Source organism: Ursus maritimus, unplaced genomic scaffold, assembly GCF_017311325.1.
Source record: "Ursus maritimus isolate PB19 unplaced genomic scaffold, ASM1731132v1 scaffold_5, whole genome shotgun sequence".
In the NCBI taxonomy this organism is placed as follows: domain Eukaryota; kingdom Metazoa; phylum Chordata; class Mammalia; order Carnivora; family Ursidae; genus Ursus; species Ursus maritimus.
The window spans coordinates 79475012-79530324 of record NW_024426663.1 but is presented as its reverse complement, the minus strand read 5'-3'; the positions used below and the strand labels follow the sequence as shown (position 1 = coordinate 79530324).

The 55313-nt window shown below is 37.3% G+C and overlaps 1 protein-coding gene and 1 pseudogene across 1 annotated transcript; both read right to left on the bottom strand.

Annotated features, from left to right (window-relative positions):
* Window positions 1-15932: 15932 nt before the first annotated feature.
* LOC103680632 (vomeronasal type-1 receptor 4-like) lies at window positions 15933-16971 on the bottom strand. Its single transcript, XM_008710131.1, has one exon. It carries the CDS (start codon window positions 16913-16915, stop codon window positions 15959-15961), a length of 957 nt encoding a protein of 318 aa, XP_008708353.1. The 5' UTR covers window positions 16916-16971; the 3' UTR covers window positions 15933-15958.
* A 15315-nt stretch (window positions 16972-32286) lies between these two features.
* Window positions 32287-33215, bottom strand: LOC103680652 (annotated as a pseudogene).
* Between the last annotated feature and the right edge of the window lie 22098 nt (window positions 33216-55313).

Genomic DNA, 55313 nt, shown 5'->3' with positions numbered 1-55313 from the left:
GGAGGCTTCTCCTTCTTGTCATTCTGATGAGGAGAGGTTGCGGGGTTGTCCAGAGCCCAAATTATTGACTGGGTCCCAGGCCGTGCCCCTTGTTTTATAGGGATCTTAGGGATGTGGGCTTCTTCTTTAAAGATTTTATTTATTTATTTATGTGGCAGCCAACCAGCGAGAGAGGGAACAGAAGCAGGGGAGTGGGAGAGGAAGAAGCAGGCTCCCAGTGGAGGAGCCGGGTGAGGGACTCCTTTCCAGTACGCCAGGATCACGCCCTAAGCCGAAAACAGGCGCTCAATGACTGCGCCACCCAGGCGCCCGGGTTGTGGGCTTCTTGATTTTTCAGCCTGCCTTCTGTGTTCTGGGGCAGGGGCCTGACGCACCGATACTCAGGCAACCCTGTTTGGGTAGAGTCTCCGTGTCCCCTGCGAGGGGGGATGGGGATGGGCACTCTCTGAGCCGGTATTTCCAGGCTTTTGTTCTCTGGCGGCTTTCCCTGGCGGTTTGCTGTGCCTCTTCTGAGAGTCAGAGCAGCAGCGGCCAAATCCCAGCCTGTCACAGAACAGAGGGATTGCGGCCTGTTCTCCACTGATGTTCTGGCCACTTTAACTCTGTTACTGTTGGTGCTGCTCAACCCTGCAGCGTCCCGGGATGTGCGCCCCACACCTGGCGTCCCTGCCCTCACTTCCAGGGCCGGCGCATCTCTGTCCTTTGTGTTTCTAATGCCGCCAGCCACCAGCCGCCCCGCGCGTGCTCTGGAAGCTCCTGGTCTCAGTCTGGATCCAGTGAGCACACCGGGATTCCGGAGTTCCGCGAGATGCCTGGTGGCACGCGCACCCTGCTCACGGTCTCAGTCTGCTGTTTTGCGGGTGCCGACCACGAGCCTGCCCGCTCCCCCGTGCAAGTGGCTGCCGCTTCCCGGCGCCCGAACGCGGCGGCTCCCTCCCGTTTCCGTTTATCTTCTGATATCTGTGCCCGGTTTCATGGCTCCCCGCTTCGTACCTCAATACTCAGCGCTGGAGATGTTCATTTGTAGAGATCCAGATGCATCTTCCTGCGTCTCAGGCTGGTTCCGTGGTTGTTTAGGCTGGTCTGGTACCTATCCAGCTCGACTTGGGGGACCGGCTGAAAAAGGTGTATCCTACTCCTCCGCCATCTTAACTCCAGTCCAATCAAAGTAATTATTGATGGATATGTATTTATTGCCATTTTGTTATTTATTTTATGGTTGTTTTGTTGCTTTTCTCTGATCCTTTCTTCTCTTTCTCTTTCTCATAATTTGCTGGTTTTATTTAGTGAATACTTGGGTTCTTTAGTTTTTATTTTTTGCATATTCATTACTATTTTTTGATTTGTGGTTACCATTTGGTTTACGTATAATATCTTCTGCATATAGAAGTCTATATTAAACTGACAGTCATTTATTTTTGAACTCGTTCTTCTCCCCCCATGTTTCAGATATTTGTTATCATCTTTTACATCCTTTTATTTTGTGCCTCCTTTTTTTCTTACTCTTACTTGTGGTTTTGTTTTCCATTCACAGTCACCCTTAACGTTTCCTGCAGGGCTGATTTAGTACTCATGAATTCTTTAACTTTTGTTCATCTGGGCAACTCTACCCCTTCTTCTTTTCTCAGTGATAACCTTGCTGGATTGCATGTTCTTGGCTGCAGATTTTCCCCATTCTGCACATTGAATACATTATGTCACTCTCTTCTAAAGAAAGGGAAGAAAGAAAAAGAAAGAAAGGAAAGAAAGAAAGAAAGAAAGAAAGAAAGAAAGAAAGAAAGAAAGAAGAAAGAAAGAGAAAAGAAAAAAAGGAAAAAGAAAGAAAGAAGAAAAAGAAAAAAAGGAAAAAGAAAGAAGGAAGGAAGGATGGAAGGAAGAAAGAAAGGAAGAAAGAAAGAGAGAAATCAGCTCATAGTCTTCTGGGGTTTCCTTTGTATGTAACTGTCTTTTTCTCTCTTGCAACCTTAAAATTCTTTCTGTATCACTATTATTTGCCATTTTAATTACTATGTGTCTTGATGTAGACCTTGTTGGGTTGATTTTATTGGGGGCTCTCGTGCCTCCTTAATTTGAATGTTAATTTCTCTCCCCAGATTTGGTATGTTTTCAGCTATTATTTCTTCAAATACATTTTCTGCCCCCCTTTCTCTGTCTTCTTCTTCTTGGATTTCTATAACGTGAGTGTTATTATGCTTGATGGTGTCACTGAGTTCCCTAATTCTAATCTCATTATATAGTATTTGTTTGTCTCTCACCTGTTGAGTTTGATTGCTTTCCCTTACTCTACCCTCCAGGTCATTGATACATTCCTCTGCTTCCTGTAACCTACTATTTATTCCATCTATTGCATTTTTAATTTCATTTATTGAGTTCTTGATCTCTGCTTTTTTATTTTTTCATCTTTTTGTCAAGGGTCTCACTAATGTCCTCTATCCTTTTCTGAAGTCCAGTGAGTATCTTTATGATCATTACTTTATTTTTATTTTATTTTTTTAATTTAAATTTTGTTAGTTAACATACAGTGCAATATTGGTTTCTGGAGTAGAATTCAGTGATTCATCACTTGCATATAACATCCAGTGCTCATCACAAGTGCTTTCTTTAATACCCATCACCCACCTAACCCATCCCTCACCCACCTCCCTCCAACAACCTCACTTTGTTCTCTATCATTAAGAGTCACTAATGGCTTGTTTCCCTCTCTCTCTTTTTTTTTCTTTTCCCCCTTCCCATATGTTCATCTGTTTTCTTTCTTAAATTCCATATATAAGTGGGGTCATATGGTATTTGTCTTTCTCTAACTGAATCATTTCGCCTAGCATAATACACTGTAGCTCCATCCACATCATGGCAAATGACAAGATTTCATTCCTTTTGAAGTCTGACTAATATTCCATTGTATATATATATACCACTTCTTTTTTTTTAATTAAAGATTTTATTTTATTTTATTATTTTTCCTAATATTTTTTTATTATGTTATGTTTGTCACCATACAGTACATCCTTAGTTTTTGATGTAGTATTCCATGATTCATTATTTGCATATAACACCCAGTGCTCCATGCAATATGTGCCCTCCTTAGTACCCATCACTAGGCTATCCCAATCCCCCACCTCCCTCCCCTCTGAAGCCCTCAGTTTTTTTCCCAGAGTCCATAGTCTCTCGTGGTCCATTCCTCCTTCTGTTTATGCCCCCTTCATTCTTCCCTTCCTTCTCCTACCAATCTTCCTGCTATTTCTTATGTTCTATAAATGAGTGAAACCATATGATAATTGTCGTTGTCTGCTTGACTTATTTCACTTAGTATAATCTCCAGTCCCGTCCCTGTTGCTGCAAATGTTGTGTAATCGTTCTTTCTGATGGCTGAGTAATATTCCATTGTATATATGGACCACATCTTCTTAATCCAGTCATCTGTTGAAGGGCATCTCAGCTCCTTCCACAATTTAGCTATTGTGGACAATGCTGCTATGTACATTGGGGTGCATATGGTCCTTCCCTTCACTACGTCTGTATCTTTGGGGTAAATACCCAGTAGTGCAATTGATGGATCATAAGGTAGCTCTATTTTTAACTTTCTAGGGGACCAACACACTGTGTTCCAAAGTGGCTGTACCAACTTGCATTTCCACCAACAATGTAAGAGGGATCCCCTTTCTCCACATCCTCTCCAACATTTGCTGTTTCTTGCCTTGTCCATTTTTTGCCATTCTAACTGGCATAAGGTGGTATCTCAATGTGGTTTTGATTTGCATTTCCCTGATGAATAGTGATGTTGAGCAATTTTCACATGCTATTGGTCATTTGTGTTGGGTTATTTGGTTTTTGGTTGTTGTTGTTGTTGAATTATAGAAGTTCCTTATATATTCTGGATATTAATCTCTCGTCACACATATGATTTCTAATTTTTCTCTCCAATACTATAGCTTGCCTTTTTACTCTGATTTCTTTGATATACAGAAGTTTATAAGTTTGACATATTTTCAATTATGTGTTTTGCTCTTATTGCCTGTGCTTTTGAATCCATATCAAAGAAATCATTCCCAAATCCAAGTTATAAAGGTTTTCTCCTATACTTTATTGTAGTATTTTATAGCTTTAGGTCTTACCTTTAGGTCTTTGTCCATTTGTTGTTAATTTTTATATATGTTGTGAGGGTAAGGTAGAGGTCCAACTCATACTCTGGCATATAGATACCCAATTTTCCCAGCAACATTTTTTGAAGACTCCATTACTTACTGTGTGGTCTTGGCACCCTTACCATGATCAGTTGACCAAATACATGAGGGTTTATTCCAAGGCTCATTATTCTTTTCCATTGGTGTACATGTGTCATTATTCTAGTACCCCATTGTTTTGATTCCTGTAGTATGCTTTGAAATCAGGAAGTATTATGTCTACAATTTTGTTCTTCTTTTTCAGTATTATTTGACCTCCTCAGGGTGCCTCATATTCCATATTAATTTTTAGGATGCATCTCTGTTTAAAACAAATGCCAATGGGATTGGGATAGGGATTCCATTGATTGTGTAAATGACTTTGGGTAATATGGACGTTTTAACAATATTAAGTCTTCTAATCTCTAAACATGAGATGTGTTTCTATTGATTGTGTCTCCTTTGATTTTTGTCAGCAATGTTAAGCTGTTTTCAGTGCGTAATTCTTGCACATTCTTGGTTTATTCCCATGTATTTTATTCTTTCTGTTGTTCCAGAAAATGAGTTAGTTTTCTTTGTTTCTCTTTCAAATTTTAAATTGTTCATGTGTAGAAATGCTAACTGAAATTTAAGTGTTGTTTTTGTGCAGTGTAATTTCCTGGATTCACTTATTAGTTCTTAGAGATTTTTTTCATGGAATATTTGGATTCTCTATACATAAAAATAAGTCATCTACAAACACAGATAATGTTACATCTTCTCTTCCAATTTGGAGGCCTTTGATTTCTTTTTCTTGGGTAATTGCTCTGGCTTGAACTTCCAATTCTATATGTAATGGAATGAACAAGAGTAAGTATTCTTCTTTTTCAAAAAAGATTTTATTTATTCAAGAAACGGTGGAACAAGAGTTGGGAGAAGGGCAGAGGTAGAGCGAGAAGCAGACTCCCCACTGAATGAGGCTCCCAAAGCAGGGCTCAATCCCAGGACCATGGGATCATGACCTGAGGTTATGTGAGAAGCTTAACCAACTGAGCCACACAGATGATCAAGTATTCTTTTTTGTTATTGTTGTTTATTTATTTAAGTAATTTCTACACCCAAAATAGGGCTAAAACCCATGACCCTGATATCAAGAGTCACATGTTCTTCCAACTGAACCAGCCAGGCAACACAGGAGCAGGTGTTCTTGTCTTCTTGCTGATCTCACAGAAAAAGTTTTCTGTTTTTTCCCTTTTTCTATGATGACAGATGTCGAATTTTCTTTATTTTTCTTATTTATTTATAATGTATCTTGATTAAGTTATCATTGAAATGTAATATTACATAAGTTGAAGATATGCCACATGTTGACTCGATATATTTATACATTGCAATACTGCCATAGCATTAGCTAACAACTTTATTATCTATGGCCTTTATTATGTTCAGAGAGTTTCCTACTAAAGGTACTTTCTTGAGTTTTATTTATCATGAAAGGGGAATGCATTTTGTCAAATGTCTTTCCTAAATCGGTTGCAATGACAACGTGGTTTTTGACCTTCATTCTATTGGGTTGTTGTTATTACATCAACTAATTTTAGTATGTTGAACCAAACTAGTTGGGACACACAACATCATGTTCTCCTCCACATAGAAATTATACCCTTCCTCAGAGCGTCTGAGTGGCATCGGCTTTTGGCTCAGGTCATAATCCCAAGGACCTGGGTTGAGTCACTCATTGGACTCCCAGCATAGTGAAGGGCCTGCTTCTCCCTCTCCCTCTGTTGCTTCCCCTGCTTGTGTATGCACTCGTTCTCTCTCTCTCTGTCAAATAAATAAAATCTTTTTAAAAATATCTATTAAAAAAAAACAGAAAGAAAGAAAGCATACCGCTCCTCTCCCCAACTGGGATCTAGAGAGAAAGTAAGCCCTGCATTCTTGGCTGTGCAGTCTGGATGAAGTCTCGACCTCACAAAGGTGGGAGGGGCAGAAGTATATGATCTGGGTTAAATACCACAGACTCTCAATATTTTCCCGAATGTTCATGCATTTTCTTGAAAACTATTTCTCCAGACGGTCTGCCTTAGGGCCATTTCCAGAGACTTTAAATCCCCGTGGCGTTTTTTTAAAGAAATAATTTTCATCACTTTCACTGGGAATTGGGGAAACAGAGCTCCTTATTCAGTGATGCTAGAAGTCAATCCTCCTTGTCAATATTTTATTATCTGCAGTAAACACATTAAATGAGTATTTAAATTTCTTGGACATATTTTTAGCAATAAAACTGTAATTTGAATCTTCCTTATCATTTCTATTTTATTTTTTTATTGTTTGTTTCAGAGGTAGAGCTTAGTGATTCATCAATTACATATAACACCCAGTGATTACATTACGTATCCCCATTAATAACGATCACCCAGCCTCCCCATTCCCCACCCACTTCTCCAACAACTCTGTTTCTTGCAGTTAAGGTTCTGTTATGGTTTATCATCCTTTCTGTTTTCGACTTATTTAATTTACCCCTCCCTTCCCTTATGATGATCTAATTTGTTTCTTAAATTCTACATATGACTGAAATCATAAGATCATTGCCTTTCTCTGATTGACTTTTTTCACTTGGCCTAATACCCTCTAGTTCATGCAAATCATTATAAATGGTAAGATTTTGGTGTTTTGATGGCTGAGTAATATTTCATTGTATGTACATACCACATCTTTATTTATTCATCTGTGACTAGACATCTGGGCTCTTTCCATAGTTTGGCTACTGTGGACATTGCTGCTATAAACACTGTGGTGCAGGTGGCCCTTTGGATCACTGTGTTTGTATCCTTTGGGTAAATACCTAGTACAGCAATTGAGGGGATGTAGGGTAGCTTTATTTTTAACTTTTGGAGGAACCTCCATACTGTTTTCCAGAGAGGCTGGACAGGCTTGCATTCCCAAAAACAGCGTAAGAGGGTTCTGCCTTCTCCCAAACTTCACAAACATCTGTTGTTTCCTAATTCTTCATTTCAGCCATTCTGACTAGTACTTCATAGATTTTGGATACTAGCCCTTTATATGATGATACATTTGCAAATATCTCTAGCCATTCTGTAGGTTGTCTTTTGGTTTTGTTGGCTATTTCCCTTGCTGTGCAAAAGTGTTTTATCTTAATGAAATTCCAATAGTTCGTTTTGCTTTTTTTTAACTTACCTTTGAAGACGTGTCTGTCAGGAAGTTGCTGCTCTCAGTTAAATGACGTTGCTACCTGGGTTCTCCTCTAGGATTTTAATGGATTCCTGTCTCACATTCAGTTATTTCATCTATTTTGAGTTTATTTTTGTGCATGGTGTAAGAAAATTGTCCAATTTCATTCTTCTGAATGTGCCTGTCCAATTTTCCCAACACCATTTGTTGAAAAGACTGTCTTTTTTCCATTGGATATTCTTTCCTGCATTGCCAAAGATTCGATGACCATAGAGATGAGGGTTTATTTTTGAGTTCTCTGTTATGTTCCATTTTTCTATGTGTCTGTTTTTGTGCCAAAACCATACTATCTTGATAATTACAGCTTTGTAATGTGCTCAAAGTCAGGCATTGTGATGCCATCAGCTTTTGTTTTCTTTTTCAATATTCCTCTGGCTATTCAGGGTCTTTTCTGGTTCCATACATATTTTAGGAATATTTGTTACAGTTTTGTGAATAATGTTGATGGTATATTGATAGGGATTGTATTGAATGTGTAGATTGCTTTAGGTAGCATACACATTTTCACAATTCTTATTCTTCCAATCCATGGCATGAATGTTTTTACATTTCTCTGTGTCTTCCTCAATGTCTTTCATAAATGTTCTGTAGTTTTCAAACTACAGCTCCTTTACTTCTTTGGTTAGGTTTATTCTGTGGTATGTATAGATTTTGGTACATTAGTAAATGGGATCAATACCCTGATTTCTTCTTCTTCTGTCTCATTTCGAGTGCATAGAAATACAACTGATTTCAGTGCATGGATTTTATATCCTGCCACTTTGTTGAATTCCTATCACTTGTAGAAATTTTGTGGTGGAGACTTTTCGGTTTCCACATAAAATATCATGTCATCTGGGAAGAGCAAAAGTTTGTTTTCTTCTTTGCTGATTTGGATGCCTTTTATTTCTCTTGTTGTCTGATTGTTGAGGCTAGGACTGCTAGTACTATGTTGAGAAACAGTGCTGAGGTGAACATCCCAGGCACATTTCTCACATTAGAGAGAAAGATCTCAGTTTTTCCCCCAAGAGAATGATGTTGTTGTAAGATATGGCTTTATGATATTGAGGAATATTCCCTCGATCCTTATTCTGTGAAGGGTTTTAATGAGGAAAGGATGCTGTACGTTGTCAAATGCTTTTACTGTGTCTATTGAGAGGATCACATGGTTCTTTCATTTCTTTTATTAATGTGGTGTATACAATGATTGATTTTTGAATGTTGAACCACCTTCCAGCCCAGGAAGAAATCCCACGTTGTTGTGGTGAATAACCCTTTTAAGGTACTGTTGGATCCTATTGACTGGTGTTTTTCCATCCTATTGTCTGGTGTCCTGGTGAGTATACTTGCACCCATGTTCTCAGAGATATTGGTCTATAATTTTCCTTTTTGGTGGGGTCTTCTTCTGGTATTGGGTTTAAGATAATTCTGGCCTCATAGAATGAGTTTGGAGTTGTTTCTTCCATGTCTCTTTTTTGATACAGCTTCAGAAGAATAGATATTAATTGTTTAAATGTTTGGTAGAATCCTGCTGAAAGTCCACCTATTCCTGGACTCTTGCTTATTGGGAGATTTTTTACTATGACTCCAATTTGTGGCTTGATGTGGGTCAGTTCAGGTTTTCTACTTCTTCCTATTTCAATTTTGGTAGTTTTTATGTTTCTAAGAATGCATCCATTTCTTCCAGATTGCCTAAGTTGCTGGGATATAGATGCTCATAATATGTGCTTCTAATTCTTTGTATTTCTTCGGTGTTGGTTGTGATCTCTACTCTTTCATTTATGATTTTATTTTTATCCATCCTTTCTCTTTTCTTTCTGATAAGTCTCGCTAGGGGTTTATTGATCTTATTAATTCTTTCAAGGAACGAATTCCTAGTTTCATTGATTGGCCTACTGTTCTTTTGGTTTCTATTTCATTGATTTCTGCTCCGATCTTTATTTATCTTCTCCTGCTGGATTTAGCCTTTATTTGCTGTTCATTTTCCAGCTCCTTTAGGTGTAATTTTAGGTGTGGATTTGAGACTTTTCTTGTGTCTTCAGAGAGGCCTATTTGGCTATATACTTCTCTCTTGTGACTGCCTTTGCTGCATCCCAAAGGTTTTTGAACAGTTGTTTTTCCGTTTTCATTTGCTTCCATGATTTTTTTCTTCTGTAATTTGCTGATTGACCCATTTGTTCTTTAGTAGGATTTCTTTAATCTGCATGTATTTGTGTTCTTTCCAAATTTTCTCTTGTGACTGAATTCAAGATTTAAAGCATTGTGATCCGAAAATATGCTGACATAATCTCAATCTTTTGGCAGCAGGTGATACCTGATATGTGACCCAGTTTGTGATGTTTTCTGAGAAGGTTCCATGTGCACTTGAGAAGAATGTGTATTCTGTTGCTTTAGGATGAAATGCTCTGAATATATCTGTGAAGTCCAGCTGGCCCAGTATGTCATTCAACGCCCTTCTTTTCTTTTTGCTTTCTGCTTAAATAATCTGTCCTTTGCTGTGAGTTGGGCATTCAAGTCCCTGACTATTTTTGTATTTTTATCAATGTGTTTCTTCACTTTTGTTATTAGTTGGTTTATGTAATTGCCTGCAGCCAAGTTAAGGGCATATTGTTTAACTTTTGTTTTATAGACCCTTTAATTATGATGTAATGTCCTTCTTCATCTCTTATTGCAGTCTCTGCTTTAAAATCTAGTTTGTCTGATAAAAGGAGTTCTAGCCCAGGTTTCCATTCATGTCCAGTCACATGATAAATAGTTTTCCACACCCTGACTTTCAATCTGGAGGCATCTTTAGGTCTAAAATGTGTCTCAGGTAGACAGCATATGAATAGGTCTTGTTTTTTTATCCAATCTGATATCCTGTGTCTCTTGATTGGAGCATTTAGCCCATTTACACTCAGAATAATTATTGAAAGATATGAATATCATGCCCTTATATTATCTGTAAGGTCACTGTTTCTGTAGATTGTCTCTGTTTCCTTCTGGTCTTTGTTATTACCTCTGCGCTCTCTCTGCTCAAAAGATCCCCTTTAATATTTTTGCAGGGCTCATTTAATGATCACAGATTACTTTAGTTTCTTGCTCTCCTGGAAGTTCTTTATCTCTCCTTCCATTCTGAGTAACAGCCTTGCTGGATACAGTATTCTTGGCTGCATGTTTTTTCTCATTTATCACTTTGAATATATTATGCCAGTCCTTTGATCTGCCAGGTCTCTTTGGACAGGTCTGATGCTAGCCTTATGTTTCTACAGTTTTGTTTAAGGACCTCTTCTTTTTTCTTTTTAAGATTTTATTTATTTATTTGACAGAGAGAGAGACAGCCAGTGAGAGAGGGAACACAAGCAGGGGGAGTGGGAGAGGAAGAAGCAGGCTCCTAGTGGAGGAACCTGATGTGGAGCTCTATCCCAGGACTCTGGGATCACACCCTGAGCTGAAGGCAGATGCGTAATGACTGAGCCACTCAAGCACCCCAAGGACTTCTTCTTCTGAGCCACTTTCAGGATTTTCTCTTTATCTCTGAAATTTGCAAGCTTCAGTGTTCTATGTCAGGGTGTTGACCTATTTTTATGGACTTTGAGGGGGTTTATCTGTGCCTAAGGGACTTGAAAGTCTGTTTCCTTCCCCAGATTAGGTAACTTTTCTGCTATAACTTATTCAAATAAACAGTCTGCCCCTCTCTGTCTTTCCTCTTCCTCTGACCCCAATGATTCGGATATTGTTTTGCTTCATGGTATCACTGATCTCTTGAATCCTCCCTTCATGATTCAGCAGTTGTTTATCTCTCTTGTTCTCAGCTTCCTTATTCTCCATTATTTTGGTTTCTATATCACTAACTCTCTCTTTGCCTTCTTTATTTATCCTAGTAGTTAGAGCCTCCATCTTTGATTGCATCTCAGTAGTAGCCTTTTTGATTTCTACCTGATAAGATTTTAATTCTTTTATTACTCCTGAAAGGAACTCTCTATTGTATTCTATGCTTTTCTCAAGCCAGCTAATATCTTTATAATAGTTGTTTTGAATTCTAGTTCTTACATCTTACTTATATCCACATTGATTAAGTCCCTGACAGTGAGTATTGCCTCTTGTTCTCTCTTTTGGGGTGAGTTCTTCACTTTTGTCGTTATGTCCAGAAATAAATAGGAAAATGAGGGAGGAAATACAAAAATAGCACAATGACACCAGAGAAAGTTCCACTAAACCAATTGGAAGAGAACTGAAACAAAATCAGAGAGAGGGAATAAAACTAACAGAAAGTTGCATAGAACTTAACAATAAACTAGATCCTGTGTGTATTTTGGTCTGTTGGTTAGAAGAAATTAGATCTCAAAATAGGAAAGAAAGAAAAACTTATACATTCAAAAATAAAATTGAATACAAGGAAAGGAAACCAAAAATGAAATGCATATGTAATGTAAATGTAAAAATGAAAATTAAAAAAGACTTAAAAAAAAAAGAGTTCATAAAATAAGAAAATAATTGAAAAGGAAAAAATGCATGACTAAAAGTCTAAAGAATGATAAGAAAAAACCTTGAACAGTAGGTACTGATTTCCCCAAGAGCTAAGGTTTTGCAGTTCTCTATGATCAGTAAATTTGGTATTAGCCAGAAATTCCTGCTTCTCTTATGGGGGAAGGGCCTGTTGCACTGATTCTCAGCTGTCTTTGCCTGGGAAGAATTGTCCTCTGTCAGGCGTCCAGGCTCAATGTAAAGGGTTCCAGTTCGCTTTACGTGGTTGTTTTGTTCCCTGAAGGCTGTCAGCACTAATTGGGGGTGGAGATGCAAATAGCAGCGCCCTGATCTCTAGCCCCAGAGCTGATAGTTCGCACCCCTCACTCTTCAGTGAGCCCTAACAGAAAAGCAGTCAATCACTTTTGTCTCCCTGGTTTCCACTGAAACTCTGTTCCCCCAGCATGTGACTGAGCATTTTTTATCTCAGTTACATGATCCCATTTCAAATCCCCAAAATTTATGGACTCCTGCAGCCCGCCCCTTCGCCACCCATCCTGGGGAAAGGAGTGGGGTCTCCCCTTGGTTCTGCCGCTTGATGGGTCCCTCCTTGGAGAGCCATCAATGGACCATGTAGCTGTTTGTAGTTTATGGCAACTTTGAGCAGAAAGCCAGCACCGGGATTCAGTGTTTGCAGCTGGCTTCACTTCTGTGATGCTTGGGAACTGCCATGCTCAGGCATCCCCATTCTTTTTGTGACCTTGGGGATCCTGAGACCCTGCTTTCCTGCCTGGGATTCTGCCTGGCTTTGCCCCCTGAGCACCTTTCAGGCAAATTCTAAAAGTACTGTTTTGAGCTTCACTGCTTATAACACTTTCTGGTACCAAACTTATGGTACCATTCCTCCCACCCCTGTGATTTATTTCTATTATGTCACCTCAGATTCACATCTCCACACATCCCACCTTGCAAAACGTGGTCACTTTTCTATTTGTAGAATTGCAGGAATTCTTTTCTCAGGTATCCAGTTGCTTTGACAGTTGTTCAGAATGATTTGATAACTATCTACCTGAATTCCAGGGACAAGACGAAATTAGGGTCCCCTACTCTTCTGCCATCTTAACTCCTCCTCCGATTTCCATTTTTTCCTGCCATGTTCATACTTTGGACTTTTAAATTCTCTTCCCCAGAGGCAATACAGTTATTTTGAACTCTATGAATGACTTGTGTATCACTTGGTACCCAATGACTCTCTTTGTTTGTTTGTTTGTTTGTTTTTTGTTTGTTTTATTCCATCAATGATCTTACCTTTTCTTTCAGGTTATGTTCCCTGAAAGGCCGAGCATGGTAAATAAAACACCATAGAAGTACCTGAAGCTTTGGGTAATATCTGCTCAGAGAGGCTTTACATTTACTCTTTGCAGATGGCAAAATGTTGTAGTAACCATGCTGTGATGGTTAAATTTTATGTCTCACTTGACCCAATTGTTTGGTTGAACACTAGTCTGGATGTTAGTGTAATGTTATTTTATACATCTACTTAACAGTTACAATAAATTGGTTTTAAATAAGGGGTTTTTTTTTTTCAGTTTTGAGGGTGAAAGTCTTCCAATCAGTTCAAGGCCTTACATACAAAAATTGGTACCTTGCAATGGAAAAAATTCTACCTCAAGTCTTTAACATGGAAATCCTACCTAGTTTCCAGGCACCATATCGAATTTGGATGTTATGGCCTCCTCACTCAGGTCAACTTTCTCAATGGTCCAAGTTTCTAAATGGTCTAAATGTACGTGTGAACAAATGTATATTCTCTAACTCAGGGTTAAAAATAATTTCTAATATGTACTTTAAAATTGTAGGCATATTGTCCAATGATATGTATCCCTTTTTTAAATAATGGCTTTATTGAACTATCATTTACATACCACATAATTCACCGATTTAAAGTGTACAATTCAATGGTTTCTAGTATATTCATAGATCTGTGCAACCATCCCCACAATCTATGTTAGAATGTTTTCTTCACCCCTACAGGAAACTCTGCATCCAGTCGAAGCATTCCCTGTTTCACCCCTCCCTCCCCCACCCACTCCTTCCCATAGCCCAAGGCAGCTGCAAATCTATTTTCTGTCTCTATGGATTTGCCTATTCTGGACACTTGATATAAGTGGGATGATACATTATATGGTCTTTTAAGATTAGGTTCTTCCAGGGATGCCTGTGTGGCTCAGTCAGTTAAGCATCTGACTCTTGATTTTGGCTCCGTTCGTGATTTCAGCGTCATGTTGGGTCTGCACTCAGCACAGAGTCTGCTTGAGATTCTCTCTCTTCCTCTGTCCCTGCCCCATTTATTGTCTCTCTCTCTCTCTGTCAAAAAAAAAAAGAAAAGAAAAAGAAAAAAAGGATTCGCTTCTACCATTTAGCATCTTTCCGTGGTTCATCCTTGTATCAGTCCTTCTTTTCTTTTTATTCCTGAATATGATTCCATGCTATGAATACACCACAGCTTTTCCTTCACTCATTGGTAGCTGGACATTTCAGTTGTTTCCAGGTTTTTATATTATGAATAACACTGCTGTGAATATTCACATAGACCTGCTTTTGTTTGGAGAACTCTTTTCAATTCTTTGGGAGTGCAATTGCTGGGCCATATGGTAATTCTATGTTTAACTTTTTGAGAAACTTCCGAGCTGTTTTCCAAAGTGGCTGCACCATTTTATGTGCCCACCAACAGTGTACGAGGGTTCCAATTTCCCCACTTCCACTCCACACTTTTAATCAGCAGTCTTTTTTATTTTAGGCAATCTAGTGGGTGTAAAGTATCTCATTATGGTTTCGATTTGCATTGATCCATGGTATGTGTTTTAAGTGCACAATTTTTCTGTATAGGAGTATCAATTACTGAGATAATTGTGTGTGAATCCCCAACTAAAATCACAGACATGCTGTCTTCTGTTTCTAATTTGACTTCTTAAATTGAAGTTAATTTTTTGAAGGTACCGAATTTTAGGGCAACTTTTTCTTCCCAGTTGTCTTAACCTTTATCAGTTTTGTAGTACCCTCTCCATTACAAGTCCCAGTTTTTGTCTGTTTACACATACTCACATTAACTTTAATTAGTATTTGCTTAATGTAATTATTTTCAGTTTGAGTGACTTCATGCCTTCCTTGTTTTTATCTAGCTAATTTTTTTGTTTTTTACCTCATAAGTCAGTCTCTGTTCTCTGGCTCCAATTCCCACTCTTCTCTTTCCTGAGAAGCTATGAAGCACAGAGGTCTGTGCTGTTAAGAGTCACTCATGTACTGAGGACAACTTCACTTTCACTGTCATTTTCACTCCCTTATACTTGTTTGAGCATAGTTCTTAGGGAAAAATATTTTATTGAAAATTATAGCTCTTTTCTAGCAGAATTTTTGAGGTTTTCTGGTATAGCCCAATGAGACAGAAAGGAATGGATCCATATTTCTTTTAAAAGTAGAAATCTACAAAGAAAACATATTTTGCTCTTGACACAAAAAGCAGGCCTTCAAAAAACAGAACTATTCAAGAAATACCTCCAGTGATGCAAATAGATTGAAGGGTGTGAATATAGGGATTGTAAAGTGGGGCTTCATAGAGTATATGAGAATAGTTTTGGGGAAATTAGGGTGTTACTCATAAGATGAGGGAAACATGGTTATATTTACACATATCACTGTTTATAGTCAAACCAGATATAACTGACAACATATGATGAACTCATGTATTGACTCGAAGGTGTAAAGTATGGAATAGTGTAGATATCAAGTCTTTTGTTCTAAGGGAAGATCTGTGTAGCATAATACAGCAAGTGTAGTTACTGTAACTGAACCAATAGATCTGTCATTTGGAAAGATCTCTTAAAAATAGGGTAATGCAAAAAAAATCAAAATGCATTTCTGAGAACCGTTATAAGATAAAGGTTGCCCCATCCAGGTGTAACTGTCTCAAAAATGTGTATCGAACAAGTCTAGACATTTATGTTCTTTGCTCACAAAGCAGGATGGTTTGAGAGATGTCCACAGGTTCAATTCTTAGCACTGTTTCACAATTTGACCTTCCGTAAATTAAGGATGGGAAATGGTAATTGAGGCCTTTTGAATCAGAAAAGTGTGTGAGGGCATTATGTGTTGAGGGAAATTGTGTGTTGAGAGTATTTTCTCATCTTTGCAAAGACATAGTTCAGAAAGAATCGTTTGTTATGATTATTGATCAGTACAAAAGGACAGATTGCTGGATAACAATGGGAGAGAATTATACTGAAGTTCCCCAGCCCTTTTACATTACGTTTATAACTTACATAAATGGTAAGGAAGCTATTACTCCAGTAAAAGAAAACAAAGCAGCCCACCAGTGCCAGGATTGTGTGGGTGGCCTTGGTTTCGGGAGAAGGTCTTGGGCTGAGGATCGTCCTGTGGAGATGCTGGACTCTCTTGTAATGTGTGAAAAGGAGCTTTACCATGTATGCACTGGTCCAGACCATGAAGAACACACACAGGAAATCTCGTAAGACCATGCACCCTTGAAAGACAACTGACTGAATGTAATTATGATTTTTCCCAATACAGTATATCTGAGAATAGAATTTGTCACCTTCAGTGGTGTTGTAGGGGGCCATTGCACTTATGATGACAGGAATGTAGATCACCATGTTGATGTTCCACAAAGAACACAAGGCAGGAAACATGTATGTGGAGATTTTGGGTTTGAGCCATGCCCACCTAGAGTTGCTGGGAGTGATGATGATGGCCTGAACAATACTCAGAAGAGATGTGGTGCAGAGGGAAAGACCCCGGAAGACTCTGTACAGGTATATCACTACCTTACAACCAATGTCATCTAGAAAATTTCTTACTCCAAAGGCATTCATTACTTCTGGAATCCCACTGAAAAGAATTGTCATGACATTTGCTAAAATTAAATGGATAAATATCAAATCTATAGGCTTCTTTGTATGTAGCTGGACTAAGAAGGTGTTGATGAGTAACACCAGTAGCAATGTGTTTCCAATAAAACCAATCCCGATTTGAGAGACAATGAACACTCCCAAAATAGTATCACCTGAAACCATCACATTCATTTGTCTCTTATACTTGGATACACTCTTGCACAGATTCAAAAGGAACCGAAAATGTTTTGTAAGCCTGATGGAAATAATGGGATCATATGGAGACTCCATGAGGTAAGATCACCCTCAACAGGAGGTTGTGCAGATGCTCTGTAACAACATTCAGGAAAGTAAGAATTAGTTCTAGAGGTAAATATCAAGGAATATTGATGTCCCTCCACAGGAATATATGGGATGAGATAAAGCATGCTTTTTATGAAGACATAAGTATAATTCTAAAAAATAAATTGAATAATCTAAAGAAGTTGTTTTTGTTTATTAAAAACAATATTTCAGATTTATACAGATTCCATTTATGTCCTATGTTTATAGTCTGAACTTCACCTCAAATATTTGAATGAATTTCCATCTTCTGCCATGAATAACAGAAAATTATTACATATTTTAATGCATATTATTCTGTTTCTACTGTACATGACACACACATTATTGTTATAGTCATTCACCAGCAGAAGACTCCATCCCCAGAGTCGCACATGATCATCTGGCTCTTTAAAATGCTTTTCCTGACCCTGGTACACACCTTCCCAACTCCAAGACCCTTCTGACGTACACGATATCACATCAGCTCCTGGGTCAGTACACTGCATCCTCCAGTTCTGATTTCAAAATTCACTTCATCTTTTTATTCTACCCTAAAGTCACTGATCTCTTGAATATCTCTCAGGTAGTGGGATCTATCTCTCCCCTGTCCCCTATATCACCAGGCCTGGAGGTGGGAATGTCTTCTTTGATCCCCAGCACTTCAGATAATTCATCATACCATCTTTGAAGCAAATTGTCATCAATTTATATCCACCACTGTCCGTTTGGAAGTAATCTACTCACCCCAAATCACTCCCCTTCTTAAAACTTGACTCACTATAACACTCCTCAATTCACCTCCTGTCATATTTTTGGTGATCGTAGTATCCACTCAAATGACCTATCCAGTATCCTCAGCCTCTCTCACATTTGTGATTTCCTGTCTTCCAACACTCCTGCCTCTGCCTTCCCCCACCTCATCCACACTCTCCTACCCACATACTAGACTTTGTCATTGCCAATATTGTAAATTCATTATGTGTCACTTCCAAGCATCTAATCCTCCTGGTACCAGCTATTTCCAGCTTAGTTTATGTAATCTCTGAGTCCAAAATTACTTTGACATCAATTGGGTCTGAAAAACATTGATCTCTTTACTCTCCACAATGTCTCCTAATCTTTCGTCTTCACCTAAACTTCCTTGATCCAGGATTATAATCATTTCATGCAAAAGCATGTGATGCCATCACTTTTTTTCTTACTTCTATAGGCCACACACACGTAGTCTGCCTAGTTCACATCATTCTACTCAAATAAACAAGGCTAGAGAAAAACACTGAACCGTATAAAGTGAACTTATATTAAATTCTTCACCACTTTGCTCCAGTGAGCTTTCGTTTCAGCCGGCAATCACACTAAATTTTCTAGACTGTTCCTTGAGCATTCACTTTCTCACTCCTTTTGAGGACAATTTCATAACTTGTGCATTCTGGAAATACCAACATATCCTCTCCAAATCTCATATTCAATTGATGTTGCATTGCATATTTTTTATTGAGATATAACTGTAATGAAGCTTTATGTTAGTTTCTGATATACAGCATAGTAATTTGATATTTGTATATATTACAAAGAGATCAACACCATAAGTCAATTTAACATCCATCACCACACATAGTCACGCTGTTTTTTTCTTGTAATGACAACTTTTAAATTCTAAACTCCAAGCAACTTTCAAATATACAATACAGCACCATTAAATACGGTGTCCATGGTGCCCATAACATCCCCATGACTTATTTTTTTATAACTGGAAGTTTACACCTTTTGACTCCCTTCACCATTTCACAGATCCTTCAATCTCCATTTCTGTCAACTAACAGTCTGATTTCTGTATCTGTGAATTCAGTGGACGTTAGGGGAATTTATTTTTAATTCCGCATGTAAGTGCAGTCATACAAAATATGTTTTTCTCTGTCTGACTTATTCAATTTAGCATAATGCCAACAACTTCCATCCATGTTCTTGCAAATGGCAAGATTCCCTTGTTTTTTATGACTCAGTAAATTCCATTGTATGAATATATAATATATATATACACATACATATTCCATTATATATATGAAAACTATGCCATTATATATATACCTTGTACATATATATTTATTATATATGATATTCCATTGTATATATTTGTGTATATACTTTCCATTGTGTGTGTGTGTGTATATATATATATACCATATTTTCTTCATTCGTTCATCCAATGATCTTCATGTTTCATTTAGAAAAATAAAGCAATCAAAAGGTATTCCCCCAAATTCCACCTGTACATCAATCTCACTTTCTGTATCCTTGTTCAGAACCTCAGCTTTGTCCCCTGGCTTTGAGAATGGGTTGTCTAAGCTTTTTGACAGAGTCTATCCATGCATTTGTGCAATAAATCTGGAAATATCTTTGCTGCTCAAGACCCTGTTTTCTGTTATTCTTTTCTCTCTCAGGCATTATCAAATTTCTTCCATCAATATGCAAATGTACTGTGTATCTTGCACATTTCTTGAATAACTTCTCTTCTTATTTTGAGCAAGTCTCCTCTGAGGAATTGCCTCTACTCCCTGTCTCCAATTCCTTTTATCTCATTTCTTCTTGATACCAGGAAGTGGTAGACTGCAAAAATGCCTATAAATTCTCCCCTGACATTGAGGTTCCACCCATGAAGTGGCTTTTCTCTGTCCCTTTAATGTGGGTTGTCACTTGGTTTGTTTTGGCCAGTCAGTATAGAGTAAACATGGCACAAGCAAAATCTTGATAAGTGCCCTTAGGTGGAGCTTGCTGTTCTACCTCACTGCAAACCCGCTACACTACAAGTGAAGCATCCTAGACTTTTATGGGATGAGCATGCACAGAGAAGAAATCTTCAGCCAAATTCCAAAAGTATATGTCAAGCCATTCCATTCCATGCAATAGCAAAACCCATAAGAGACACCGGTCATCCCCTAGTTAACTACTGACATGACCACACTTGCATGACAAAGCCTAGCCTAGAAGTAAAACCACTCACAATCAAAAAGTCACTTAGAGTATGATTGTATTTATAAAAAATCTCCAAAATGCATAAATCCATAGACAGAACGCAGACATGTGGTTGGTAGAGATTGGAAGGATGAGGGATGGAAGAGTGACTGGGTGGGGAAGGGGGCGTCTGTGCTTTCTTTGAGGTGATGAAATGTTTTGAAACTTAACAAAGTGGTGGTTGTACAACATTGCAAATATTATACATGCCACTGAAAGGCACACTTTAAGATGGTTAATTTTATGTCATATTCATTTCACCTCAATAAAATATATAAATATACATCTAAATAACTGTAACCTGTATGCACCAAGATATAAACAAGAATAATGTATTGTGAGGAGTTTAGATTTACTAAGAAATGCTAAGATAGCTTAACTTCAGGGAATCTGTTAACATAATTGTTCATATTAACATCTTAAAGAAGAAAGGTGCATGACTATCACAGTACATGGGAAAAGTACATCCATATACATTTAATACCCATTTATGATAAAAATAAAATTCTGTAATATATTATAAATAAGAAGGAAATTATTAACTTTGTGCAAGGTAGCTACCTAATATAAACAGAACAAACTAATACATTATGAAATCCAATATAATTATTTATTAGTCAGAAATGTCAGAAGTGTACAAACTATCCAGTTCCTTTTTTTTTTTACATTTTATCTCGTAACATATGTGGTAAACAATTTAAAAAGGATAAGCACTCCCAAAGACCAAAAAAAAGTGATTATTATTATTTATTGATGATAATATGGTCTACACTGAAAATAAGGTTAAAACTCTAGAGAAAAATATTATCATAGGTACTGCAACTCATGATATAAAAGATATTTCCTTGACTAGACAATGTAATTTTAGAAAATAAAGGATTTACAATAAGTAATACTATGACATAATCTCAAATTTCTGCAAAAATTTCTTGGATAAACTTATGTAAATCAATTGACAGAAGTTAAGAAAGACAGAAATAAGTAGAACTACATTGACATTTTTAAATCAGAATATCCACTGTCATAAAAGGTCAATTCTTATGAATATTTAAAGTTAATGAAATGAAATGCAAAATTTATGAAATGAAATGAAAATGCAATTTTCAAAAGAATCTAAACCCTTTTGTTGCACTGATCTTGACAAATCGTTTCTATATTTTGTTTCTCTGAACAAAGGATGATGAAGAGCCAAGAAATATGAAGAAAAACAAGGCAATATGTGGAGAGAATGGTTAAAAGAAATGAGGAAATAGGGGGAAGAGGTGAAAGGAAATATAGGAGAAAGAGAATTAAGATCAGGAGAGGACAGTTAACCAAATTGAAAAAGTAAAGAGAGGGACAATATATATGAAGGACCAAGTAAAACTAGAAAGCACAGGGTGGTGTAGGCGGTGTCATCCCAAGAGGGAAATCAGCTAAACAGAATGAGGGGAAAGGGAGAGAAAAAAGAAAAAGAACACAAGTGGAGGCAGGCAAACAGCTAAAGAAAACTGTGCAAATAAAAAAGGCACAGAAGCAAAGAGAGGATTACTGGGAAGGTAAAGTTGAACAAGAAATAGAAAAATGCTAGGATATATGTCTGTCAGAATAAATTAGAAAACATGAGATGGGGAACTTTAGGAAAACAAGAAAAAAGAATAATTTTCCAGAAACATTAGTTATCTGAGTAAGAATCCAAACTGAGGGCTTCAGAGGGGAGGGGGTGGGGGAATGGGATGGACTGGTGATGGGTAGTAAGGAGGGCACTTGTTGCATGGTGCACTGGGTGTTATATGCAACTAATGAAGCATCGAGCTTTACATCGGAAACCAGGGATGTACTGTATGGTGACTAACATAATATAATAAAAAAAATTAAAATAAAAAAAAAGAATCTCCTTTGAAAACATTTAGACAGGATTGTGGAGACCCACTTAAATTCTCAAAGTTATGATGAAGATTATTTAAAGCAAAGACATTTGACATTCAATGGTTGCAGGAGAGAAGTCTTCTAGGAGCTTCTTTTACCTCACTGAAAGCAGGAATTTCTGGGAATGAAACTTAAAAAAAAAAAATCCCTTCTCTGGGGGGGTTTTATTGCCATGAAAAGGATGCAAAATACCACTTACACCTGCATAGACAATGATCATCACAAACTTTTTGTATCTCCCTTTTGCTCCCCTGGAAACCTACTTGTTCGTCTCATAATCCTCTTCACCCTCACTCCATTTCCCTTTTGAGATTAAGTATAAAATATCTCATTTTTAATAATTTACAAGGTTCTCTTTTGTGAGTTCCCATAGCCCCATGAACAAATTTGGGTTTTTTTCCTCCTGTTCATCTGTTTTTCAGATTTTTAGAACCATAAAGCTCAAAAAAAGATATCAATTGGTATACATTAAATATCAGAAGGCACTTACAAGTGTGAGGAACAGGGTGTCAAAGCAATCAAAAATAAAGAACTAATAACAAAATTAACAAACAACAAAAAATAAATTTATTACCATATGGCAACAAATGGAAAAGTGAATTAAAAAATTAAAACTACAAATTAATAAAAAGAGATGTGAGAATAGAATAAAAAGTAGAGGAGAAAAGAGAATTGGGTATGAAAGAAAGAGAAAAAAAACACTAATAGCAGAAACAGGATGGGAGGGAATGGACTCATAGTAAGAAAAGAAGAAGAGAGAGTAAAAACAATATAAATTTATACAAACTTGGATAAGTAAAAATGATGGAAGCAAACATCTAGAAATGCACCTTAGAGAAAGCAGCATTTATTTTTCAAATTAGTTTATAAATCTGAATGTGGGAATGATATATTTTATAGAAAGTATTCTATATAGATATATAAAGTTTGGAATGAACTGAAATTTTTACAGCACTTTTCTTAATGTTTTTAAATTTCTGATGTGTGCCACTTTATTGGTCCATAAAAATATTTTAAGTGATGTTTAAATTAGACTTGCAAAGAGAGACATAGAAGACTTATACATGAAAAGAAAACTATACAGGAATAAATGAGAGTGAAAATACACTCACCAAAAGTTTTTAAGTGTATTAAATTAGAACATGTGCAAGAGTTAGGCAGAGCACATATGAATGATAGTAACAGGTGTTTAGTCTTATGTGAAGGGCATTATAAAAGAATGAAAAATAGTACAGAAACTATTAAGGAATGTAAATAAATGACAGAAAGGAATAAAATATATGCATTTAATAAAACAGATGCTCAGACAAGGAAGGGAGTAACAAAACTAGACGATAAAAAGAAAAGCAGGGGAAATTCAAGAGGAAATTAAAAACAGAGTTTTAAAGACAATAAATAAAGTCAGAGAAATGAGAACAGATGAGAACAGTCCAAGAAGGTGGAAGATTAGTAAAGGCATAAACAAACATAAAAAGTAAGGTGTATTAAAAATAAAACACATTTCAATATAAGAGTTGAGTTTGAAGATTGCAAAGTGGAAGAAAAACTCTATAATTTTAATCAGAGCAACGAGCTTTATAGAAGAAGAGCAATGAAAGGAGAAGACAGAAGAATAAAAAGTGTAACAGGAAAGAGATGAGAGAAATGGAATAGAAAGGAAATGATAAGGGAAAAAATGGTAAGTGTGGGAGTAGGACCACAGAGAGAGGAGACTTACTGTGAAAGACAAGGGACTTAGCATAAGAAGAATCTGAAACAACAACAAAAAAGAATTGAAGAAGCAAATTCTTGGGAAAATGGCCATATCTCTCCCTTCATGCAAGAGCTGCAGACAGGGAGAGGACTTACTTCATGTGAGCTCCTCAGCAGTGCAGGGGACACCTCTGATGGCTGCAGCTGGGTGCAGGGGCCTGGATCCAGGGCTATAGCAGGGGCGGGTTGCTAGATCCCCAGGGACTGGAAACCTGTTTGTGCACGGTGAGCTTCTTGATTTGTCCAGAGGAATCACAAATTACAACAAATCCTCTTGATAAGCTTAGAAATGATTTAATTAAAGTCAGCACCTGCGGTCACAAACGTCTCTTCCTAAATTGATGAGTGATTGAAGAGAGTTCTACAAGACCAGAGGAGGAAGTACACTTAGAGTGCTCATTGTTTTCAGCTGCTAGAAAACAAAGGTGTTTTATGACTCTAGTCAAAGTACATCCATCCATAGAGTAATTTTTCTCTTCTGAGACTTCTATGGATTCTTCTATGGATAGCTCAATTTGCAGTGTCAAAAAGTCTCCATTGATTTAATTAAAATATATATAAATGCTAGTGCTCAAGGTTAATAAACAAAAGCTGAATATTCAATTCAATACAGAATACACAATAAAAACTATAACTAATGTAGCTATATAATTTAAGGAATTTATTCTGTGGTTTTTATTTTTCTTTTTGGAATGAATAAAGTTGCTAAAAAATTACATTTTGTCATAAACCAGTATGGTTGAAAAACAAAATGAAGCTGATATTGGTGTAGGACCCAGGCCAATGAGATAACTGTTGACTTCAGATTTCTTCGTACATTATCAACATGATCAGTTAGTTCCTGTTTCTCCGAAGTGAGCCCTACAGAGTTCGGTCCCATGCTAACGTGTGACTTGTGGGAAGGTAGAGGTTCTTTCCTGGTCATATCTCTACAGTGTACCACCTTCTTTAATAACACAAGCACCAGACTGCAAAGCATCAGACCAGAGGCATCATCTCCTATCTCAACACGTCACTGGACAACTATGTACCAAGTGATCAAGGTTTCAAAAGTCATCAACAATGCACATGGCAACCACCATCCTTAAGATGGTATATTCAGATGGAGGCCATGGATTAGTGACCAAAGGAGGCACAAATAATGCTTTAATTGTGCTCCTATTTTTTTCAGTGAAAGAAGCATAATTGTTAGTAAATTGGAAAAGAAGTGTATGTCAAAAGATTTCATTGTACAGGCAGGAGTATTTGCATTTTTTTAAAGATTTTATTTATTTATTTATTTGACAGAGATAGAGACAGCCAGTGAGAGAGGGAACACAAGCAGGGAGAGTGGGAGAGGAAGAAGCAGGCTTCCAGCAAAGGACCCTATTGTGGGGCTTGATCCCAGAACACCAGCATCATGCCCTGAGCCAAAGGCAGAGGCTTAATGACTGAGCCGCCCAGGCACCCCAAGGATTTGCATTTTGAATGGAGGGGTCAGGATGGGCCCTACTTTGAAGGTGAGGTTTCAGCAATGACTGAAAGAGATGAGGAAAAGGGCATGAGGGAACCTGGGAGGGGAGCACCGCAGCCAGAGGAAGAGGGATGTCACACCACATCTTCCTTAGCCATTTGTCTACTGATGGACACTTAGATTGCTTCTATATCTTGGCTATTGTAAATAATGGTGTTATAAACACAGGGGTGCCTGTATCTTTTCAAGTTAGTGTTTTCATTTTCTTTCTCTTTCCCAGAAGTGGAATTACGGGATCATAAGGTAGTTCTATTCTTAAATTTTTGAGAAATTTCCATACTGTTTTCCACAGTGGCTGCACCAGTTTGCATTCCAATCTACAGTGCATGAAAGGTTCCTTTTTCTCCACATCTTTGCCAGCGCCTGTTGTTTCTTTTGTTTTTTGTTTTAGCCTTTATGACAGGTGTGAGGTGATATCTCATTTTCATTTAATTTTGCATTTCCCTATAGGGGAAAAGCGGGGAAACTGAATGGGAAGTCATCAGTGAGAGAGAAAATCCATAAGAGACCCTTTGACTATAAGAAACAAGTTGAGGGTTGCTGGAGGGGAGTTGGGTTGTGGTATGGGGTAACTGGGTGATGGGCAATAAGGAGAGCACATGATGTTTTGAGCATTGGGTGTTATTCCAATTGATAAATTGTTGCACACTACATCTGAGACTAATGATATACTATATGTTGGCTTAAATAATTTAAATATTTTAAAAATTTGCATTTCCCTGATGATGAATGATGTTGAGGATCTTTTCATGTGTTTACCAGCCATGTGTATGTCTTCTTCGGAAAATATCTATTCAGGTCATCTGACCATTTTTTAATTGGACTGTTATGTTTTGATTTTCTTTGGTTTGGTTTTTTGGTGTTGAGTTGTTAAATTCTTTATATATTTTGGATATTAACCCTTTATTGGATATGTCATTTGCAATATCTTGTACCATTCAGTAGGTTGTCTTCATGTTTTGTTGATTGTTTTCTTTGCAGGGCAAAAGCTTTTTATTTTAGTGTAGTTTAATTTTGCTTTTGTTTCCCTTGACAAGGAGATATATGTAGAAAAATGTTTCTATGGCTGGTGAGAAACAGATTACTGCTTCTGTATTCTTCTAGTTATTTTATTGTTTCAGGTCAAACACCTAGATCTTTAATCCATTTTAGAGTTTGTTTTTGTGCATGGTGTAAGAAAGTGGTCTAATTTCATTTTTTCTCCATGTAGCTGACCAGCTTCCCAACACAATTTATGGAAAAGACTGTCTTTTCCCCATTTTATATTTTTGTTTCAAGTTTACAGTTGTGGGCACTCTATTATGTTCCATTGGTCTATGTGTCTATTTTTGTGCCAGTAGCATACTGTTTTAATTATTATAGCATTGTAGCATATTCTAAAATCAGGGACTGTGAGGTGAGTCTGGATGGCTCCATTGGTTAAACATCCAAATATTAATTATGGCTAAGGTCATGATCTCATGGTCATGAGACTGATCCCCCTTAAAGCTCCACACTGAGCATAGAGCCTGCTTGAGATTCTCTCTCTCTCTTCCTCTTCCTCTGTCCCTCCTCCCCCTCTAAAAGAAAAATCTGGGATTTTGAATCCTCCAATTTAATACTTCTCCCTCAAGATTATATAAGCAGCTGCTGATTTATGGAATTGTTGAATCACTATATTGTACACAGGAAACTAATATAACACTAACTGTATGTTAACTAACTGGAATTAAATTAAAAACTAAAAAATCATCTGATAGGATTGCAGGAGCCTTAAAATAGATTGATCAGCAAGGGCAAAACTTCTCAGAAAAGTGTTATATAAGGTGAAACCTGAATGACAAATGGATACTCCAGTGCATTACTCCTTGTAAAGTTAGCCACAAAATCGTGTGGGTGAAAAAATATTCCAGTAGGTAAACTGTAAGTGAAAGCTTTTAAAAAAAAATTCCTATGGCTTTCTCTTGTGGTTCAACCAAATCTTTATATTTTTAGTTCTAGTACTATGAAAAATGTTATTGATTTTAGGGGTTTCATTGAATCTATAGAGTCTAGCTTCTTTATGAGTCTAGCTTCTTGTTGATCAATTTGGTTTATATTTTCAAAGAATCAGATCTTAGTTTTATTGAAATTTTCTATTATTTTTAGTCTGTATTTCATATATTTATGGTTTAATCATTACTATCTACTCTTTCTGCTAGATTTGAGCATTATTTGTTCTGTTTTCTACTTCCGTTAGGGGTAAGATTAGATTGTTCAAGATTTTGTTTGTTTCTAGAGATTAGACTGTAGTGTTGTAAACTTCTCTTTTAGAACTGCTATGGCAAAGATTTGAATCACTGAGGTTTTATTTATACATTTCTCTCCTTTTATTTTCAAATTTCTTTTTGATTTCTTGGTTGACCCATTTCTTGTTTAGTAGCATGTTTTTTAGTCTCTCCATGTCTGTGCTTTTTCTAATCATTTCTTGTAACTGATTTCTAGTTTCATACTGCTGTGGTCAGGAAAGATGCTCGACATGAATTCAATCTTTTTAAATTCATTGAGAAATATTTTGTGGCCTAATATGATCTGTTCTGGAGAATGTTCCTTGCAGTTGAATGTGTATTCTGTTTTTGGATCAAATGTTCTGTATATATCAGTTATGTCCATCTGGTCTGATGTGTCATTCAAAGCCACTGTTTCATTGCTGATTTGCTGCCTAACGAGCCATCTGTTGATGTAACTGAGTGTTAAGGTCCTCTACAATGACTTGTTACTCCTATTTCCTCCCTTTAAGTCTTTTAATTTTTGCTCTACGTATTTATGAGCTCCTGTGTGCATGGATAGTTACAATTGTTGTATCCTCATGTTGTATTGATCCTTTTATCATTATGGAGTACCTGTCTTTGTCGTTTTGTACAGTCTTTGTTTTGAAGTCTATTTTGTATAATATAAGATTTGCTACCCTGGTTTTTTTTTCATTTCCATTTACATGGCATATGAAAATATGTTTCCAGCCTTTCACTTTCAATCTATTTTTGTCATTAGGTCTTAAGTGAGTCTTTTATAGGCAGCATATACATGGGTCTTGTTTTTTTCATATCCTTCAGTCACCCCATATCTTTTGATTGGAGGATTTAGTACATTTACACATAAGGTAAGTATTGATAGGCATGTAATTATGGACATTTTGTTCATTGTTTTCTGGTTGTTTTTCAGTTCTTCTCTGTTCCCTTCTTTTCTTGGTCTCTTCTTTTGTGGTTTGATGGTTTTCTTTCGTGTTGTACTTGGAGTCTTTCTTTGTATGTTTTCTGCATACATTATAGGTGTTTGATTCATAGTTACCACCAGGTTCATATATAACATCTTTATTTGTACAGCACTCTCTAAAAAGTTGATGGTCAGTTAAGTTCCCCAGATTCTAAAAGCATTAAGCTTTTATGAAGTTACACTTTTCATTGTACAAAATGTGAGGACAGATATTTCTTCTGAGTTAATTTAACTTTCTTTCATTATTTTTTCCCAAATTTTTATTTAAATTCCAATTAGTTAACATACAGTGCAATATTGGTTTCAGGCATAGAATTCAGTAACTCACCACTTTCATACATCACCTAGTGCTCATCACAAAGAATGCCCTCCTTAATACCTATCACCCTCCTAGCCCATCCCCCAACCACCTCCCTCCATCAATCCTCAGTTTGTTCTCTATCATTAAAAGTCACTTTTCCTCTCTGTTTTTGCTTTTCTTTCTCCCCTTCCCCCATATGTTCATCTCTTTTGTTTCTTAAATTCCAGATATGAGTGAAATTATATGGTATTTGTCTTTCTCTGACTTATTTCACTTAGCATAATACTCTCTAACTTTATCCATGACCATTCTCGATAAAAACCCTCCACAAAGTACAGTTAGGCAGAACATACCTCAATAATGTAAAGGCCGTATACTAAAGGCCAACAGCTAATATCACCCTCAATGTGAAAAAAACTGGGAGTTTTTCCTCTCCTGGTCAGGAATAAGACAGAGATGTCCACTGTCACCACAGTAATTTGACATAGTACAGGATGTCCTACCTGATGAGGTTGTACAATATAGGTGAGGTTCAGTGGGGTGGAGTCTGGAGCCGACGATCAAAAAAGAATTCTTGAGGCATCTTTGGTGCAAAATTGGTAGTTTATTAAAGCACGGGGACAGGACCCGTGGGCAGAAAGAACTGCTGCCCAGGGTTGTGAGAGGTGGCTGATTATATACCATGGGATTGGGGGAGGTGAGTAAAAAGAGGAGTCTGAGAAAGCACTTTCATATGTTAAAGAAGACTCACAGGATATTGGAGGCCTTGCTATTGTCAAGTTAAGGTTCTTGACCCTTCTAGAAGGTGTTAACAGTAAGATAGTTGGGAGCTTCCCTGGAGAATGTTACTTTCCTCCTATCACGTCTCCTTATCAATGGCTGCAGGTCAGGAAAGAAATTCTGTTTTATTTACATTTCCTTCTGCCTTAGCTTCCCTCAATTTTATGGAGAGGATAGTAATGTTAGGGCTTCAGGAAACTGAATTATGGGTCTCTGGAAGTTAGGCTATTGATAAGAAAGCTTCTTCCTTGTAAATCACTAAGACATGTGTAAACTGAGGGAGACTCAGGCCTCCCAGGATTGTGATCTCTGTCAGTTAATCATTTGTTTTTTCCTTTCCTTCGTTTTAGGGCAGCCAGGAGTGCCAAGGAATGTTGCATACATTGGGGGGGGGCGGGGTTGCAGGGTGTCAGCTTCTGCTTTGTCTTCACCCAGCCTTCTGTTCCCTCATCACTACCCACAAAAATCAGACAACAAAAAGTACTAAAATGCACCCAAATCAACAAGGAAGAAGTCAGACTTTCCCTATTCACATATAACATGATACTCCATTTAGAAAACCTGAAAAACTCCACCAAAAAATGGCTAGAACTAATACATGAATTCAGCAAAGTCACAGGATATAAAATCAATGTACAGAAACCTGTTGTGTGTCTATACACCAATAATGAAGCAGCAGAAAAAGAAATCAAGGAATCGATCCCACTGACAATTGCACCAAAAACCATAAGGTACCTAGGAATAAGCCTAACCAAAGTGGCAAAAATCTGTACTTTGAAAACTGTAGAATACTTATGAAAGAAATTGAAGAAGAAATAAAGAATTGGAAAAACATCCCATGTTCATGAATTGGAAGAACAAACATTGTTAAAATGAATGAAGCATGAGAGACTATGGACTCTGAAAAACAAACTGAGGGCTTCAGAGGGGAGGGGGGTGGGGGAATGGGATAGGCTGGTGATGGGTAGTAAGGAGGGCATGTATTGCATGGTGCACTGGGTTTTGTACGCAACTAATGAATCATGGAACTTTACATCAAAAACCAGGGATGTACTGTATGGTGAATAACATAATATAATAAAAATATTATTATGAAAAAAAATGTCAGTACTACCCAAGGCAAACTACACATTTAATGCAACCCCTATCAAAATACCACCAGAATTTTTCTTTCATTATTATAGCATCCTCCCCATTACAGGTGCAAGTATTTGACTCATATTTCACATTTGGTTAATTTAGCTTTCTCTCAATTATCCTATTGTAATTTTTGTCCTTTTTTACTTTCAACATTTGAGTGTCCTCTTGCGTTAGTTTTTTCTATTATAAGAAGAATGTAGTTGAATTGTTTTACTTCCATCTCTCTTTACTTTAAATCTCTGTTCTCTGGCTCCAACTATGAGTTTTCTCTTTCCCACGGAGCATTGAAGCACAGGGGTCTGTGATTTATGACTCACACATGTACTGGGAGAAGCTGCACTTTCACCATTAAGCTTCTCATGTTTTTCTCATCAGATTCAAATTATATTTGATTGAGCACATTTCTTTGTTCGAAAATATTTATAATTATTGGGGCACCCACATAGCTCAGTTGGTTAAGCATCTGCCTTTGGCTCAGCTCATGATCTCAGGGTCCTAGGATCAAGCCCTGAGTAAGTCTCTGTGCTCAGCAGGGAGTCTACTTCTCTCTCTCCCACTGCCCCCATAACTCATGCTCTTTCTCTCTCTCTCTCTCTCAAATAAATAAAATCTTAAAATTTTTTTTTACTCTTTCTAATAGTTTATTTAAAATTTTTTTATTAAATTCAATTAGCCAAGGTATAATAGATCATTGGTTTATATTTACAATTATTTTATTGAGATTTTATCTGTCTACAAGAAAATATTTTTGGTTTTCTAATATGTCATACTGTGATACACGGGAATTGTTAAATATTTTAATAGAAGTCCGAACTACACAGATAAAAATTTCTGCTATTGATACAAAAAATATGCCTATAAAAATGAAGTGGAAATTGAAGAAATACTTCCAGTGATGCAAATAAATCCAATGTGAAACCATGTGGATTTCATAAAGTATTTGGAATGTATAATATCTTTGTGTTTTGAGGAATGTTGATCAGTATTCACTGTGTGAAGGGAACATAGTTATATTTACACTTACATCACTCTCCATAATTAAATCAGATATAATCAAGAGCATATAGTAATCTCAAGTATTTTTTGGGATTAAAGTATATAACAGTACAGACATAAAATATTTTGACTCTTCAAGACAGTGTAGCATAATCAGCAAGTGTAGTTACTGTAATTTATCTGCTATATCCTTCACATTAGAGAAGATCTCTAAAAAAATAAGGGTATCCAAATAATCACAAGCATAAATGTTTGCCAATTATTTTAAGAAAGGTCGAAGATGCCTCCATCCATGTATAACAGTCTAGAAGTTTTTTGTTAAGATCTATTTATTTACTTTAGGATGGGTTGTGCCCAGGGGGAGGGGCAGAGAGAGAGAGAGAGAGAATCTCAAGCAAACTCCCCACTTAGCTCAGAATTTGATGTGGGGTTCGATCCCATGATCCTAGCCAAAATCAAGAGTCAGGCATTCAATCTACTGAGCCACCCAGGCACTGCTCAAACAAGTTTTATTCCATGAATCTGGTCATTTATTTTGTATGTTCATGAAGCTGGAGGGTTTGATGAAATAGCCAAAGTAATATTTATTAATGCCTTTTCAGAATTTTACCTCAATAAAATTCTGGTGTGGGAAATTCTAATACATGCCCTTTGTGTGAGAGAAATGTGTGAGGTGTTCAAACTTCTGAGGGAAATAGCTTATAGAGAGGACCTTCTCATCTTTGCAAAAGCACAGTTTAGGAAGAATCATTTGTTATTTTTCTTCAGTACAAGAGGACAGATTGCTGGATAGATGAAGAGGGAAAAGTCGTGATGTTCTCCAGCCCTTGTGTACATTATGTTTATAACTTCTGTAAATGGAAAGGCAGCTACTGGCTGAGTAAAAAACAAAAAAGAAAAAACCAAACAAACAAAGCAGCTCACAAATGCCAGGGTCCTGTGGGTGGCCTTAGTTTCAGGAAAGGGTTTTGGGCACAGGCTGGTCTTGTGGAATGTTACCATGGACACACTGGTCCAGATCATGAGGAACACACACAGGAAATCCCATAAACCCATGCCCCCTACAAAACCAGCCTCCTGAAGTTTATCAGGTTCTCTCCTGCTACAGCATGTCAGATAACACATTTGTGCAACTTCATTGGTGTTGAAGGGGGCCAGAGCACTTGTGATGACATGGATGTAGATCTGATGTTAGTGATCTAGAAAGAAAAGAGAAATGGGAAAATGTATGTGAAGACTTTGGGATTGAGCCATGCCTATCGATGTTGTTGGAAGTGATAATTATGGTCTGAAAAACTCTGAGAAAAGATGTGGTACAGAGGGAAAGTCCCCAGGTGACTCTGTACATGTAAACCATTGCCTTACAATCAATGTCCTCTAGAAAATTTCTTACTCCAAAGGCATTTAATACTATTGGAATCCCACTGAAAAGAATCGTTATTAGCTAAAGTGAAATGGGTGGATATCAAATCTATAGGCCTCTTTGCATGGGGCTGGAATAAGAAGGTGTTGATGAGTAAGACAAGGAGCAACATGTTCCCAATAAAAAGGTGCCAATTGGAGAATGAAGAACACTCCAAGATAGTCTCATTTAAAACTATTATATTCATTGACCTCTTATCCTATGGATACACTTCTGCAGAGCTGAAAAGGGAACCAAAATGATCTGTAAGCTTGATGGAAATAGGAGAACCCTAAGAAGACTCCATGAGGTATGATCACCATCAGCACTAAGTTGTGCAGATGCTCTACCAATATTCAGGAAATGAAGAATTAGTTCTAGAGTAAATATCAAAAATTGTTAAAGTCACTTCAGAGGAACATTAATGTCAAGACAAACATGCCTTATTTATAAGAATTCTTGAGATGTCTTTGGTACAAAAAGGTAGTTTTATTAAAACACAGGGACAGGACCTGTGGGCAGAAAGAACTGCCCTGGTGTCTTGAGGAGTGGCCCATTATATACTTTGAATTTGGGAAGGGGTTAGGAACAGTGTAGGCCTCCAAGGTATTTTGGAAAGTTTTTTTGGAAACGACCTTGAGGGGGCACCTATTGTTAGGAAAAGGTCATTTATTACTGATTAGTTAAACTCATGAGTCCTTTCAGGTATATATCGATAGGTCATATGGATTGGGGATGAGTACCAACGTGTACCTTGGGGGGTACAGATAAAGGAAGTTTCAAAAGGAATTTTTATATGCTGAAGTAGACTAGCAGGATCCTGCGGGTTGAGCTAAGATTTTCTTTTGCTCTTAGCAAAGTATTAACATGAAGGCAGCTTAGCTCCTAGAGGAATGTCACTTGGCCTGTTTCAAGGACTTGACAATGGGTTGTAGGCAGTAAGGAAATTTAATTTCTTTTTTTGCCTTTGTTTTCCACATCAGTATGATATGGTATTGGAATATAGGTGAGGTTCGGTGGGGTGGAGTCTGGAGCCAATGACCAAGAAAGAATTCTGGAGATGTCTTTGGCACAAAATCATGGTTTATTAAAGCATGGGGACAGAACCTGTGGGCAGAAACAGCTGTTGCCCTGAGTTGTGATGGGTGGCTTATTATATATTATGGGGTTGGTGGAGGTAAGGAAAAAGGGAGGTTGAGAAAGGACTTTCATATATGTTAATGAAGACTCACAGGATAAGAGAGGGCTTGCCATTGCCAAGTTAAAGTTGCTTTTCCCACCAGCAAGGCATTAAGAAGAAAGTAGTTTGGAACTTCCTGGAGGAACATTATACTCTGTTTGCTTCAAGTATCTGTCAATGGGCTGCAAGTCAAAAGGATGTAGATTGCATCTACATTTCCTTCTGGGAGCTAGGTTATTGATAGAAATGTTTTGTTCTTGTAGATTGATAAGACATTTGTAAAATGAGGGAGACTCTTGTCTTGCAGGACTATGATCTCTATTTGTTTTTCCTTTTCTTAGCTTTCGGTCAGCCAGGAGTGCATGAGGAATGCCACATATATCCCAAGGATGGGGGGCATTGTGGGGTGTCAGATTCTTCTTTGTCCTCAGCTCCCTTCTGTTTCCTCATCAGTGGTATCTTTTTCTGATTTTAATTTTCATTTCCCTGTTGATAATATTTCTATATACTTTTTGGCATATTGGCCATGTGGATATTTTCCTTCTTTGCATTATTATGCAGTTCCTATACAAATATTTTTCCCATTTATTTATTGAGTTATTTGCATTTTTATTTTATATGAGTTCTTTGTATAGCATGGATGTAAGTTCTTTGACAGACAGATGTCCTATGAATATTCTCCACACATTCAATGTATTCTGTTTTTATTTTCTTAACAAACCCTTTTGTGAACACATTCTTCAATATTCTTTTTTTTTTTTTTTGAAAGACAGAGAGAATGAGCAGGGGGAGGGTAGAGGAAGAAAGACAAGCAGACTCCCTGCTGAGCAGGAAGTCCAACTAATCTTCCTGCAATTTCTTATGTTCCATAAATGAGTGAAACCATAATTGTCTTTCTCTGCTTGACTTACTTCACTTAGCATAATCTCCTCCAGTCCCATCCATGTTGCTGCAAATGTGTAATCGTTCTTTCTGATGGCTGAGTAATATTCCATTGTATATATGGACCACATCTTCTTAATCCAGTTATCTGTTGAAGGGCATCTCAGCTCCTTCCACGATTTAGCTATTGTGGACAATGCTGCTATGAAAATTGGGGTGCATATGGCCCTTCTTTTCACTACGTCTGTATATTTGGGGTAAATACCCAGTAGTACAGTTGCTGGGTCATAGGGTAGCTCAATTTTTAACTTTTTAAGGGACCTCCACACTGTTTTCCAAAGTGGCTGTACCAACTTGCATTCCCACCAAGAGTATAAGAGGGATCCCCGTTCTCCACATTCTCTCCAACATTCGTTGTTTCCTGCCTTGTCAATTTTTGCCATTCTAACTGGTGTAAGGTGGTATCTCAAGGTGGGTTTAATTTGAATTTCCCTGATGGCTAATGATTTTGAGCATTTTTTCATGTGTCTGTTAGCCATTTGTATGTCTTCATTGGGAAAGTGTCTGTTCATATCTTCTGCCCTTTTTTGATTTGATTATTTGTTTCTTGTGTATTGAGTTTGAGAAGTTCTTTGTAGAACTTGGATACCAGTCTTTATCTGTAGTGTCATTTGCAAATATCTTCTGCCATTCCATGGGCTGCCTCTTATTTTTTTGACTGTTTCCTTGGCTGTGCATAAGCTTTTTATCTTGATGGAGTCCCACAAGTTCATTTTTTCTTTTGTTTCTCTTGCCTTTGGAGATGTGTCATGAAAAAAGTTGCTGTGATGGATGTCAAAGAGGTTACAGCCTATGTTCTCCTCTATGATTTTGATGGATTCCGGTCTCACACCGAGGTCTTTCATCCTTTTGGAGTTTATCTTTTTTGTATGGTGTGAGAGAGTGGTCAAGTTTCATTCTTTTGCATGTAGCTGTCCAATTTTCCCAGCCCCATTTATTGAAGAGATTGTCTTTTTTCCACTGGATGTTTTTTTCCTGCTTAGTCAAAGATTAGTTGCCCAAAGAGCTGTACATGTAAACCACTTCCTTACAACCAATGTTGTCTAGAAAATTTCATACTCCAATTTAATACTTCTGGAATCCCACTGAATAGAATTGTTATTAGCTAAAGTGAAATGGGTGAATATCAAATCTACAGGCTTCTTTTCATGGGATTGGAATTAGAAGGTGTTGATGAGTAACACAAGGAGCAATTTGTTCCCAGCAAAACAGTCATAATTAGAGAATAAAGAACACTCCAGAATAGTATCATTTGAAACTATTATATTCATTGACCTCTTATACTATGGATAGACTTCTGCAGAGCTCAAAGGGAAACCAAAATGATTTGTAAGCTTGTTGGAAATAAGAGAACCCTAAGAAGACTCCTTGAGGTATGATCACCATCAGCAGTAAGTTGTGCAGATGTGCTACCAATATTCAGGAAATGAAGAATTGTTCCAGAGGTAAATGTCGAGAATTGTTAAAGTCACTTCAGAGGAATGTTAAGGTCAAGATAAACAGGCCTTATTTGTTCGAATTGTTGAGATGCCTTTGGTGTCAAAAGGTGGTTTATTAAAGCATGGGGACAGGACCTATGGGTGGAAAGAGCTACTGCCCAGGGTTGTGAGGGTTGGCTACTTATATACCTTGGCATTGGGGGAGGTCAGGAAAAAGTAAGGTTGAGAAAGGACTTTCATACATTAAAGAAGACTCACAGGATACTGGAAACCTTGCCATTGTCAAGTTAATGTTTTTCCCTCTAAGCAAGGTATTAACACAGTCTGCCTGCTTCAAGTACCTGTTAATGGGCTGCAGGTTCTAAGGACATTTAATTGTATCTACATTTCTTTCTGAAAGCTAGGTTATTGATAAAAATGCTTTGTTTTTGTAGATAACTAAGACAGTTGTAAACTGAGGGAGACTAGTGTCTGGCAGGACAGTGATCTCTTAACTATTTGTTTTTCCTTTCCTTAGCTTTGGGGCAGCCAGGAGTGCCTGATGAATGTCACATATATCCCATGTGCAGGGGGGCAGGGGGCGGGGTGTCAGATGCCGCTTTGTCCTCAGCTTGCCTTCTGTTCCCTCGTCAGTAGTATCTTATTTTGATTTTCATTTTCATTTCCCTGTTAGCAATATTTTGATACACTTTTTTGGCATATTGGCCATGTGGATATTTTCATTTTTTGCATTATTATGTAGTTCCTATACAAATATTTCCCCCTTTATTTATTTATTGAGGTATTTGCATTTTTGATTTATATGAGTTCTTTGTATAGCATGGATGATGAGGTTGTGGGATATAGGTGAGGTTCAGTGGGGTGGAGTCCGGAGCCGATGACCAAGAAAGAATTCTTGAGACATCTTTGGTGCAAAATGGTAGTTTATTAAAGCACGGGGACAGGACCCTTGGGCAGAAAGAGCTGCTGCCCCTGGGGTCGGAGTGGTGGCCAGTTATATACTATGGGGTTGGTGGAGGTAAGAAAAAAGGGAGGCTGAGAAAGTACTTTCATATGTTAAAGAAGACTCACAGGATCCCAGAGGACTTGCAATTCTTAAGTTAACATTGTTCACTGCTCTAGCAAGGCATTAACAAAAAGATAGTTGGGAACTTCCTGGAGGAACATTACACTCTGCCTGCTTCCAGTATCTGTCTATGGGCTGCAGGTTACAAAGACATTCAATTATATTTACATTTCCTTCCTGAAGTTAGGTCATTGATAGAAATGCTGTTCTTTTGTACTGCTAAGACATTTGTAAACTGAGGGAGACTCAAGTCTTGCAGGATTGTGGTCTCTATTGGTTAACTATTTCTTTGTGCTTTGGGCAGCCAGGAGTGCCTGAGGAATGTGACATACATCCCATGGGGGGGAGGGCATTGTGCTGTGTCAGTTTCTGCTTTTTCCACAGCTTGCATTTTGTTCCCTCCTGAATGGCTACAAGTCCTTTGATATGTCCTATGAATATTTTCTGCACATTCAAAGTATTTTCTATTTTCTTAATAAAGCCTTTTGATGAATACAATTCTTCCATTTCCTTTTTTTTTTTTAATTTTATTTATTCCTTTGAAAGACAGAGAACACGAGCAGGGGGAGGGGTAGAGGATGAAAGACAACCAGTAGCCCTGCTGAGCAGGAAGCCCAACTGGGGGCTCAAACCCAAGACCCTGAGATCATGACATGAGCCAAAGTTAGAGTCTTCACCAGCTGAGCCACCCAGGCACCCCTTCAATTTTCATGAAGTTAATTTTTCAATATTTTCTTTATAAGTAATGTTTTTGTGTCCTGCATGAGAAGACTTTGTTTTAAGATTTTTTAATTTATTTGACACAGAGAGAGACAGCCAGCAAGAGAGGGGACACAAGCAGGGGGAGTGGGAGAGTAAAAAGCAGGCTCCTAGGGGAGGAGCCTTATGCCAGACTTGATTCCAGAATGCCAGGATCATGTCCTGAGCCGAAGGCAGATGCTTAACTACTGAACCACCCAGGCAGTCCCTGCATAAGATGTCTTTGCCCACTTAAGGTCACAAGATATTTCCCTATGTTTTATGGTAGAAGTTTTATATTTTGGGGGTGCCTGGGTGGCTTAGTTAGTTAAGTGTCCAACTCTTGGTTTAACCTCTAGTCAGGAACTCAGGGTCATAAGATCAAGCCCCATGACAGGCTCTGTGCTCAGCACAGAGTCTACTGAAGATTCTCTCCCTCTCCCCCATCCTCTGCTCCTCCCCATGCCTCAAACAAATAAATGAATAAAATCTTTAGAAGTTTTATATTTTTAGTTAGTATATTTAGTTCTATGGCCAATATCTTTTGAAATATAAACCCCAATGTTTATTCTTATATTCAATAGATTTAAAAAATCTATCCAATTTTTAAAGAAGTTGCTAAGCACTTCCAATTTCTGAATGTATATTACCACAAGCTAGTAGCAATATGCAGATGAGCATTACTTCAAGGACCACACTTGGAATACAACTTCTCTGTGTGGGCCAGATCTGCCAATGACTTTAAACATGTATGGATGGACTTTGGTAAGGGAAGGGCCTTGGAAGTTCTTAGAAGTCTATGCTGGGGTGAGAGTTATGGTCTAAGCTGGCAGCTCCCTCCCTAATGCATTCATTTATACACATGTCCCTGATTGGTCCAAGCCTTGGGAAGTCTTCTCTGATGGAAATCCTTATCAAAAAGCCCTGTGAAAAAATTAACTCTTTTGAAAGTGATAGAGGTACTAAAAAATATATAGGATGACCATCTTGAAGGGCATCTTGGCTCCTTCCAGAGTTTAGCTATTGTGGACAATGCTGCTATGAACATTGGGGTGCATATGGCCCTTCTGTTCACTATGTCTGTATCTTTGGGGTAAATACACAGTAGTGCAATTGCTGACTCAAAGGATGCCCTTGAATAGATGAATGGATAAAGAAGACATGGTCCGTATATACAATGGAATATTACTCACCCATCAAAAAGAACGATTACCCAACATTTGCAGCAGCATGGATGGGTCTCAAGGAGATTATGCTACGTGAAATAAGCCAAGCAGAAAAAGACAATTATCATATGGTTTCACTCATTTGTGGAACATAAGGAATAACAGGGAGATCGTAGGAGAAAGAAGGGAAGAATGAACGGGGGTAAACAGAAGAAGGAATGAGCCACAAAAAACTATGGACTCTGGGAAACAAACTGAGGGTTTCAGAGGGGAGAGCAGTGGGGGATTGGTCTAGGCTGGTGATGGGTATTAAGGAGGGCATGTATTGCATGGAGCACTGGGTGTTATGCGCAAACAATGAATCATAGAACACTACATCAAAAACTGATGACTTACTGTAAGGATGAATAACATAACATAATAAAAAAAATTTTTAAATGACTATCATCAACATAAATAAATAAATAAATGAATAAATGAATAAATAAATAAATAAATAAACCTGAGTAGTTATCAGTCTACAAGTGTCCAGTAACGTAAACTTGTCAAAAAAATACACTTTCCTCTTGATATTCCTTCCTTTCTTGTATTAATTTATTTCAATTATCCTTGACCCAAATACCCTTTATGAGTTGATATCCCAAGCTGAGAAAATAACAACAGTCATCCACTCACAGTGGTTTGGGCTTTAAGAGTACCAGCTGGTTTGGACTTCAGATAGAACTTGCATATATAAGATATACCATGCTAGGTGATAGGTCCTCCTGTGAGTCCATTGACACAATAGTTCTGTGAGGTTTTTATTTTTATCAGTGCCTCAGAAAAGCTAATTGACTTGCCTGTGGTCTGTGATTCCCAGCTAGGTATTAGATCTGTGGTCAACATTGAATCAATTTTTGTTTATATTGAAAAGTTAGAGTCAAGGAACATCTTTGTCTCATGCGAATGTAGTTGTGTTAGCACGAAAACACTTTTTAATTTTTATTGCTACATTACTTATAATGGCCAAGATATGGAAAAAACACAAGCATCCATTGATAGATAAATGCGTATAACTGTTACACACACACACACACACACACATGCACACACACAATGAATTATTAATCATAAAAAGAAATGAGATTTTTGCTATTTGCAACAATGTGGACAGACCTGGAAGATATTATACCAAATGAAACAAATCAGAAGTGAAAAACAAATATCATATGATTTCATTTATATGTGAAACCTAAAATACAAAAACAAATGAACAAATAAACTGAAGCAGAAACTGTTCTACAAATACAGAAAATGAATTGGTGGTTGCTAGAGGACAAGGGAGTGAAAGGATGGGTGAAAGGGAATGGGGACATAGAGACTTCCAGTTACAGAATGAATAAGTCAAGGGATAAAAGGTACAGCATAAGGAATACAGTCTATGAATGGTGACAGATGGTAACTACATTATGGTGAGCACAGCATAACATAGACTTGTTCAATGACGATTTGTACACCTCATTAATGTAACCTTATGTATCAACTATACTACAATGGGAATAATAATAATAATTAATAATAATAATAAATTATCCCAAATTTGGTTCTTTGAAAATATCACCAAAATTGAGACTACACTGACTATCTCACAAAAACAAGACTCAAATTACTAAAATAAGAAATGAAAGTGGGGACATTACTGCCAAACTTACTGACATCAAAATGATAAAACGATACTATGAAAATTGCATACCAATAAAGTGGAAAATCTACATGAAATAGATCAATTCCTAGAAACACAAACTACCAAAGCTAACTTCAAAAGAAATAGGAACTCTAAATAGACTGAGAGTAAGTAAAGAGACTGAAACAGTAATCTAAACACAGGAAACACCTCTAAATAATACAAAGTAAGGGCCAGGTGCCTTTTCAGTGATGTGATGGAGAAATTCCACTAAACACTTCATAAGATTAACACTGATCTTTTCTCAAAGTCCTACAAATGTATCAAAAGCAGACTAAAACATCCCAAGAAAAATGTAGACCAGTATTTCTTATGAATATAGATGAAAAGTACTCCACAAAATATTAGTACATTGAGTGTAGCATCATCCTTTTTGAAGTTCTTATTTAAATTCCAGTTAGTTCACACACAGTGTGGCATCAGTTTCAGGTGTACAAAATAGTGATTCAGAACTTCCGTACAGCACCCAGTACTCATCACAACTACACTCCTTAATACCCATCATATATTACCAGTACATGCCCCCTCCCATTTCCCCTGGTAACCATAAGTTTGTTCCCTATACACTATATAGACTCTTATCTGTTTCTTGGTTTGTCTCTCTTTTTCTTCTCTTGCTCATTTGCATTGTTTCTTAAATTCTATCTAAGAGTGAAATCATATGGTACTTGTCTTTCTCCAACTGACTTATTTTCTTACCATAAAACCCTCTAGTTCCATCCATGTCATAGCAAATGGCAAGATTTCATTCTTTTTTATGGCTGAGTAATATCCCTTTGTATAAATATACCACTTCTTCTTTATCCATCCATCATTTGATGGATACTTGGGCTGTTTCCATATCTTGCTTACTGTAGACAATGGTGGTATAAACATTAGAGTGTATGTATCTCTTTGAATGAGTATTGTTGTAGCCTTTGTGTAAATGCCTTATACTGCAATTGCTGGATCTGAGGGTAGTTCTATTTTTAATTTTTTGAGAAACCTCCATACTGTTTTCCAGAGTGGCACAACACTTTCTTTTCCCACCAACAGTGCAAGAGTGTTCCCATTTCTCCACATCCTGGCCAGGACCTGTGGTTTCTTATGTGGTTGATTTTAGCCATTCTGACAGGTGCGAGGTTTTATCTTTTTGTAGTTTTCATTTGCATTTCCCTGATGATGAGTGATGTTGAGCATCATTTCGTGTGTGTGTTGGCCATCTCTATTTTGGAAAGAAGTCATAGTCATGTCTTAGGCCCATTTTTAATTGGATTATTTAGTTTTGGGGTCTTGAATTGTATAAGTTCTTGACATTTTTTGAATACTAACCCTTTGTCAGATATGTCATTAGCAGATATCTTCTCCCATTCCATAGACTGCCTTTTAGCTTTGTTGATTGTTTCCTTTGCTGTGCAGAAGCTTTCTATTTTGATGAAGTCCCAGCAGTTTATTTTTGCTTTTGTATTCCTTGCCTCAAGAGACATATCTAGAAAAAGAGATCCAATATCTCCACATTCTCTCCAACATGTGTTATTATGCTTAAATAGTGATTATCCTTAAATAATAGACAGTGGATCCCTTCTGCAATGTTAGTGGGAATGTATAAGCCTACAACCACTATGGAAAACAGTATGTGGGCTCCTAAAAGATTTTGAAAGTAGAATTAGCATATGATCCAGCAATCTCAGTCTGGGTATATATCTCTAATAATTAAAAGCAGGGTCTCAAAGACATATCTTCTCATCCATGTGCAGAACAGCAATATTTACAATAGCCAAAAGGTGGAAAGAACCCAAATGTCCATCAATGGATGAATGGCTAAACAAAATGTGGTATGTGCAATTAATGGAGTATTACTCAGCCTTCAACTGACTATTGACTGATGAATGGATAAAGCTTTGGTACAGATACACAGTGGAATATTTCTCAGTGAACAAAAAGAATGAAATATTGACATTTGCAATGACATGGATGGAACTAAAGTGTAGTATGCTATGCAAATTAAGTCAGAGAAAGAAAAATAGCATATGATTTCACTCATATGTGGAACTGAAGAAACAAAACAGATGAACATGGGGTAAGGGATGGAAAAAGAAAATCAGATAAAAACAGAGAGAGAGGCAAACCATAAGATACTCTTAACAATCGGGAACAAACTAAGGGTTGTGGAGGGGAGATGGGCGGGGTAATGGGTTAAATGGGTGATGGGCATTAAGGAGGGCACTTGTAATGAGCACAAGGTGTTATGTGCAAGTTAGGAATCACTAGATGCTATCCCTGAAAATAATACTACACCATATGTTAACTAACTTGAATTTAAATAAAACCTTGAAGGGTGCCTGGGTGGCTCAGTCATTACAAGCATCTGCCTTTGACTCAGGTCATGATCCCAGAATCCTGGGATCAAGCCCTGCATTGGGCTCCCTGCTCTGCTGTGAGCCTTCTTCTTCCTCTCCTACTCCCCCTCCTTGTGTTCCCTCTCTTGCTGGCTATCTCTCTCTCTTTCTGTCAAATAACTAAATAAAATCCTTTAAAAAATTAATAAAAATAACAAACAAACAAATAAATAAAACCTTGAAAGGGGGAAAAAAGGACATTTAGTGAAACTGTTTGTTCTCATTAATTAGGAAGTCATCAATAGATTTTTCAATGCTGTAGTATTTATCGTCATGAATCCAAAATAATGTTCTGTTAGTGTGTAAAATATGTAATCTCTCTGAAAACATAGAAGGCTAATAAACCCAGGCTGAACAAACACACACGAAAAAAGTAAATAAATAAATAGTGATTTTCCTAGTTGGCATAAGGTGATAACTCATGGTTTTGATTTGCATTTCCCTGATGAATAGTGATGTTGAGCAATTTTCACATGCTATTGGTCATTTGTGTTGGGTTATTTGGTTTTCTGTGTTTGTTATAGAATTATAGAAGTTCTTTATGTAATGTGGATATTAATCTCTCATCAGATATATGATTTCTAATTTTTTCTCCCATACAATAGGTTCCCTTTTTACTCTGTTTTCTTTGATATACAGGTTATAAGTTTGACATGTTTTCAATTTTCTCTTTTGCTTTTGTTGCCTGTGCTTTTGAATTCATACCAAAGAAATCATTACCAAGTCCAATGTTATAAAGGTTTTCTCCTATATTTTATTCTAGTATTTTAGTCATATCTTTAGGTCTTTGTCCATTTTTAGTTAATTTTTGTACATGTTGTAAGGGGAAGGTAAAGGTCCAACTCCTAGTCTGGCATATAGATACCCAGTTTTCCCAGCAACATTTTTTTTTTAAGATTTTATTCATTCATTCGACAGAGAGACAGCCAGTGAGAGAGGGAACACAAGCAGGGGGAGTGGGAGAGGAAGAAGCAGGCTCATAGCAGAAGAGCCTGATGTGGGGCTCGATCCCATAACGCCAGGATCACGCCCTGAGCCGAAGGCAGACGCTTAACCGCTGTGCCACTCAGGCGCCCCTCCCAGCAACATTTTTGGAAAAGACTCCTTTCCTTGCTGTGTGGTCTTGGTGCTCTTACCAATATCATTTGACCAAATACATGAGGATTTATTTCAAAGTTCATTATTCTTTTCCATTGCTCTACATGTGTCATTATTCCAGTACCCCATTGTTTTGATTACTGCAGTATGCTTTGAAATTAGGAAGTATGAGGTCTATAATTTTGTCCCTCTTTTTTAAGATTATATTGCCGCCTCAGGGTGCCTCATATTCTATATGAATTTTAGGGATAGATCTCTGTTTCAAAAAAAATGCCATTGGGATTGGGATAGGAATTCCATTGATTCTGTAAATGACTTGGAGTAATATGGACATTTTAACAATATTAAGTCTTCTAATATCTAAACATGGGATGTGTTTCTACTAATTTGTGTCTCCTTTGATGTCAGCAATGTTTAGTAGTTTTCAGTGTGTGATTCTTGTACCTTCTTGGTTTATTCCAAAGAAATTTATTCTTTCTGATGTTCTGGACAATGAGAGAATTGTCACTGATTCTCTTTCAAATTTTAAATTGTTAATATGTAGAAATGCTAACTGATTTTTATGTGTTGATTTTCCACACTGTAATTTGCTTGAATTCACTTATTAGATTTTAGAGATTTTTTCATGGAATATATTGGATTTTCTACCTCTTCCCTTCCTATTTGGAGGTCTTTTATTTCTTTTTCTTGGGTAATTGCTCTGGCTTGAACTTCCAATTCTATATGGAATAGAATGAACAGGAGTAAGTATTCTTGTTTTTCAAAAAAGATTTTATTTATTTATTTGAGAGAGAGAACAGGAGTTGGAAGATGGGCTGAGGTAGAGTGAGAAGCAGACTCCCCACTGAGTGGGGCTCCTAATGTAGGGCTCAATCCCAGGACCTTGAGATCATGACCTGACGTTATGTGAGAAGCTTAACCAACTGAGCCACCCAGGTGCCATAGTATTCTTTTTTGTTACTGTTGTTTATTTATTTAATTAATCTCTACACCCCAAATCGGGCTGAAACCCATGACCCCAATATCAAGAGTCACATGTTCTTCCAACTGAGCCAGCCAGGCATCCCAGAAGTCTTCTTGCTGATCTTCTTGCTGAAAATTTTTTTGTTTTTTCCCTTTTTATATGATGATAGATGTGGGATTTCCTTTATTTTACTTATTTATTTATAATTTATTTTGATTGAGTTATAATTGAAACATAATCTTACGTAAGTTGAAGATATGCCCCATGTTGACTTGATATATTTATACATTGCAATACTGCCATAGCATTAGCTAACAACGCTATTTTGTTTGGCCTTTATGTTCAGGTAGTTTCCTACTAAAGGTACTTTATTGAGTTTTGTTTTATTTTTCATGAAAGGGGGATGCATTTTGAAAAATACCTTTTCTAAGTCAGTTGCTGTGACAATGTGGTTTTTGTCCTTCATTCTATAGGCCTGATATATTACATCAACTAATTTTCGTATGTTGGACCATCCTTGTTTGGACACACCACATCTTGTCCTCCTCCACTTAGAAAGTATACCCTCCTCAGGGCGCCTGAGTGGCATCTGCCTTTGGCTCAGGTCATGATCCCAGGGTCCTGGGATCGAGTCCCACATTGGACTCCCAGCTCTGCAGACAGCCTGCTTCTCCCTCTCCCTCTGCTTCTTCCCATGCTTGTGTATGCATTCTCCTTCTCTCTCTCTCTGTCAAATAAATAAATGAAGTGTTATAAAAAAAAGTCTATTAAAAAAAAAACCAGAATGAAAGAAAGCACACCCCATTTCTCCCCTAACTGGGATCTAGAGAGAAAGTATGCCCTACATACAGGCTGTGCAGTCTGGATGATGTCTCCACCTCGCAAAGGTGGGAGAAGCAGAAGGACATGATCTTGGTTCAAATACCACAGACTCTCAATTGTTTCCCTAATATCCATACGTTTTCTTGAACAGATATTTCTCCAGATGGTCTGCCTTAGGGCCCTTTCCAGAGCTTTGATATCTCTGTGGGGTTTTTTTAAGAATTAATTTTCACTACTTTCACTGGGAATTGGGAAACAGAGCTCCGTATTCAGTCATGCTAGAAGTCAATCCTCCTTGTCAATATTTTATAATCTGCATTAAACACATTAATTGAGTATTTAAATTTCTGTGACATATTTTTACTAATACAACATTAATTGGAATCTTCCTTATCATTTCCATACTATTTTTTTATTTTTTGTTTCAGAGATAGAGTTTAGTGATTCATCAATTGCATTAACACCCAGTGTATACATTATGTTTCCTCCTTAAAGCCCATCACCCAGCTACCCCATCCCCCCACCCACTTCTTCTCCAGCAACCCTGATTGTTTCTTACAATTAAGAGTCTGTTATGGTTTGTCACCCTCTCTGTTTTCGACTTATTTAATTTACCCCTCCCTTCCCTTATGAGGATCTGATTTGTTTCTTAAATTCTACGTATGACTGAAATCATAAGATAATTGTCTTTCTCTGATTGACTTATTTCACTTAGCATCATACCCTCTAGTTCCATCCATATCATTGCAAATGGTAAAATTTCGGTTTTTTGATGGCTGAGTAATATTTCATTGTATGTATTCACCACTTTGTCTTCATCCAGTCATCTGTGAATAAACATCTGGGCTTTTTCCATATTTTGGCTATTGTGGACATTGTTGCTATAATCATTGCGGAGCAGGTGGCCCTTTGGATCACTGTGTTTGTATCCTTTGGTTAAATAATTACTACGGCAATTGAAGGGTTGTAGGGTAGCTTTATTTTTAACTTATGGAGGAACCTCCATACTGTTTTCCAGAAAGACTGTACCATCTTGCTTTCCCATCAACAGCACAAGAGGGTGCCCCCTTTTCTGCAACCTTACAAATATCTGTTGTTTCCTAAGTTGTTCATTTTAGCCATTCTTACTACTACTTTTAGTTTTTGGATACTAGCCCTTTATATGATGATATGTTTGCAAATATTTTTCTCCTCTGTAGGTTGTCTTTTTGTTTCGTTGACTATTTCTCCTGCTGACTCATAGAATGAGTTTGGAGTTTTCCTTCCATTTCTATTTTTTGATACAGTTTCAGAAGAATAGATATTAATTCCTAAATGCTTGGTAGAATTATGCCAAGAGTCCGCCTGTTCCTGGACTCTTGTGTATTGGGAGATTTTTGATTACTACTCCAATTGTTGCTAGTTGTGGGTCAGTTCAAGTTTTCTATTTCTTCATATTTCAGTTTTGGTAGTTTATATGTTTCTAAGAATGCATCCATTTCTTCCAGATTCTTTAATTTGCTGCCATACGGTTGCTCATAATATGTTGTTATAATTCTTTGTATTTTTTCAGTGTTCATTGTGATCTCTCCTCTTTCATTTATGATTTTATTTATTTTGGTCCTTTCTCTTTTCTTTTGGATAAGTCTGGCTAGGGGTATATTGATCTTATTAATTCTTTCAAAGTAGCAGCTCCTAGTTTCATTGATTGGCCTACTGTTCTTTCATATTCTATTTCATTGATTTCTGCCTTAATCTTTATTTATCTTCTCCTGCTGCATTTAGCCTTTATTTGCTGTTCTTTCTCTTGCTCTTTAAGGTGTAATAATAGGTTGTATATTTGAGACTTTTCTTGTTTCTTGAAAAAGGCCTATTGGGCTATATACTTCTCCCTTATGACTGCCTTTGCTGCATTCCAAAGATTTTGAACAATTGGTTTTCCATTTTCATTTGCTTCCCTGATTTTTTAATATGTAATTTGCTGGTTGATGCATTTATTCCTTAGTAAGATCTCTTTAATCTGCATGTATTTGTGTTCCTTCCAAATTTTCGCTTTTGGTTGAGTTCAAGTTTAAAAGCATTGTGATTCGAAAATATCCAGACATAATCTCAATCTTTTGGTACCAGGTGAGACCTGATTTGTGACCCAATATGTGATGTATTCTGGAGAAGGTTCCATGTGCATTTGAGAAGAATGTGTATTCTGTTGCCTTAGGATGAAATGCTCTGAATAGATCTGTGAAGACCATCTGGTCCAGTATATCATTCAAAGCCCTTGTTTTCTTGTTGATCTTCTGCATAATCTGTATGTTGCTAAGTGTGGTGTTAAAGTCCCCTACTTTTTGTATTATTATCAATGTGTTTCTTCAGTTTTTTTTATTAATTGGTTTATATAATTGCTTGCAGCCATTATAAGGGCATATTGTTAGATTTTTTTTTTTTTTGGATAGACCCTTTAATTATGATATAGTGTCCTTCTTCATCTCTTATTGCAGTCTTTGTTTTAAAATCTAATTTGTCTGATAAAAAGATTTCTACCCCAGCTTTCTTTTCATGCCCATTAGCATGTTAAATGGTTTTCCACACCCTCACTTTCAATCTGGAGGCGTCTTTAGGTCTAAAATGAGTCTCTTGTAGACAGCATATGAATGGATCTTCTTTTTTTATCCAGTCCATTACCATGAGTCTCTGGATTGGAGCATTTAGCCCATTTACAGTCAGAGTAATTATTGAAAGATATGAATTTCATACCGTTATTTTATCTGTAAGGTTGCTGTTTCTGTAGATTGTCTCTGTTTCCTTCTGGTCTTTGTTACCTTTGGTCTTTCTCTTTGCTCAAAAGATACCCCTTAATATTTTTGCAGGGCTGCTTTAATGATCAGAGATTCCTTTAGTTTCTGGTTGTCCTGGAAGCTCTTTATCTTTCCTTCCATTCTGAATAAAAGCCTTGCTGAATAAAGTATTCTTGGCTGCATGTTTTTCTCATTTAGTAGTATGAATATATTATGTCAGTCCATTGATCTGCCTGGTCTCTTTAGACAGATCTGCTTTTAGCCTTATATTTCTACATTGTTGTTTAAGGACCTCTTCTTCTGAGCTGCTTTCAGGATTTTCTCTTTATCTCTGAAATTTGTAACCTTCACTGTTATATGTTGGGGTGTTGACCTATTGGTATTGATTTTGAGGCGGGTTATCTGTGCCTCCTGGATTTGATTGCCTGTTACCTTCCCAGATTAAGGAATTTTTCTGCTATAGTTTGTTAAAATAAACCATCTCCCCCTTTCTGTCTTTCCTCTCTCTGACCCCAATGATTCTGATATTGTTTTGCTTCATGGTATCACTGATCTCTTGAATCCTCCCTTCATCATCCAGTAGTTGTTTATCTCTCTTATTCTCAGCTTCCTTATTCTCCATTCTTTTGTCTCCTATATCACTGACTCTCTCTTTGTCTTGTTTATCCTAGCAGTTAGAGCCTCCATCTTTGATTGCATCTCAGTAGTAGCCTTTTGATTTCTACCTGATTAGATTTTAGTTCTTTTATTTCTCCAGAAAGGGATTCTCCATTGCCTTCTATGCTTTTCTCAAGCTAGCTACTATCTGTATAATAGTTGTTTAGAATTCTAGTTCCTACATCTTACTTATATTTGCATTGATTAAGTCCCTGGTACTGAGTATTACCTCTTATTCTCTCTTTTGGGATGAGTTCTTCTGTCTTCTCATTATGTCCAGAAATTAATAGACGAATGAGAAAGAAAATACAAAAATAGCACAACACCACCAGAGAAAGATGCACGAAACAAATCAGAAGGGATAGAAACCAAAAAGAGAGAGAGGGAATAAAATCTAACAAGCAGTTGCATAGAATTTACAATAAGCTATATCCTGGATGTATTTTGGTCTGTTTGTTAGAAGAAACTAGATCTCTAAATAGGAAAGAAAGAAAAACTTATATACACTCAAAAATAAAATTGAATACAATGAAAGGAAACCTCAAATGAAATATATATATAATGTAAACGTAAAAATGAAAATTAGAAAAGACTTTAAATAGGAGTTGATACAATAAGAAAACAGGTGAAAAGGAAAAAAAATGTAAGACTAAAAGCTTAAAGAATAATAAGAAAAAAACATGGACGCTATATACTGATTTCCCTAAGAGCTGAGGTTTTACAGTTATCTATGACCAGTAAATTGGGTATTAGCAGAAATTCCTGCTTCTCTTCTGGGGAAAGGGCCTGTTGCACTGATTCTCAGGTGCTTTGCTTGGGGAGAATTGTACGACCCTTGCCAGGGGTTGAGCTCAGTGTAAGGGGCTCCAGTTTCCTTTCTGTGGTGATTTTGTTCCGAAAGGCTTTCAGCACTAATTGGGGATTGGAGATGAAAATGATAGCACCCTGACCTCTAGACCCTGAGCTGAAAGTTCTCATACCCCACTCTTCAGTGACCCTTCATAGAAAAGCAGTCACTTTTGTCTCCCTGGTTTCCACTGAACCTCTATGTTCCCCCAGCATGTGACCGAGCATTTTTACCTCAGGCACATGACCCCATTTTGAGTCTCCAAAATTTACGGACTCCTGCAGCTCACACCTTCGCCACTCTTCCTGGGGAAAAGAGGGGGTCTCCCCTTGGTTCTGCCTCTTGATGGGTCTCTGCTTAGAGAGTCATCATTGGATCACACAGCAGTTTCCAGTTTAGGGAAACACTGAGCAGAAAGCCAGCACCTGGACTCACTGTTTCCAGCTAGGTTTCCTTCTCTGATTCTTGGAAACTCTGCCACACTCAAGCATGCCCATTCTTTTTGTGACCTTTAGGATCCTGAGACCATGCTGTCCCACCTGGGGTTCTGCTTGGTTTGCCCTCTGAGTACCTTTCAGGCATACTTCTAAAAGTTCTGATTTTGTGCTCTACTGCTTATAATACTTTCTGGTACCAAACTTACGGAAGCTCATACCCGCCCCCACTATGGTTTATCTACCATTATATAGCTACAAATTCACATCTCCACACCTCCCACCTTGCAAAAAGTAGTCACTTTTCTATTTGTAGAATTGCAGCAATTCTTTCCTCAGATGTCCAGTTGTTTTCATAGGTGTTCAGAATGATTTGATAACTATCTGGCTGAATTCCAGGGACCACATGAAATTAGGGTCCCCTACTCCTCTGCCATCTTAACTGCTCCTCCCAATTCCATTTTCTCCTGCCATGTTCATACTTTGGACTTTTAAATTCTCTTCCCCAGAGGCAATACAGTTATTTTGAACTCTATGAATAACTTGTGTATCACTTGGTACTCCATGTCAGTGTTTTTTCTTTTTCATTCCAACAATGACCTCACCTTTTCTTTCAGGTTATGTTCCCTAGAAGGCTGAGCATGGTAAATAGAATAGCATACAAGACAACTGAGGCTTTGGGCAATATCTGTTCAGAGGGGCTTTACATTTGCTCTTTGCAGATGGCAAAGGCTTGTACTAATCATGCTGTGATGGTTAAACTTTATGTGTCATTTGACCCAGTTGGTTCATCGAACACTAGTCTGGATGTTGCTATAATGGTATTTTATAGATGTACTTAACATCTACAGTAAGTAGATTTTAAATAAGGAAGTTTTTTTCAATATTGAAGGTGGGCCTTATCCAATCAGTTCAAGGCCTTAAATGCAAAAATTGGTTTCTTGGAGAAGCAGAAATTCTACCTCAAGTCTTTAACATAGAAATCTTACTTAGATTCCAGGTACCATATGGAAATTGGACTCAAAATTGGAAAGTCAGACCTTACCTGAATTTCAAGACAGCCGTCCTACCCTATATATTTCAGATATGCGAACTTTCACAGTCACATGAGGTAATTCCTTGAATAAATCTATATGTGTATGTATAGGAGTGTGTCTGCATCTGTGTGTGTTTGTGTGTGTGTGTGTGTGTGTGTGTGTGTATCTTCTTGGTTCTGGCTAGTCCTAAGTGTTTACTTGCTTCAAGTGAGCACACTCTTTACTGGCTGACCTAAGTCCTTTGATCTGTAGCAGACAAATTACCTTGATGACTGATGGTCCACAACTTTCCCAGGCCACAGAGGTCAGCAAGTATGTTTGAAACCACCTAGGCTCTTTGATTAGCCTAGCAATTTTCTTAGCAAAATGCTTTTCTTTTTTTAGGTCACACAAATTATTTTATTAACCTTCCTTGAGCATCTGTAGACCTGTGCACAAGGAACAGGGTATTCCTACATACCAAGAAACAGGAACCAGAACCTCGAGACAACCCACCCCCACCCCAACACCAGCACTGAGATAACGAGGAATGTTGCAGACCACTGCACTCCCTTTACTACTTACCCTAAACCACTTTAAAAAGCCCTGGGATAGACAGAAACCTCAGAGTGGCTTTTGGACAAGAATCTGCCTTCTCCCCAGTTTGCTGGCTTCTTGAATGAAGCTCAAATTCCTTTCCAATCAAGACACATCTCTTGAGTAATGATCTTTCCAGCTATGGGCAGCCAGCCAAACTTGGGTTTGGTAATAGACATGCTCACTGTGTGTGAGCCCTGAGCTCTGCTTTTGGTTCCATGGTTTTGTGAGACTGTTAAAAGCTCTGCAAAATCTCTCTGTCTCCCAAGAATTTCTGCAGTAACTAGGAAACAAGTCCATGACGAACACAGCACAAAATATGGGCCCTCAATCTGAGTCTACACTTTCTACATGGCCCCTTTATTCTTCCTTGACTTAGAGCAGGCTTTTTTATATTTATTTTTTTGTAGCTGTTTTCAGTGGGAGGGCTGTCTAAATTACATATTCCAACATTGCCAGAAGCAAAAATCCCATGTATGTAGCTTTTTGAGCTACTGTTTCAATTGCTTTTGTGATCTACACAGGAATTCTCTTTCGCAATTCAGCTTTATTGAATTACATGAATTTTTATTAGCTCCATCTTGAAATCATTTACTCTATAATATTTGTCAAGGTAAATTCCTTGGTTTTCTTCTTTCTCCTTTTCTTAATTTTTTTGTTTCATTTGTGTCTGTTTCTTGTGTAATTTATTTTTTTATTTTTTTTAAAGATTTTATTTATTTATTTGACAGAGAGAGAGACAGCCAGCGAGAGAGGGAACACAGGCAGGGGGAGTGGGAGAGGAAGAAGCAGGCTTCCAGCCGAGGAGCCCGATGTGGGGCTTGATCCCAGGACTCCAGGATCATGCCCTGAGCTGAAGGCAGATGCTTAATGACTGAGCCACCCAGGTGCCCCTTGTGTAATTTATTTATCCACATTTGCTTTTTTTTTTCATTTTAGTATTTATAATGCTTTAATTTGAGCTCTCATTTTATTACACTATTAGATTTTTTCTTCTGTACCTTTTAGGGTCATAAATTGTCCTCCATTTACCTGTTGAGCTGCATTGTTCAATTTTGTTATGTAACCTTTCAGTATTTAACAATGAATAGCATATCATTTCTCTTACATTATGTCATCAATAACATTTTAAAAAGTATTTCCAATTCCAAAAATGTTGAAGCTTTCGTCTCTTGTTTTAATTTGCTACCGTATTTTCGTAGTAGCTGAAGAATGTGATCTATGTAGAAACACTTCTGCTTTTTTCTTTAGAAACACTATGCCCTCCTCACTGAGGCCACCTTTCTCAATGTTCTAAGTTTCTAAATGGTCTAAATGTACATGTGAACAAAGGTATATGCTCTAACTTAGGTTTGAAAATAATTTCTAATACATACTTTAAAACTTTAAATATATTGTCCAATGATATGTATTCTTTTTTTAAATAATAGCTTTATTGAACTATCATATATATATACTATATAATTCATCAATTTAAAGTGTAAAATTCAATGGTTTTTAGTATATTTACAGGTGTGTGCAACCATCCCCACAAGCTATGTTAGAATGATTTCATCACCCCTACAGGAAACTCTGTGCCCACTAGAAGCATGCCCTGTTTCCCACTCCCTCCCCCACCCCCTCTTGCCCATAGCCCAAGGCAGCTGCTAATCTATTTTCTGTGTCTATGGATTTGCCTACTCCAGACACTTCATATAAGTGGAATGATACATTACATGGTCTTTTAAGATTAGCTTCTTCCAGGGGTGCTTGGGTGGCTCAGTCAGTAAAGTGTCTGACTCTTGATTTTGCCTCAGTTCATGATTTCAGGGTCATGAGATCAAGCCCCACATTGGGTTCTGCACTCAGCATACAGTCTGCTTGAGATTTTCTCTCTCCCTCTGTCCCTGCCCCATTCATTCTCTCTCTCTAAAAAAAGAAAGAAAGAAAGAAAGAAAGAAAGAAAGAAAGAAAGAAAGAAAGAAACAGAAAAAAACAAACCTTCCCTTCTTCCATTTAGCATGTTTTCATGGTTAATCCTTATATCAGTCCTTCTTTTCTTTTTATTCCTGAATATGATTCCATGCTATGAATATACCACAGCTTTTCATTCACTCATTAGTAAGTGGATATTTCAGTTGTTTCCATGTTTTTATATTATGAATAATGCTGATGTGAATATTCACATAAACTTGTTTTTGTGTGCTGAACTCTTTTCAATTCTTTGGGAGTGGAATTGCTGGGCTGTATGTTAATTCTACTTTGAACGTTCTGAGAAACTGCCGTGCTGTTTTCCAAAGTGGTTGGACCATTTTATGTGCCCACCAACAGTGTAAGAGGGTTCCAATTTCCTCACATTCTCTCCACCCTCGTAATCATCAGTCTTTTTTATTTTAGCCAATCTAGTGGGTGTA

Coding starts and splice junctions, on each gene's coding strand:
- LOC103680632 (XM_008710131.1), bottom strand. CDS start 16,915: ATGAATGTGATGGTTTCAGGTGATACTATTTTGGGAGTGTTCATTGTC.